The 58,683-nt window shown below is 39.8% G+C and overlaps 1 protein-coding gene across 1 annotated transcript; it reads right to left on the bottom strand.

Moving 5' to 3' along the window:
• Positions 1 to 28,663: 28,663 nt before the first annotated feature.
• On the bottom strand, positions 28,664 to 57,065 carry MAP3K7CL (MAP3K7 C-terminal like). The gene is made up of 5 exons (XM_009479281.2): positions 57,048 to 57,065; positions 56,685 to 56,793; positions 46,812 to 46,870; positions 37,163 to 37,278; positions 28,664 to 28,844 (listed from the first exon to the last, which is right to left on the bottom strand). The coding sequence occupies exons 1-5, from the start codon at positions 57,063 to 57,065 to the stop codon at positions 28,664 to 28,666; spliced, it is 483 nt and encodes a 160-aa protein (XP_009477556.1).
• Positions 57,066 to 58,683: the final 1,618 nt, after the last annotated feature.

Below are 58,683 nucleotides of genomic sequence, written 5' to 3'. Positions count from 1 at the left end.
CCGCCGCCGGCACCCCCGGGGCAGCGCCGGGCCCTGCCGCCCGCCCCCAGCCCCGCCGGCAGCCTCCCCGCCCGCCGGGGCGGCTTGAGAAGCTGCGGTGGCCACGGGGGCTCGCTTGGGCGCTGGGCGGGCCCTTCGCCGCCTCTCTGAGGGGAAGGGGCTCCGCGGGCGGGAAGCCGTAGGTGCCCCCAAAGGCGGGGAGCTGGCTGGAAGGTGCTGGTTGCCGTGCCGGCCGGGCAGCCGTCGCCTCGTATGTCGTCTGAGGGGGAGACGGGACGGGCTGCTTGTCTTTTACTGGTGTAAAACACTTCTTCTTTTAGAAATGCGGTGCGAGGCCTGTGCTGGGAAGTGCCACCCAATTAACAGACTTGGCCAGTAATGTGATTAGTGACACTTTTGTGCCAGGAGATTGTTAAACTAACGTTTTGTAAAGGTACCGTCCTGAGGGAGTTTTTGCTGGTGTAACTTAGGGAGTTGCTGAGCTTATGTCGTCTGGTCTAAAATGTCTTCTGGAAGCTCAAGCTGCATTGATGTGAGGGTGATTTGCTGGGAGTGTCCTGCGGACACCTTGTCCTCATCTGAGTCTGATTTGTCAACCAGCTATCAAGCTCTGTGCTGCACTATGTAAGAGGGAGGAGATAAGATGTCAAGGAAAAAAAAAATACTGTGGAGCGAGTTGTGGTGAAGAGATAGCCTTCAGCTAGCAACAGACACACCACTGCTAGAACCGAAAATGGTGTGGTGTTACTGTTGAGCTAGTACCCCTATTGAAAGGCAGACTGGGATGTCCAGTGTTGCGTGTATGTAGCTTGCATGCAGTTTTCAGGTCCTGACAAGTATTTTTGTGTGATGCTATCTACATGTACAAATTCAGTCTCAGATAGCTAAGAGGATATCTTAGAAACTGCTGCTGTGTGTTACCCTGTCCAGGACCAGAGAATTTTCAGCGTTTTACGCTCTAGTAGATATTTGTCTCCAATAAAGCAACTTAGAGTAGCAGCAAGGTCTTTCCTTCTGCTAAAAATAGTCAGAGGGCAGCTTGTTCTCCCCAGTATCATCTTGAAGGCAATGTGAAGGGAAACTGGTTGAAAGATAGGAAGAAAACTCTCCTCTTTTGTATATTAAAAGGGAAAAAAACTCTTCTGTTGGCCTGATCAGAGGGGGGTATACTCCATATACCTGGTTATTCAAGGACACCACTGAAGGCAACCTCCTTCCAGAAGCTGTGTATCCTGACTAAAACATTAATGATGGCAAAAGACGCACTGCCAAGAATACTAATGGGAATTTCATTGTCATGAAATTTTAACAGAAAGTTTAACAGTTTTATTTACAGTTGAATTATAAGGTTGCATTTATGCCTCATAAGATGAATTAAACCAGATAAGAAATACACAATCTGTCTTACAGTGTATTTAAGTGTCACGTAACTTTCTCAAGCTTTTTTTACAAGCTAAAACTTCATTTTAGCCTTCCTGAGAATTTTTGGGGAAGGTACAAGCAAAGCTCTCACTGGTAATATTTAGTAACGATAGGTGTGTTTAAAAGGGGAGAGTGTTCCCCTCATGTTTGGGTGTAATGACTGACCATGCATAATTCAGAAATGGGTAAAACCATGAGCAAAAATGCTTATGTTTGAAAAGCATGGAGGGTCATTCTTAAAAACATACCTTTATATATTACTTTACTCCTACATGTATTAAGACTCTTTTCTACAGAGTTACTGCCATTATGGTGGTAATGCTAATGAAATTCTCTTACTTATTTTCAGTGGCAAGCCCGTTAGAAATTACACAGGTAGGAGGTGTGAGGGATCTAGAACTGATTCCACCCCCGCCCAGTGAACCAAACAGTTTCATTTTCACAGCAAACTAGAAAGAAACTTTTCGATAGCTTTCTTCAAAAGTCATTATACCAGATTAAAACTGATAACAGACAGGCAGTCCCTGCTGCTTTATTAATTTATTTGCTAGCTGAAAAGAGGGTTCTGAATGGGATTTTTTTTTTTTAAGTGGGGAGTGGCTGCATTTCACAGACAGGCTTCACTTTTCCTTGGATCATTTTTAAGTCTTTTGGTCTAGTTTTGTAAGGTGCATTTTGTTAGTATTTCTTTGTCTCCATTTCTTTAATCAAGCATCTTCATTAGCACCCAAAATAAAAATGACAACCCGAAGCACCGTAAAAGCAGATGTGCAACCATTCCCCAAGTGGCAGTTTCAGATTACTTACTCACGGGTTCCCAGTTGCTCCAGGCTCTGCAAATTCATAGTACTTACTCTGAAAATTGTGCATGCAGGTGGAAAAGTCTGAGAAATAAAAGCTGTCTCTTCCTCCATGGATGTTAACATCTTGTATAGATTTGCACCAGGTGAAAGTCAGTCTGTCTTTTTGTTACACCTGCTGTAGGCCTGGTACGTAAACTATAGCCATCTTCCAAAGTGACACACTGCATTTTACTTTTACATGTGCCTGGATTCTTAGAGTCTTTATTGTGGGCTAATACAGCTGAGTAACAGTTGTCTTTTGTAACTGACAGTCATACAAAATAAGCAGAAACAGCATCAATAAAGTAAACAATCTACTGTGTTGGCTGTGCATGAGAGAAAGCAATGCTTTCTCTGAAAGGCCTGTAACAAACAGGATTATATACTCATATGATCATCTGCACTAACAGCTGGGACAAAAATGTTGCACTTACACCACGCTGGAGCTAACGAAGCAAAGAGGGTATCAGATCAAGAGAGGTGCTGAAAGAGTATGAAGAACATCAGCAGTGTAAAGGATGGGAGAACCAGGCAAGGAATGGAAGATTCAAAAATAATTGCTGAATTAAGAGCAAATCTGGATATTCAGTTACTAATTTAAAAATACATACACTTGCGGTCTTTGCTTGTTCATTTCACACACTGATCGTGTGAATGTTCTCTGAAGGAGGTATGATGCCTTTAAGGTGGGAAGAATCTCCTACTAGGAGGAAGGATTGCCTCTCCACTCCCCCCTTTTTCCTTGGGAATTCTCTGATGAATCTGCTCAAATGTATTTCTGCTAAAGGAACAAGTTATATCCAGTACTTTGTAAATCTAAATAACCCCTGACAGTTCTCTTCGCATGTAACACAACTGTTAGTTCTGTGTTTATACAACTCCTGTATTTTGATTAAGCAAGAAATTATTGGTGGCTCCAATTTGCTAAATACAGCTATATTCTAAAATGAGCATCTGAGATGTTTTTAATCTCACATAGGATTCTGCAAAATCACACATTGTGGAGGAAGGGTGTGGTTCTCTCTGCCATTCATATGAAGAGTGTATTGATCAAAATTCTGAGGTTTTCAGTTTTGATAGAGGCTAATACAGATTTTCCTTCAATGACTGTTTGATAACTGCCTTTCACCTTGTTAAGAAGGCAGCATGTAATTATTTGCAGTTATGAGTTGGTCAATATATTCCCCGGTACAATCAGAATTTCATTACAAAATAACATAAGCAATTTGTTAGCAAATAAATAGTACCTTTTTGATTGAGATTTGGGTACTACCAGTTCTTAATGTATTCTGAATCTAAGTTTCTACAGTTGCTCTTTATGTTTTCTGTGACTTGTAGTTCTCATACTCTTACACATGTTGGTAATTCCAGTCTGCTAGTACTCAGATGTGAAGAAAGCAGCTTTAAGGCAACTTTTAGGTGGTAAAAATTGAGTTGCAGAAATGCAGGATGTTCTCAATGTTTAAGCATAAGCAGAAAACTTAAAATACCTACCACTACATGAAGAGATTGTTGGGTTTTTTTTTTTTTTTCCTGGTCTTACACTTAAGATTTTTGTGGGCAAGAGAGGGGAACAGAAAAGAGAAGAAATCAAAGAAAAAGAAATAAATCAAAACAAGAGGACCTCTTACTTTGGTTTAAAGATTGGCTACCAAATCTTGGACCACACCCACCAAGAAGGGATCTTCATCTCTTGTTCTCAATCCTAGAGATGATGCAATGCTGACTTCCCACACAATAGGGAATGAAATTATGGCGTAATGGCTTGCTTCTCACTCATAGTCAGACTGAAGAACCGAATAAATACTTTCCTCATTGACATTAGACACAACTGGAGAGAGGAAAAATAAAAAAGTTAGTCTTTTTTTTTCCTAAAAAGGAGAAGTAAAACCAGCAAAAAGGAGATCTGGGAGCTAAGCTGAAAAACAAGGAAGTACGTCTTCCTGCAGATGAATAATGGCTGTTTTAAAGATAAAACAATATAAAAACTGAGATGATAAATGCTCACGGAATTAGTGAGCATGATAACAAATACTAACAATGTAATTAGAAAAAAAAACAAAGAAAAATGTCCCTTTTTTTTTGCAATGGATTTTTTTTTTTTGACACATTGACGTCATTCATGGGATTTTAAGTCCTGTTATATCAATTGCTGTTATTTCCCTAGGAAGCCTGGCTATAGCCATCTCTTTGCTAGTGGTGTTCACTGCTTCTGGCACGCTAGATGCACCAGCCTCAGCTAGCACTAGTTTGTGGCTCAATTTCACTGAGCTCGGGCTAGTCTATGGATGGAAAACGGCCCAGAGAAATGAAAGTGGTCTAATCTCTGGATTTTAGTTGTGTTGACTACAGGGCACAGCCTAAAATAAGGAACGTTTAGGCCATCTTTAATATTGTGTGTGATCTTTTCTGCCCTTGCCCTCTCTTCCTATGTTGAAGCTGGTTTCATACCATAGAAACTTGGCTAATAAATTCTCCAGAGGTAAATGGCAACATATCCCAACACTAAAGGTGATACTCATCTCACCTATCTTTACCCATCTAAAATTTAGCTGTCTAGTCTAAGCTATTTATCTAGGCTCCCATGCAGTCAATGGAACTAGATAGGCATCTCCACGGGGTAATTCTTCCCTTCCTATGGTAGGTGTCTGAGACAGGTGTGATGAAACTCCTTTTGGAGATGCCTGTCTCATGCCTTTGTCTGTGGCGGGAATGTGGATAACTGGGTTCGGCTAGAGGCATAACTCTCAGAAGGCTACACATTAATTGAACCTGTGCCCCCATACTTCTGCAGGATGCTGGGTTCAGAATCCTCTACAAGAAGCGTGTTGTGGAGTCATTGAGAAAAATAGGTGCTAAAGGCCCATCTTCCTTTCATCAGGAAATGTCCAATTTTTTTCTGGCTGAGCAGGACGCTTACCTCAGTGTCAGAAGAGGGTTTCTGTCTTTGGTCCCTTACCTACACCATACGAGACTGATTAGACATATGTAACAAATCCAGCATTCCTGGTCGTAAGCCAAATGAGCGTACAGATCACCGCAGTAAATCAGGTGTAATAGACATGCTGTTGTCCTAGGTGCACCAGGTTTACACACATTCAATGCACTGCATATATGGAGTGTGTCCGATGCTTTCCTGGAAGCACTGGCCACTGTGTCGTAAGCAGTAAATTACATTCACACATGTGCAGCAATTCTGGTATTTCCCTGGAGCCATAGATTTTCCGTGCATACATAGAGCAGCTGTGTTGCACATATGCAAGACATGCATGTGGTGATGGCAGATGGGGTGGGAAAAGATCCCAACTGGGACTGGTCTGTTCTCTCTGGAACAACTAATTGAGCTCGTGGCCTGCTTCTGGTGTACTCCTGTGCTTGCGACGCCACGAGCTGTGTCAGGAGTCACCTGGTGAAAAGTGCCACCCTGGCTTCACGGGGCAGAGGCTGAAGACCCCGCTGTACGCACACCCATGTCAAGTATGACTTCTGTAGGCGTCATATAGAAGACTAGTCCATTTACACTCCGGTAAATAAAAACCAAACCACTCCCTTCTGTGAACTTGCAAACACAAAAGCTATTTTTTAACCTATGCTTAGATAACATTTTCTAACTGTAAATCAAGCTATCAAGGAGCTACTATGGTATGTGATGTATCTAAGTGACTGAAACCTCGGGGCTGTGTCAATATGTACAAGCTGAAAATCTGACTCTTATTTTAAAATGTTTTTTGAAGTCTTTAAATACATTCTTTTAGAATTTATTTCCATACTGTCTTTTGCTGCATGTGTGTGGTACTGCTCTAATTCTTAGGAACACACATGGTTCTTTTTCATGGATTCTTTCTTAGAAAAGTCTTTGTTCATTCTGGGAAAGCATACTGTTAATCACAGGAAAATATTTTTAAATTCCCTGTTTATAAAAAAAAGAGAAATAATGCTTTTCACCTAGAAGTAAACCCTATTCTAGTAAACTGTCTTTTAAAATGCAATTATAAAAGTGACTATCTTGAATCTAAAGCTAATTTGGTCCAAAATCTCATCAAAGCTTCTTAAAATTGAAACTGGCCTCCCAGTTATAACTGGAGGTTTTTTTTCAGATATTATTTTTAAAAACAGCAACCTTAAATTAAACAGTAATATATCAATGGGGAAAAAAATGGGACCTTTTTTTTCTTGAAAAGAATGAGATTTTTTTTTATTCTGTGAGAAGGGTTATAAACCATGTGTAAACAATGGCAAAAAGGTGGGAAACAGATTTAAAAGTGTCTAGCTGTGGAAAATAAGAGGTCTGCTCGGATAGGCTGAGGGCATGTATGAAAAGACCAAAGAAGGAGAATTGCAGGAGGACAGCTACAAAAGTCCCATCTGGGTACTTAGCTTGAAAGAGGAAAGCAATTGATTTAGTCATGAAAAATGGATTTGCTTTCCTGGAAACCTGGAGTAAAACTGGTAATGGCTGTAATTTTGTCAGACAGCAATGCCTGATCTGATGAATCTAGGAAAAGACCAGAAATGTTCAGGAGGTGAGGTGAAATTACTGCAGCCAGACTGTCCAGACCAGGCATTATCACACAGTGGCTCTTTTGAAGGCTGGGAGGAAACCTTGGTGTGTGTGGGAAAGCCAGTGTATGTCATCTGGGACTCGATGAGTGTTTGCAGTCTCAAGTAATGCTGTGGGATCGCAGCTGTGTGGGCTTTAGATGAATTAGCTCCCTGCAGCAGAAAACCACTAAGCCTGAAACTAGCAGAAGCTTAGCTTTCAGCCAGATGCAGATCTGCAAGCAGATTCATGGAAGCGCTGAGGTTTTGGGAAGATGGAGGGAGACCTGGTGAAACACCTCATGCTTGGGGGGCTAAGGATGTGCATTCACAGGACCACAACCTAAATGCATAGCAGCCCCCACTGTTTCCGTGTGCCCTTCCCCTGTGAAAGGGTCATGCTGGGGAAGAAAATCATCACTTCAGAAAACAGCCTTTGCGGTACTAGGGAAAGAAGAGCCCATCTGTCTTCTTTTATTTATAATATAGTCTATTGACAGTCTCCTGAGTTAGCAACTTGGGATGGCCCCTCTGCACACCCTTAGTTTAGGAGGACTAGGAGCTGGTAGTGCATGATTCCCATGTGTGTCTGGTTCGGGGCTCTTCTCTTGCTTTCACTCTAAACTGCTCTGAGGAGCCTGCTCATTAGTGCTACGTTATCAGGGCTATCTGGAGTACTGGTTTGTTGCTCTGCTAGTAAAATGCAAACCCTTCCCTCCCCAGGGTGAACACCCAGAAAATGTTCATTATAACCATGGAAGGAGGTACCCTGAGTTTTCTTAAATGACAAAAGTATTTGTGGGTGAGATCCTTGAAGGCAGGAAAGAAGGGCTTGTCTCTCACACACATGCAGATTCATAAATCTCTGCAATACTTGAAATGTTGAAACTTTGGACCGATTCCCTAAGAATTGTAGTCATACCCCTGAGTGGAGAAGGATGTTGAGTCATAGTGAAAAAAGGAAAGAAAATCTGAATGTTTTTTCTGTTACAATCATCACAGAGGTCAGACACAACCAAGACAGACAGATGAACAACAAAAACACTGGTTAAATGATTCAAAAGGCTAGGTTTTCTGGCATTAGACAGAAACATTTCAAGTACTCTGAAAGAAAATATGGAAATGAATTGTCATTCCAGTATATCTGAGCGTATTTGCCTTTTGAGTCTAATGCCTGGAGAAGGATTAATTTTAAAATGTTTCGGTAGAAAGCTTCTGAAGGACTTACACTTAGGCTGTCTGAAAGCCATTGTAAATATACCAGGACCAGAACAGTGAACAATGAAGTTGCATTTGCTTTTGGAGATGTCTGGCAGTGGCATAAAGAAGAGACAACATATTTTTTTCAGCATGGTATAAAATAATTCTTTTAAAGTGCCTAATTAAGCTATTCTTTTGCTTAAATAAGTTCTTTTTTATGGTCGCCCAGCTTGCTTTTGCTACACAGGATGATTGCAAAAGTGAATGATGTATTTGAAGACCTGGCTAAGACTGGAAAGCATGCCAAAATGAGGAAAGAATACCATACACTCAAATACTTGGCTAGGTTTTAATTTCACAGCATAAGGTTCTTATTGTAACCTACTGCTTCTGTATTGATCACACAATGACTTGCCAGGAAGACAGTCTGACTGTTTGACATATTAACTCTACTGTTGCAGCTTTCTGAAAAGGGGATTTATTTTTCTGAGGTTGTACATTTTCCCATTTGTCACAACAGAGGAAAAATTGATTCAGTGCCTGCTTCTGTTTAGAGCTGCACGTTAAATGCCCCACAACAGAAGCTGTTCAGTTTCTGGGACTCATTACCGAGTTGGAGTCTCAATTGAGAAACCGGAGTGATTACTGGTTTGTTTGTCACTGCGGTGATCCAGTAAGAGGAGGGAGCCAGTCTTCACCCATCTGCTGTGTCTATCTGGATTTCCTCCTGTTCTCAAGCAACTGGCCAGTCAGCTCATTGTGCGCCTGGGTGTGACTGCAAGCGGTGATGAGTCATGGTTTAAGTGCACAACTCATACCGAAAGGAAAATGAGGCCAATTTTAACTCTACTTTTGATTTTATCTCTAGCTTAGTTCTGTGAAAGTCACAAAGAGCCTGAAACTGCTACACACAGCAGAGGGTAACCCAGTGCAAATAAGACACAGAAGAAGGTATCACCATCAACATGCAAAAAAAGAGAGAAATATACCTGCAATTCTCTGTACTGGGTCTGACTGTGATGGAGTCTCTTCTCAAAAACAGAGCATTAGATGATGCACAAACTAGTGGTCATCTCTTGTCAGAGGATGAAAGTTGCTGAAAACAGCAAGCTGAGAATTGGAAAGTGTACTTGCAAATCTGGAACTTGTTATAGAAGTGATGGAACTGATTATGTAGTGTCATTTCCTGATAACTTGGTTCTTTGTTAATTTTTTGTCTTATGAGGTATTGCCTAGGACACAATAGTTGGACAGTTTCCTACTGTTCCTGCTTTTCCTCTCCCTTCTTTGGACAGCTGATGATCCACACCTGTGGAGACTGTTTCTGCGAGCGCTGGAAGAGACTCACAACCTTTTTTAGAAACCTTTTGGAGTTGGGTTTCTCATGGTACAAGGTAGGAGCTTCTTGAAACCACTGTCAAAATTTATCTCAGTTTCTTTTCCCCTTTCCCTTCACAGACTCACAGACTGGCTGGGGTTGGAAGGCACCTCTGGAGGTCATCTGGTCCAACCCCCCTACTCAAGCAGGGCCACCTAGAGCTGGCTGCCCAGGCTCATGTCCAGGCAGCTTTTTAGTATCTCCAGGGATGGAGACTCCACAACCTCTCTGGGCAACCTGTGCCAGTGCTCGGCCACCCTCACAGTGAAAAAGTGTTTCCTGATGTTCAGATGGAGCCTCCTGTGTTCCAGTTTGTGCCCATCGCCTGTCACTGGATACCACTGAAAAGAGCCTGTCTCCATCATCTTTATACCCTCCCTTCAGATTCCCTTCCTTGTAACCATTGATGAGTTCCCCCCTCAGCCTTCCCTTAAGGGGGATGAAGTACTAAAGGAGGGCTGAAATAGGCCAAGCTGCCTAGTCAGGGACTAAGCTGATATATCTACTCAGCAAAAACCTCTGGAGCTGTTCTTGCCACTGTTGAATGATTACAACACTTTGAGACTTGCTTTTTCTCAGGCAAATGTGTAAATGTTGCACTTCATGACAGTGCAGGTCTTGGGTGTTTGTTGGAGCCTGGATGTTGTTCTAGCCAGAGCTTACCTAGCCTGGGAGCTTTTCAAAACACTCTGCAAAAAAACCTGAAAAAATCAGTGAAGACTTATTTAGACATCCTGGACTGTGCAGCAGCCTACTGTTACCTTATGCCTTGTGCCAGATTCAATATCCAAACCGGACAAAAATATCTTAGGCTTGAGTGTAGTTGTGAAAAAGCACCTGTGAATACATTGGTGATAGTTCCTATTGCATATTTTGCATCTTTCCTGAAATGAGCCCCTATCTCTTGTCTGCAGAGCTCACATAGGGTCTTCAGTCCCCAGAAGAGACCAGTTGGATTACAAGTTGACTGCTTTACCTCTCAACAAGTATTCAGAGGGGTGAGGAAGAGGAGGGAAAGCAGAGGGAAGGAAGGGCTGCCATTCTACCAGAAGGGTGGGAGACAATCAAATTTCTGTGGGTACTTTGCACACACACTTACTTCCTGATACGGAGAATGGCAAACATGACCTTGAATTCCCTGTCAGGTGTTTTCTGACTGTTGTTTAGCTTAGGAGATTAATTTTCTCATATTATTTCATATGCTACTATGATCTCTTTTCTTCTGTACAAAATTCTCATCTTTTTGTTTTTCTAGCAAATTCTGGCTATATTGACTCAAACATTGACTGTGCACACAGCAGATTGTTCTGGGACTTTGTGCAAGGCTGTTGTCTATGGTAGGGTGTACTCCATAGGAGGTCAAGACCCTATAGCCTTTCTAAGGGATGTGACCATTTATAGGATCTCATCTTCTCTACCTGCTCTTGTCAAGCACACTGCTACTATTGGGGCTTCAAGAGGGAGCACACAGCAGAGCAGTCTCCTGTTGACTAACCTCTCAAAACACCCAGGGTCAGTTTAGGGTTTGTGAGTTGCTCACAAGACCAATGTTCTCCGGGGTGTGTTGTACCTGTGCATATTACCTACTTCTCCTTAAATCCCTTCACCTAAGAACGAGTTGGAAAATTTGGGATTCTTGAGTTCAGGTGGAGTTCTGCAAGTCACGGTCAACCTGTTTACATCTGTATGTGCAGCCACAGCAGAGCAGAGTCATGTTTGGCCCTGATAAGATATAAACCTTCAGCTCTGAGTGCTCATTTGCATGCCTTCCCGCCATGTGAAAGCAAGTTACTGCCTAAGAAAATGCAAATGCCTTGTACTTTTTGACAAATGCTGTAAATCAGAAATTGTGGTAATTGTCTCACATGACGTCCTTCTAAGAAAGAACAAAACACCAATGTTGTAGTTAAACGCATATGAATCACTACCTGGTAAAAAATTACACCACTTGTCACGTTTCATGTATGGCCTCAGAAAATGGGGGGAACGTACTGAACTGAGGCAGCTAGTGACTGTGTTGTACAGTGGTTATTATATGACACCATGAGAGATACTGCACATTCCTTTCAGGTAGAGGAATGTAGCGGAGACTGCACAGCTGACCCAGTGCTAGGAGAAGAAATCTTAAAATGACAGTTTAAGTAATAAAAACATGCATTTTTTTGCATGCGGAGAGTAGAACAGAATTTAGATATCTTTCTCTATGCACATAATAAATACATGCAGAGATTGCATGTAGATACAAAGGAGTGACTATTGCCTTATTAATAGATTGTAAGGCATAGGTAAGAATGAACACTCCGGAGGTGTTTTTAACAATGTTTCTGGAACAAAGCAATAAGTGAAACAGAAGCATTCAGGAACACAAGTGAGCTGCCATTCCAGCTGGGAACGTAGGCTTTGGCATTGGCATTTATAGCCAGTGTAAGTAATGTTTATGCAAAATTACACAACTCTAGGGTTGTGTGCTAAATACTCCAAAGAGAGAGTAAAGTGGAATATAGTACACACTGAGTCCCTCATCTGCTAAGACATTTAACAGAGTACATGTTAATAAGCAGAGGAGTAGTCCCACTGAGCTGTGAATGAGCAACCCTTTGAAAATCTATTCAAAACATACCCTGTTCTGCTGCATATCAGGAAATATCAGAGATTTTTTTTTCTCCCATCATTTTGATTTGTGTTATTTTAATACTGCTTGGAAGTTTCATTGGTGGCACAATATGATTTAGAACACTGAAATGATGTAGCAGAATGGGAGGGAAACTTCCAAACACCGATCTTACAAAACAGGAAATAGCAGGTATTTTGTATAAGAACAGTTTTGAGAAAATGCTGATGTGTTTACTGTCTTTGGAAAATTACTTTTTTCCGCAGCTGTTCCCTATATGAGGCTTCTAAACCTGTCTGTTGAAGTTCAGTCAGATCAGCTAAATTGTAAACTGATATATAAATAGAACACAGTTTGAGGTTCTACCAGTTCTGTCTCTCATTGTGCAATTCTTGTTACTTTGACTGAGAGAGGTCATGTGTCAGCACAGTCATGTTTATTCGGATTAGTGGCTGTTCTTCTACCAACAAGAAACTTGTATCTGCTTTTATGTTGTTGGCAGTCGTATTTGTAAGGGTGTGATGACTAAGCTTCACATGTTTCTATTAATACCAAGTTGGCTGTCATTGATATCAATACTTGCTGTTGCATGAAGTGAGAAATACTTTAGATAACCACTTAAAAATTGGTAGAAACTTCTCAAATGCACGTTGCAGTATAGATTTGGTTTTAAAAGTTCTCAGCTATACAGTGCCAAAGAAGCCTCATTTCTGTCAGGACATGAACAGCTTGCTTGTTTGTTCGTTATTTGCCAATTGCAGTGGAAATGATGCAGCACAAAAAACTGCTGACTGAAGAGTCAGTTGTATTTTCTAGGTACTTTCTGGTTTTGAAATAACACCATAGATTATCACAAGTGGTACAGTTGTTTGAATTCAACTTCTGCCAAGTTTTTACGCTGCTGATGCTGGTAACAATAGAGAAATCTACCTTAGAAGCCACTTCTTAAGTCATATCTTGTTATTTTCAATATTAGATTCAAAATGATGTTAAAATTAAATGTCTCATTTATCTTTTTTTGCCATGACATTCCTTAAATGACATGGTATCTTAAAAATTATGTAAAGAATAATGTTGTGTATTGTAGAGGAGCCATCCGCTGCTGCAGAGAGCTATGATTTGCTGGAACAGGGGAACAACCAGAAAGATGTGAATTAACGTGCACTGGTGCAAGGTGACACAACTCCACCGGTACTATAAATCAGTATACCCTGATGAACAATAATAAATATGATGAGTCTCTCACTCAAGAAAGACAGCATTTTCACCAAATGATGCCTGTGATGGGGCTCCGTGACAAGTGAAGCACGACCCTACAAGGCCCTTAGTCATATTCTGAAAGCAAGTGTCCCTGCAGAGAGCTGAGCAGACTCACACCCCGGGAATTTTCCAGCGGTTTGCACAGGCCAGCCTTGAGCGGATCTGCTGTGCTCAGTGTCTGTCCTCGGAACAGCCACTGTATTAGCTGGGGTCTATACACCCCTCTGCACTTCTACCCCAAGTTTAGGTAGGATGTCTAGCTTATGCCTAAAGAATTAGCAAAGACTTTAAAAAAAAGCGTGTGATGAAAAATTAAAGAACCACAGTATATTTGCAAGCATTACTCTTCAGTGTTTCTTCTGGGGAGCTAGAAGATGTAAAATATTAACCAGAGAAAAAAGGGAGGGAGGCAATTTCACATCTCATACAGCTAGTGTGTTTTAAACATACTGCATTTTGTATAGCAGTTAAAACAGCAGTTGTGAGCTGGTGATAGAGTAGCACAACTGCAACTACTGGACTGTGGGTGGAGTCTGGAAATATATCTAGGTGTATCTAGGTATATAAATATACCTAGTTATCTAAAACTGAGGCCCACTTACATCCAAAATGTTGAACTAAGCAATATGTTCCTTGCTTTGCCTCCTGAACATGGCTGTTTACTCCATCCTTCCCTCTTTGACCTGAGCATCCTCTCAGTACCTCTCGTTGTGTTTCTCAGTATGCACAGGCCAGTCCCTGCCCGAGAAAGTTGGTGCCTTGTCGCTGCTTAAATGCTCTGCTTGAATTTCGGGGTGCGGGAGTGCTGAGTAGCACTTCCAGTGTCTGCCGTCTGCGAGCACAGCACATCCGAGGGGCACAGGCAAGGCCAGGCCTCCTGCAAAATGCAGCACGTTGCCTTCTGACTGGGGCACCTAGCTGGAAACAGCAAGTACTCAGCCCCTTACCTCAGGGCTGCAAATTTTATCAAAAAATACGCGCATAAAATTTGGGTGGGGAGTCCCAGTACCCAAATGTTAGGGCCCTGTTTCTTGTTTGCTCTCCCCTGCTCACAGATTTTGCAGAATTTGCTCTACAAGGACCCATTTGCAACATGAAAGGATCAGTGTTCATCTTCCGCGTGTGCAATTTGACCTACTTAACCTATGTTCTGGTGACGGGGATACTGTCTTCGAAGCTGACAAGGCTTTCCAATTCTTTCCTCTGAGCACTTTTGGAATGATTTTAGTAGAAATTACTAAAAAGTCACAGAAAACAAAACTGCTGTCACCAGTTTTCATTAGTTCTTCTCATCTCCTTCTGTTCATTAGTTCTCAAGACATTAGCCTGTTTCTGTTGATGAAACAGCTACTCTCTTGAACACATCACACAGATTTTATTTTAATCCATGTGCATTATTTTAAGCTTGTAATTGATGGGTTATAAAAATAGGCAGCAGACCATTAAAATGTGAAAATTAGCTTGGATTAAACTGAGCTTGTTCAGATGCTGTCAAGGTTTCAAACAGCAAAATACGACATATTGCCAACTATGCTAGCTAACTTCCAGATCCAAGATGTATTCGATTCGTTGGCTAGATGGCCACTGTAGTTGGACAAGTGTTATTGGGATACATATAATAAAAATGAAGCTTCAGCCAAAGAAAAAATATGGTATTTAGGTAGATAATGCCCTGGAAAATCCTTACAGTGAAAGCATAAAATTTAACCACTGATAGAATGAAGTATAATTAGTTAAACCAAAACCTCCTCCAGAAAACAAACTAGAAGTGCTGAGAAAAGTTGTATTGTTGCCTGTTGAATTTAAAGTAATCCTGCTTATAGAAACTGTTAAAGTACAAAATATGTTTGCATTATCAGGTAAAGGCAGGAAACAAACTTCTAGGAAAATGGGTTCCAGGTAGGAAAGCTGCCTCCAGACTATCAGTGCCCAAGCAGACATACTAGAGTCCTCTCCCTACCCTCCAGGTGGTGAGAGAGAAATAAGCTTATACTGGGGAGAAAAGTTGTTGCTGTTGGTTAAAAAAAAAAAAAAAGTAAAGAAGGGGCTTATAAGAGCATTGAGGAAAAATAAATCAACAGGTCAGTAAGAAATTGGAAAGCAGAATAATTATAAAACAAGTAGTTTATCGCTAGAGACTCTTACAAACAGGGGAAAAGCTGCCCATGAAGAAAATTAATTGACTGTTACTAAATTAACACAGTTATTATGTTGCTACCAAGAGATTACATTTTTTAATAAAGTTTTGGTGTGGGTATTAAATTAATTTTTCTACAGAGAGGGAGAAACTCTTGTAAAATAGCCACCTGAGAGCAGGTTGGAACAGTTCTAATGAAAAACATAATGAAGCGCTTCAATTCACAAAGGGAAATGAGGAACAACAGTTCTAGCAGAAAGAACAGGTAACAGAAAAGTTCGGTCCTGAAACTGTTTGTAAACAGCGTTAAAATTAAACATTTCTGCCTTATCAAAATGGGTTGCCGGTGCATCCCACTGATAACGTGGATAAATTGCACACAGATTTTCCAGAAATAATTAGGCAGAAGGAAGGATGAAATTGGAGCTGACTTCACAGAATGCATAGCCCAGCTTTAAACAAAATTAGTAACAAGATCCAGGAAGGAATCACCTGGGATAGCAACTGAAAAAGCCCCAGCAATCCGGATCAGCTTGTCAGCTGTTCAGGGTGAACGGACAGAGTGGGCTGCAGGTGGGGGCACGGCAGAGGGTGCCCAGGCACGAGGCCCCCCTCCCTCGTGGGTGTGCTCCTGCTTGGAGTTCCCAGGAGTTCCTGCAGCAGCGGAGGCGAGTCAGCAGATGTGTCCTGGGCTTTTAGGTCCTACAGACCGACACTGGGGAGGAGGGGGGTAAGAAATCCCCGCATGCTCTTCTGCCCCTGTCCTCTGCACGTGAAGGAAACAGTCCGAAACAGTTTTCCAAGGAAGGCCCAAAAGACCCACGTACATTGTCACAAGGTTTACAGTGCATATCTATCTTCTTTCCAGATCTTTATTACTCTACTAAGAATTAAAAGTCTATTCTTAAACTGAGACATCATCAAGACCCTCTGAAAGTCAAAAAGTGCAGATGAGCAAGCTTGTTTGTAGGGTATATTTCCCATACTTCTTAGCTCAAAACACTGGATAATTTCTTCTTTCAGCGTGTTAAAAAAGCAGTGTCCTACCACCTGTCAGCTGTCTGGCTCCACGATTTCAATTTGTCAGGCTTCAGACCAGAAGCAGTACAGACATAGCATTTCTTCGGGATTTTTGTTTGTTTGTTTTTCTTTCATGAACTAGATAAATACCAACTGATCTTGTTTCACTTTGAAGAAGCTTCAGGATGAACCCTGAAAAAGCTCAAGTTCTTCTTGAATGTAGTTGTTCATGTAGTACAGACAACTGTCCATTTGTATCTCATACATCTTCATTGCAGCACCACAGTAATATTTTTTAAAACTGTTTTTAAGAGGAATGTTTCCATTGCCTCATTTGCTTTATCTCCTCTTACTGTTGCGTGCCCTAGATCTATGGAGCTGCAGGAGCATTTGGTCTGCAGGTTTGAAGTCTTTTTGGCTTCTTTGTCACCTGATGGTGCCTCTGGAGTCCTGGTGACAAATGGCCACATTTTCTGTCCTCTGAAGACCTCTCTGCCTTTTGCCAGTCACATGAAAAGCAACAGGCAGAATCAGCCAGGCAAGGTGTGGAACAGACCCTTTTGTTCTGCTTTCCCCTGCAAAAGTTGGGGGGGGCTTCCTAAGGAAAGGAAGTCACACAAACCTGCTGCACTGTGTGTGGCACACAGTGGAGCTTTACATCATTCCAGAGAGCAATTACTGTAGCTGCACAGACATACCGTAAGGATTTCAAGTTCCCTTTCATGGGTACTCAGTTTGTACCCATGCAATACCCACCTTTGTGTGGTTGGCAGAATAGTTTGTTCATATGTATTTGGTTTCTGAGAGGGGTTTTTCAAGTGGAGACAGAACAATTTGGTGCTGGTGCTACTCAGAATCAGAGTTTTAGGTACTTTTTATGTCCACGTAGCATGACTCAGAGTGCCAGGAGTCTCAGTCTTAACAGCGTTCCCAGAAGGCTAATACTTAAGTGCTGAGAGTCAAGTTTTAAGTGAATGAATGGCTCTTTTATACAGATACAAGATGCGTAAGTAAGAGGCCCATGGAGACCCAGCTGGTGGGTGACTGGACCCCAAGGTCCCTATACAGCCAGTGGAAAAGTAAAAGACCTTTATAGGAGCCACTTACAGTCTGAATAAACGCCTACTCCCTGCTATTGACTCTGTTCCCAGAATAGCATCAGCCCCAGATAACACGCAATCTGAATTGCTCGTGTCTTTTTTGAACTGGGGCACTTTCTGTGTTGTCCAAGTCCTTGTCAGATGTCAGAGGAGATCTTCATACAGTCTAAATTTTCAGAGGTGAAATCTGGCTTGCTGTGATGTGTCAATTTTGATTTATTTAAAAAATCTGGTATTCAGAAAGCCCTATTACCCACCCCCTGATAATGAAGCCTTGAGAGACTACTGCATGCTGCTTACCCAAACACTACACAGTTTTGAAAACTCACCTTAAATTATATAGTGAGCAATGTAAGCCCACTGTGGACTATTCCTCCTCTTCTAACCTCGTCCTTTAGCTGGCGTTGACTCTTGTAACTAAATAATTAAATGGGGCTGGAAGTTTTTATTTATCTATTTTTAAATAAAAGTCCTCAGTAGTGCTCCAGTAAGGCTGAGACTAGCTGAAGATGATGTGTTTCATAAATCCTCTGCTTGCTTCAGACATATTAAGTAATTCCTACTCTTGAAATAGGAAAGTGCGTCATCATACAAAAAGCTCCAAATGCTTAAGATCATACTGAAGTAGTCATTTTGTTTGTTCAGCTGTACATATCATGATCGGTCTGAGCTCGCTGCCTATCTATCTTATAAAGGCACTCTAAGTTGCTTATCTTTTGTAAGCATATGTTTTAATACTCCTGATTAGATAAAAAAGAAGAAAAGAAAAAAAAGAAAGGAAAGGGAAGGGAAGGGAAAAAGAAAGACAAAGCAGGAAAAGCTTTGCGTTTGATTAGTAGTGATTAGAGATGATAAAGCAAATCAGAAAAGTAGCAATGGGGTTTAGCCAAATTTAAAGGCAGAGTCTTCTTCCTTCCTGGGTCCAGGTGTTTAATCATTTTGTATGTGAACATGACATATTCCTCCTTCACAATTTACAGTGACCAAAGGAAGGATACTGACGGCATGGGAGAAGCAAATTGCGAGATGAAATCAGGAGCAAAATTGTCGGTGGTTGCATATGCCTGTCTGAAGTATGCATTTGTGGGGGAGAGCAATCTGTGTGCTGAATAGTCACAACTGCGTTGATGCTCTTAGGTTACGGAGTAAGTACAGCTAGGAAATATTTCAGCTCTAAGTCTCTACTTACCACATGCAAACTGAAAATTTCGTATGCTTGTTACTCATCCAAATTTGAGCAGGCATTCACGTGGAGGGCAGAGAACACACCTTTAACCCAAGCACTCCTCCTCTGCCCAATTCCTACATCAAAAGCAGAGGGGAGTTTCTCTGAGAAAAGGGTGTCGCAACCATAACTCTGAGAAACATTTTATTTCTCTGTCTCATCTTTGAAGCAGCTGAAATCTCCTCTTATTGGAAGAATAGGGAGGGGTATGTGAAGGGAGAGGGAAGGAGGAATGGGACCTGTCTGACAGACACCCATGGGATTTGCATCCTAGTCCAGTATTTCTGATAAATTTTTCCAAAGAAAAGAAAAGCAAGAGGAGTATTTCTAAATTCTTTAACAGTATTATGCTGTTACTCTTCTAGTTAAGAGGTATTTCTAGACGTGTTTTGTAGCACTTTGTAAATATTTGACATTTCTTCCGTGTTTGCTTGCTTTTTTTTTTGAACTCATACAGTACCATGTGATTACCCTACAGAGCCACTTCATAAGGGCTGGCATGGCTGCAGTTGTGGGAGTGGGAACAAATGCACTTACCAGGAATGTCAAAAGAGAATGTTTTCTTTGTTACTTTCACATCTTATGCCAGCGTCTGGCTCGTTCGGCAGCTGCAACTGGACCTAGACCCAGCTCAAAGCGCTGGAGCAAGATGCCTGAGTTTCGCACACACCTCACAGCGTGAAGGTCCTCCCCACTATTAGGTGCTGTGAGGACCTGTTTAGCTCGTTGACAGACAGCTCAACGGAAAGGCCCTGATGCAGTGCGGTGTTTAAACACTCCAAGCGCATAATTAAATTCCAATGAACTTTCAGCAGTCGAGTTTGAAGCTGAGGTGCTGGTCTCTCTGGCCTTGATCCAGCAAAGCACTTCAGTCCCTGAATAAAACTTTACCACTGTGAATAGTCCTGTTGGCAAATCAGTGAGAACTACTCATCGCTTAAAGTTAGGTATGTGTTCGAGAGATTTGTTTGACGTGGCCACAGCACCTCACGGTAAGTGTGGTGTTGAACCAGGGCCTCAAGCCAGTTTACCAGGTGGTGCCACCTTGGCGTTGCTGATTACCCACCAAGCAGCCTTGCTCACTTAGATTTGGACACCCTCATTTCAGAAGCAGTGTTAAGCGCTTTTAAATGCCACTTTCTAATGATAAAATTCTCATTGCCAGAAGGACGAGATGTCATCCAAAGGGACCTGGACAAGCTGGAGAGGTGGGCGTGTGTGAACCTCATGAGGTTCAACAAGGCCAAGTGCAAGGTCCTGCACCTGGGACGGGGCAACCCCCGGTATCAGTACAGGTTGGGGGATGAAGGGATTGAGAGCAGCCCTGTGGAGAAGAACTTGGGGGTGCTGGTGGATGAAAAGCTGGACATGAGCTGGCAGTGTGCACTTGCAGCCCAGAAAGCCAACTGCATCCTGGGCCTCATCAAAAGCAGCGTGGCCAGCAGGTCGAGGGAGGGGATTCTGCCCCTCTGCTCTGCTCTGGTGAGACCTCACCTGGAGTGCTGCGTCCAGCTCTGGGGCCCTCAGCACAAGAAGGACATGCACCTGTTGGAGCGGGTCCAGAGGAGGGCCAGAAAAATGATCCGAGGGCTGGAACACCTCTCCTATGAGGCCAGGCTGAGAGAGTTGGGGTTGTTCAGCCTGGAGAAGAGAAGGCTCTGGGGAGACCTTATTGCGACCTTCCAGTACTTAAAGGGGGCCTATAGGAAGGATGGGGGCAATCTTCTTAGCAAGGCCTGTTGTGACAGGACAAGTAATAATGGATTTAAACTAAAGAAGAATAGATTTAGACTAGACATAAGGAAGAAATATTTTACAATGAGGGTGGTGAAGCACTGGAACAGGTTGCCCAGAGAGGTGGTGGAGGCCCCATCCCTGGCAACATTCCAGGTCAGGTTGGACGGGGCTCTGAGCAACCTCATCTGGTTAAAGCTGTCCCTGCTCACTGCAGGGGGGGTGGGCTAGATGGCCTCTAAAGGTCCCTTCCAACCCAAAGCATTCTATGATTCTATGATAAAAATTCAGTGATGATTCCCTTTTGGACAATAATGTAACAGTAGATTTACATCAGAGCACTCTGGCAGTCAAAGTGTGAATTAACAGTCTCTTGAATAGAAATTACAGGATTAGGGGAATCTCATAAATGTCTGAAAATACCGCATTTACAGTCATACTTAGGAGATACACAGCCATCACGAACTGCTAGTAAAAATGTTATCCACTGCCTTTGGTAAAATCCTGCTTATGTTTTCTTTCATCTTCATGCCTCACCTTTAAATACAGTATAACTAGAATTTTGTCTCTTGCCAGCTTTCAGCCAAGTGACAAAACATAAACCTCTTTTTGTTAATTAAAGGGGAATTCTGAAAGAGCTAAAGTAGAACAGCAATCTTATTAGCATGCTTTTTCTGCTCTTTTTCCTTCCAAAACGTTCTAGGAACCCAACTTTTCAAAAAATGTGGTTGTTCAAAAAAACTGTTAGGTGTGCAAGAGCCACCAAATTCATTGCTGGTAAAATAATCCTAAGATTCCAGCACAACCACTTTGGGTCATTGAAACTCGAACTGTGGCTGGACCATTGCCCGTGCATTAGGGCACTCTTCCGAAGTCTAACACTTCCCGTGTTCAGATTACTTAACCTAAATTCAAAGAGAAAAATAGGAAAATAACACTTGTGTTTTCTTTTATAACAATGTAATTCATGAATACCAGGCTGTATGAGATTTAAAGGATATTAAAATTTGCCAGCAAAAAAGAGATACATAAGTCAGCTGTTCTGTACTGCGTTATTTAAAGCATATTTGATTCTTAGTTTTTGTACCATTAAAATACTTTTTACATAAAGTGTCTGCAATCAGTTAGTACTGCCTAGTATTTTGAAAAAGTAAAGCTGTATAGCCCAGATTTCCAGGCACATAAATCCAACTGAAACCAACAGAAGTACTTTGGGCAAATAAAGATATTTCTACATAATTTGTAAGTATTATGAAATCTTTCAGCTTCTCTAGGATGCCAAAACTCATTTAACTTGGGTGCTCACGTTAACCGTTGTCCACTGTGCTGCTGAAAACTACACCTTTGTGCAAGTATCTCTAGTATCTTAAAAATATTTGATATCACTCTTTTGGTAGTTTCAGATGTGATCAGATGGTAATAAATTAGTATACTGTCCTATACCTAGATAATAGAAAGAATTAGTAGCTATAAAGACTTAAATAAACAAAACACCCCTTGGATAAACATAACTGTATACCAAAATATCTCTATTTGCTTTGTAATAATTGTGGTACACGTTACATTACCCACCAGAGGGAGCTCATACAGTCAAAGGTAAGAGTATCTTAACTAGACGTAAACTGATGAGAGCTATTTAAAAGGTTATAAATAGATTTAAGCACATTTTTAGCAGTTAGTGCATAGCTGGATGTAATTTATATTAGCTGGGAACTGTTATGTGGGTTTTTTTTCTTGAAAGAATACTCCTTTTTCGAAATTATTTCCAAAATAAGTGCTCACATTCTTCTTGGTGCAGATAGCGTCAAAAGGAGGTACTACTTCATATGCGAGTAGTGGGCTTTTTTTCTGATCATAACCCACAAACAGAGAGTGAGCTCTAACATTTAGAATGGTATTTATACGAGTATGTTTGAATGTCCCTCTGTGTCCCATGGATGTTACCACTTGCCTCATAATTTTTGCTGACATTAATCAGTAAACCTATATACTGACGTACTTGCAGAACACGAATACAAAAGAGTCTGCCCACAAGACAGTCGAGGTTTTTAGCAGGTAATGTTTTTAAATGATGCATTTGCTTCTGACTACTCTTAAAAATTCAGAGTGGCTGACATTTCAGCTATCCAAGCACAGCAGAGAAATGTCACAGGCAAGAGTCAAAGGAACAAGCTGGGGAGAGCACGGCGATGAAATGGCTGTGGAGAAAGTCTGTTTGCAAAGGCAAATCTGGACTGTGCACTGAGATGTGTCGTACACTTGTAGGAAAGTTACAAGACAGGGGCAGAAGTTTTTTGATCACAGAATGCCACATCACTGTCCCTTCATGTGGGTAACTGGGAATCTAGTTAATAAAAACTCCAAACTCTACTTGTGCAATGAAAGCAGCAATCCCCACCCCCATTAGTGGGGATGCATTTATTTCAGTACAAAAGTGCTCTAGCTTTGGTGTATTTTTCTATACATAGGCTATTTATCAAGGCTGTAATTTATTTATCTTTAATGCAAATTCAGCAGCTGGCATGGTACTGGGCTCGATCCTTATGGGTCTCTTCTAACTCGAGATATTCTGTGATTCTATGGTTAGCAGAATAGAGTCATATACTGATACTGGTTATTCCTCTTTCTATAGTATAACCATCTGCAATGCTGGAAGCATCTTTATCACAGTATAGCTCACTAGACATATTAAACAAAAACATAACCTTAGATAAGTAAATGTTCCAGTACAAACTGTTTGTGTAGACTAGGCTTGGAAAAGCCTTGGGAAACATCCAAACAAAAGCTTCTTAATTTTGAGCTAAGGACAACAGCCTATACAACCCACTGGTGCAAGCCATAAGAAGCAAGCAAGCAAGCAGTTAAGGCACACAGCTCACTTACCAGTTCCTCTTCCTCGCTGTAACTACTTCCTTTCCGCCACTTACAGTTCTCATATCACTTTACTTATTCTGAGCACCCAAGGCACAGTCTGGCGTCTGGCTGCACATTTGTTACATCAGCACACACATCCTCATTTCATTTCCCTAATTTCTGTATTACAATTTAATATAAAATTCAGACAAATAACTAAACCCACAGACCACCTGCTCTCCTATTTTCCTGAACAGTTCAAAGAAAGCAAGCATGTCTCACAGTCAGCACCTGCACGGTGGCAGAGTGCCTTGCTGCCGTATACCAGCACCGAAGCAGAAAACGACGTACGATTGTAACGTTTGGAAAGGGTCTCAAGCACAGGGCGATCACCAGACCACGTCATGAGATCACCAGTCAACTGGGTCTGAGCTCTAGAGTGATGCTGCTTACTCAGTAGGGGGTGCAGAGGCTTGGGCTGTGGTCGGGGGCGGGATTAAAGGAACTGAGGTTTAGAAGGGGGAAGTGATGACTGGCGTGTAGAAAAACTGAGTGACTCAGACGCTACGTCTTGTGTTTGCTACAGTTTAAACCACCGGACTGTGCAGTCTAGAAAGCCTGGGTCGAGGTTAACAGTGATTTGTGAATGATTGTCATCTTTCATTCATATGGGTGTGAGTAACACATGACATTCCTTGTAAGGAGCACTGAAGAACCTGGAAGTGACTGGCACAGTCCCAAGCAAGGTAGATTTTTTTCATTCTTATAAAATAATCAACTTCTTTGAATTTAGAATGTCAGCTGCACAGTTTTGGTGTGCATCTGAAGGACCACCTCAATAACTCCCAGTTTAACGCTGCAAAACCAAGAGACTCAGTGGAGGGAAGGGTAAGGTCAAGGCTGCCCATCCAACTCTGCCTTCCCTCCCTCCCTCCTTAACGTGCACTGTGGTACAGTCGTGCAGTCACAATGTCTGGTCTTATCCCAGAGAAGCCCAGCAGGACGGATGATGGGGGCCAGCTTTTCAGCACTTGTTCAGTAATAGCCCTGGGCCTTCATTGCTGCAAACCTTCCAGGCCTGTCATGAAGACAGTTAAGTTTCATCATGGGTTTTCCAAGGATGTTCATCACCGTATTATCCATGCTGGGACACTCTAACAGGAGGGGGAAGACCCTCAGGGCTGTGGGCGCGCACGTATGTCTGTAGAAGTATGTGCACAGGAAAGAAAAGTCATGCCAGCACCCAGGTTTTGTCAGCTCTTCCTCACACTCCTGCTGGCCAGGGCCAGTGCTCCTCCTGCTGTGTCACTGCCTGGACCAACTTCCTTTTCCTGCCATCCTCGTCTTCGGTCACTGTACATTTTGCACCCTCCACGAGAAGAGAGGCAAGGCTCCTCCAGACAACAGTCTCCCCTGCTCCTCTAGACACTTCTGTCTTGTGTGTTGAACGAGAAAAGAATTTTATGCAGGAAAACCCACCGGCTGACTCCATGACTAAGACTGCAACTACCTCGTTTCTGCAAGGTGGTCTGTGACTGGAGTTGGAGCAGCGAACAGACATGTGCCAGAGCTCCCCAACCACGTAGGCCAAAGGAAGGCTGAGAACACCTCTGCGTCGTACCCTTGCACATTTGTACCCGCTGTGAACGGTGTGTAATGCTCACAAAAGCCTACCTAGATGGCTATAAAGCCTCTGAGGGGAGGTGACACACTTCCAAAGATCATTAATTCACAAAACCAGCCAGAATAAAGATATTCCCTGGAAAGGGAAACATTAAAAAAAAGCCACCAAACCCAAGCCTGCAGGTCCTTATCTTCCAGACTTTTCAAGTGCAAAATCACCCTAGCCTCCGTCTGTTTCAAGACTGCATGAGTCATATCCTTGCTAACTGGAATGCTTACATTGAGCTTGTTCAGCATTTGTTACGATGGAAGGAAGTTAGTTTGTAATAATAGGAAATGGAAAGCACAGGTCTTGCTTTTTTAAAGCCGTGTACTTCACTAACTGTTTTCTTAAGCGGTCTGAAGGAAATGCATTTGTCATTGTAGTGGCACGCTTGCTTTTGCTAACCTGAATAACCTGGAGAACAGCAAGAAACACACTTTACCTGTGTAACAGACTGTATGTACGTAGCTGTATGCATTTAGCAACTTCTGTTGTCATCCAAGCCTTTCACATGCCTTTCCTTGCCTTCTGACTGCTGGTGGATTGCGAGCAAGAGCCTCAGACTGCGCTGTTGCTTTGCTGAATACGACTGCAGCTGTCGCAGGCTGTAGTCAGAAGTTACAAAGTTGAACGTTTCATTGGCAGTTGAACTCAAAAGCTGAAACTGGCTTCTAAGTTCTTGGGTGAAATACAATGTACAAACGCCTTAGAAATAATTGTATAAAACACTTTTTTACAGTGCTATACTTACAATGGACCTAGCTAGCAAAACAATTTAAAGCCTCTCCTTAAATAACACAAGGGCACAAATCATATTATCTATTTGGAAAATACAGCATAAATGTGACAAACAAGTCTTTTCTTAAAAAACTTAATTTCAGCTATTGAGTCAGCCCAGCAACACAGTTCAAAGTAATAGCTAGAGAAAAACAGCATGTCAAAATTGGAGATTTACTGAATATGAAAATGTTTATTATGCTCTTGATAAAAAAATCAAGAGATGAACGATAGATACAGCAGTTACCTCTCAGAAGGCTGTTCTAGCTACCCTTCTGTCTTTGAATCCCATTTCTCTGCTATTTTTTTCTTTAAAAATTTGTTTGCATGAGATACTTTAATTTTTCTTCCTTGGTACTTCTATTTCAGTTTTACTCATTTGGATTGTGATGCAATTTCTCTGAGTCACTATTCTCAGGCACATGAGCATCCATGCTGGCAGGCAAATATTGATACAAAGCAGTTATTTTTTACTTTTACCATAACTAAAAGTAGGAGGAAAATTTGATTGCAAATAGCCACAGTCCAGATTAAATACAGATCTCTGACTTCAAGTAGTTTGGGATGTTTTAAGAGGTCCAGTTTTAGCCAGGCTGGTAGCTGGACCAGACCACAAATTTGGTGTCTGTACACCCGTAAAAATGTTTCCTGAAGACTTCCATACTGGTCAGTCTCTATAGGTTAGAAAAGCCATATTCCCTGGCTACTGTCAAATCACTGTGTGTCACAAATGATGCCCAGCTTCCCTTCTCTACACGACTTTGGCTCTCCCTCAGGTTTTTCTCAAAGAGTATGATATGATATTATTCTAACATCTAAAACATAATATCTGCACTTAAATAGAAAATTTCAAGGTGAACAAAATTAAGTAAAGTTCTGCTGTCTGACCCCATCTGCATCCAAAGCCAGTCTGCTCATTTATGCTCATAAATAATTTTATGTTCTTTGTGCAGTTTCCAATGAATTCACTGGAATCACCAGACTGGCTGATGTTTTCAAAGCTAGATAGAAAAATCTGTGACTAAATCAAAAATTAAGTTTGAAAATGACAATCCTGTTATTCAAAACACATAAATACAGACAAAAATAATATATCCCAGATTCTGCAGTGTCCTGTGCTCAAAGCAAAACCCTGAAGTCTGTACAGGGTATGTTTGCCATCAGCACAAAACTCAGACGAGGCTTTTCCAGCACTCCCAGGCTTGACATCCCAAGCTTTTATTTATTATTATGTTTTTTTGCTCTCCAACTTTGACAAGATACAGTGAAAATTGGACCCTCAGATAACAAAGTGCTCTGAAAGAGGAACAAATACAGTGTTATACTGCCCGTGGAGCATCCCAGCAGAAAGCATGTGCCTCAGAGTGGTGATTTCCCTTCATGTCTTTGCACTGGCCAGGGTAAGGGAGTAAGCAGCGCCGGGCATGTACGCTATCCCTGCCCTGGCGGCTCAGGAGGAGAAGTGGAGACAAGGCTGTCCTCTGCCACCACCTCCTCATGCTCTCCTACTGCAATGTCAGGTGCTTGTAGTAATGCAGAGCCTGTTTTCATGCCTGTGCTGCAGGGAATAATGTAGGTAGGTAGCACAGAGAAATTAAGGAGCAGCTTGTATATTTTTGTCCCCTTTGCTGCCAGAATTACTGGGGAACATTTTGGTGCCAAAAGACTTCCCCAGAAATTGTTCTGATTAACATAAAATCCCATTTTTATAATAGATTACTGAATAATAACCAAAGCTAAAGTTCTGGTGGAAATCTCACGTTCATAGTTTTCAATTACTAAGACACATTTCAGTACTGACACATCAAGTTGAATTCCAGCCTCATGAAGATGTAACAAGCTGCACCTGTCAAGCAGAGGTAAAAATACAGGGTGATGTAAGAATAATCAGAACACAAAATGGCTTTTCTATATCTGCTTTTAATGAAAAAAATACTGTATGAATAGAAATGGAAGTATAACAAAGAATTTTCAATTGATCTAGGAAAATACAGGGATAAATAGAGCAAGTAAAACTAACATTTTACTTCCAGGTTATTTGTATATCACGGAACTCCGGTCCCTACTTACAGCCAGTTATGTTCCAAAAGAGACCAGAAAATAAGAACAAAATATCCTCACAGTACTTTTACTGACATATTCTCAGTTGAAACTATGATGGTAGCATTCATATATTAATGTTTCATTTCTTGCGTGCCAAAAAGTACAATAAAAAGACTCTCAAGCTGTCTTTATGCTTGAGGAAGGAAAGTTTGATTTCATCCGCTTCTTTTTAATTTCATAACTTGCAAATTATTACTGGCAGTACACTCGTTTAATAAAAAATAATTACGTTACTTCAATTTTTGATGTGCAATTTCTCAGATTTTATACAACAATGTAAAGTTTACATGGGATAATAAAGTATAATTTTTACCCATGAGGAGATCCGTTTTAAGATAACTTCCAAACACTTTAGGCATGAGGAAAATAATTTAAAAAATCTTCACCAAACTAAAATTAACATACATGTATTCCATATATTAACATTGTCCCTGCTGTATGCCTTAGTATGGTCCAAATTTCCAACACAGAGACTATTTATATCATTTTCTAGTGTGTCCATATCTTCTTAAATTGGAAGAAATATGTTTAGAAAAGAAACCTGATCTACTAGAACATATAATGGGGATAGATTAACTTCAATTATGTTACTTGAAATAAAATATCCATTATATAATGGATGAAATATCCATTATATTAAGCTACTGGCTGGCAAGCATTAAATCAAATATAGACTTCTACATAATCTGTATCTGTAGTAAAGTATTATAACATATTAAACAGACCTTTATTTTAAAATCTCTTTCCAGCACAGGACCAATCCTGTATTAACTGCCTCACATAAGCTAGTTGAGAGTTATGAGGACCCCTGTCTTTTTTGGTACTGTATTCTGAGCTTTTCCAGTTGCTCTACACACTGCGTCTGGGCCAGCTTCAGTGTTCGGTTCTCCTCTGTCAGTTCTGCATACTCCTTAGCCAGCTGAGCAGCATCCATGCTTTCTTTTTCCACTTGTTCCAGCCTGGCAATCAGCTCCTTTCTGACAATAATGAAAAATAACAAAGATTAAAAATGGCAGTATACAAAAATTTGTTGTCATGTGTTAGGTTAAAGCTGGACTACAGGTTGTTAACATGGTGTTACTTGAGCTCTTGTGAAACAGAGGCCTAGAAAATCAATTTGTTAGAGTCCTCCTTTCCCCTTTAAAAGATGAAGCTGCCAAAATCTCTGATAGGTTTGCTGTTCAGTGACCAAACCTGCAAATTGCTGAGGACCTTCACGTGTCTCTAACTTCAGTAAGAGTTGAACATGCAGTTCACAGGGGAGAATCAAGTTCCTGGAGACTGCATGCTAATATTTTGCCTAAAGAAAAACAATTTATTTTTCTCTCAATACCAAACCTATTCAAAAGTGAGCAAGGGGTTTTTTGTTCGGTTGGTGAGCTTTATCAGTAAATTCTGTGAAACACCTGGTTTCCTTTCCTCTGCTCCAAAGAAAAATAATGCTACTAAATACGAGGCACATGAATCTGAACTACATATATTGTTTCTATAATGTGTTTATGCTCAGACCTTAGCCCTTCTGCTGAGGCAGTGATAGAGCTGCAAAGCTGACCCCTCCTGGTCTTTTTAAGAGCAGACACAGGAGGATTCAAGCTGTTGCTTCTTTCTGGATGGAGCCAGACAGTGCCCTGTATTCCCAGAGCTGGCCAGGAGCTGGGCTCTCCTGTATAGTATCAACTGAAATTACCTCAGCAGAAGTTAAGATAAAAGAGGTCTTAAAACACACTGAAGGCATGAGTAACTCACGGGGTATCTAATCGCTCTCCACGTAGTTATCCAGCAGGCTAGCCTGGCCTCTTGTTTTTTTTTTTTTCTTTCCCCTTTAAGTCAAATCATTTATTCACCCCTGCTACAGGAAATCTCTTCTAAAAGGTTCTTAGTTCTTTTGATCACTGTATCTCAGAGATTAGTTAATCTTTAACTGTTCATAGCCCTGTGACTTTATTTCTCAGTCATGTCAAAACAATGCTTGTAGATCTTCAATGGGAAGATGTAATGCCTTCAAAGAGAACAGCTTTTGCTGCAGTCTTTAAAGGAGCCCTCTTGTCAAGTTAGACCAGGACTTTCAGACAGGAAATTCCTACAGATTAGTAATTCTATCGCCACAGGTCAGAGTATTCATGAAATGTTAACATTTCAGTATTTGCTGATCACTTGCATTACTTACAGCTGCAAAACCACCACTTAGAGCAGCAAAACTGTAAGCACCTGGGTTTTGAAAAACACGTCTATCTGGCCTTCTTTTAGGATGAGTTTGATCTTCCTCTGTCTTTACTACAGCTGTCAGTGATAGTACAGTTTTCCCATGGTTTAGCTGACTGTTTACAGTCACAGTTACTGCAGTTCAAGGAGTCACAAGTTAGAAGAGACCCCTGGCACGCTCATTTCTCCCAGCTGTGTTTCCCGAGTTAGCAGCCATTACAGCAATTTTAAATCATCCAAAAGTTGCAGTATATAGAAACCCTCTTGTGGCTAAAGATGTTGGCTTTGTTTTATACCACTGAGGTAATGCATAGCAGCTATACTGCAGCAAAGCCTCTTCTTTTTCCTTTCACCAGGTGAAAGGTATATTCAATCAGGTCGTCAAGAGAAAATATCAAGTGCGTATTTTTGTTCAGCAGAATTCTATTAACATTTGGCACAATATTAATAAAAATAAAAAAAAAAAAATTTTAAACACAGCAAGCCATTAAAGGATTAATTTCTCTTTGCTTGGGCTATGCTAGATAAACCAATTTTAACACTGGCCAAGATGAACTGCTCTTGCTAGACAGTTCGATATTCCAGCTCCTGTTAATGGGACTATAGGCCACAAAGGAGTAATTGCATGTATGCTTTAGCAAGTGAGAAATGCATTTAGGGACAATGAGATTTTGCAAGTCCAGCAGCTTTAATCACTTTGGTCTCTTAGGGCTTCCTCTCGAAGCTTTTTGTCTCTCAGGACCAAAAGAGAGCTTCTGTAATATTTCTTTGCAGTTATTCTACTGGTGCAATGCTGGACTGAAGGATTAAATTAAGCTCTTTCAAATTATAAACTGTTGACTCGCAAGTGTTCCAAACAAATTAACTCAGAATCATACTTCCTCACTTTTCTCACACTTCCAATGTTCTTAAAGGGAGATGCAGTAAACACACTAATAAGTAATCGGCATCTTAAAAGCAGGTAGACCTTTTCCATGGGGACTTTTAGTACATGTAAAAGAAAGGTACTATCTACTCCATTTGGACTTGAGCCAGGAATGGCACAGACAGACAGTGTGCAAACTCAGACAGCTCTATTAATGAATGTCAGTCCAGATTTGATAAGATGAGGCTATGTGTAGGCATGGCTTTTGTGCTGCTCTCCAGCAATACTCAAGCAGCACAGATAACTTTTTTCCCCCTGGGATTTAGCTTTGCTATTAAACAAAATATAAATGCATTAAGATCAAAACATACTCAATGCTGTAGTCCACACTCTAAGCCCTCCCTTGCAGAAAGCAGTTTCCTTGCACTGAGGTAGTAAAATTGCCCACTTCTGAGTCAGCAGAGCCTACTTATTCCCTTCCCATCAGAATCAACACCTGTTTACAGGGTAGGGTGATGTTTCAGGCAAATAGTGCCAGCCTGCCACAGAGATCTAAAATTAGAGTACCAGGGAATTGCTAAATGTTATGAATGGTGTGGTTTACGAAGCTCACAAAAGGATGAGGACAGTAACTAACATTTGCTTCTGATCTAATCCAGGATTTGAACTTAGCTTCCAGAGGTTAAAGAACACCATACTAAGCTCTTGCACCATCTAGCTTTTGTTATGGATGCTTAATAAATAGACCTAGCACTGTGTAATCTGTGTTTTCTGTTAATGGTTAACCTGAGTTTAAATATTAACAGCATTGATAAGGTATTTTCTAAAATGGTGCTGAGGTACTCGAAGTTTTGGGACAATCTGTAATGTACACTTTAAGTGTTCTTTTTTTGGGAGGGGTTGGGGTGGGAAAAGAAGACCAGTGTGATTTACATCATAAACCAATAAACCATAAGCCATACCAGAGCAGGAGAAAAACCCAGCATCGTCTTAGGGAAATTATTTCTCTTGTCCTGGCCTTAATGACTGACCATGCAGACAACAGAGTTCCTTTACACTAATATTCACAATTAATAAATACCAAGAAAAGTGACAGACGAAGCAGATAAACCTATCTGGGGATAAGTGTATTTGGAGATGGACTGAACTCAAGGAAAACAGCTTCCACAGTGCAAAGAGGCAGATGTGTCTTTCTGCTGTTGGGAACAATGTATTCAGGATCATGTATCTGTGGTACTACACATTTCTTCCCAGCTAACATGTGCCTGTGTGTTCTGGTGGCCATAAGGTCATTTACTCTTCCCATATTTGACAAGGCTTTCACATCAGGAGGAATCATGAGACCCTGTAAGGTAATTACTGTCTGAGGAGACTGCCCTTGCGTGTTCAAAGGCTACTAATTAATTTTTAAAACAATGAGACAGCCTGTTTTAATGTAAATATTTCTCGGATGCCAGCAAATAAAAGGTCTATAAATATTCATTACTGCAATAGGGCAAGTTGATGTTTCTCTTGTATTACGAAAGCTGTAATTTCCACTGTTTGGCAAGTAATGTGTATTTTGGATACACATGAGATGACGAAAAATCAGGTCTAGAATTCTATCTCTTCTATCTATTAAGATAAAAGGTTGACTTTATGGTTTATACCAATCTTTTTCTGCATTACCTGAAATGCTGAAGACTACTTGTCTCAGCAGTGTTGGGAAAGACACTCCAGAAATAGTGTACCTGGAGAAACCATCTGGACTTGAGACTTCAGTCCTATGGTCATGAGAGCATGCAAAAGCATATGGAAGGATCCCACAAAATTAAGCAGACATCTCTACTGCATGTCTAGTGTAATATGTGTAAAAGAAGAAAAAGAAATCATATCCATGGCAAAGAAAAGGAGTGATCCTAAACCAGGTGGTGGTCAAATGGTATTTTCTGGAGAGTTATATTAGAATTGTCTGGGGGAGGAAAAAGAGAAAACCAGCCAGTGCTAAGAATATAAGATATAGCTAGCAACCATGGCAACTCTAATATTTAACTACATAATCCAGGGTCATTATCTAGTAATAGCAATATAACGAGTGCTCAAAATAACCAGCCATCCCATCCCTTTCACCCAAACTTAGATACCCAAAAACATCTGTTATGGAAATACATGTGTGTTTCTGGAACATAAATTAAATTACATTCTATGACCTAAATGTGGTGTGTTCTTGCTTCCACACCCTTTTCTTTCTTTTCAATCATGTCTCCCATTCCAAAGTGATTTTGTCCCTTGTACTACATGTTGCTGGCATACACGGGAAGAGTTTGAGTGAAGACAGCAAACAAAGCTATGATGATTTATATTAGAAAAAAAATCTACCCAATGTTCTTCTAAATTCTTTCAATTTCTTGCTTCCTTTTGTTTGTCTTTTTCCTGAGTAACTTCTTTTCCCCTTATTTCCTTTGTCCTTTGATTTTCCCTTTTTCGAACCTGCAACCTCCCTTTCTCTCACATTTCTCATTTTCCTGTGAAATAGTTGTAATTTCCTGAGAAACCCTTGTAATTTCACGCCACTGCCTTTCTATATTCCAGCCATACTTGATCCTCACACTAGTGAGGGACAAGTCAAGCTAAGCAGAATTAAATGCCTTTGAAAAGTTGCAAAAGAGTAAATGTTTTTGACTATTTTAAAACATTGTTATTCAACTTTATATTTCTTGAAGATACCTCCTTTAGACATACATCCGCATGTATTATTTCACGTGTAAAAGGTTACACAGAACTTTGGAGGTTGGAACAAAAATTGTTTAAAGTAGAATGAATACTATTCCATTTTTTGTTTTACTAAAAAGCTCCAATACCTGTATGGACATTTATGTCAAGTTAACTTAACATTATTTCTTCCTCCTAGCCAACAAATTAAAAATATTTGCTCAATCCATTTTCTGCTCTTTTCCTGACAATCACTGTTTTCAGTATTCTGTGTGCACAGTGTACTACCAGTAGGTACCACAGGTGCAGACACTGCCAGGTGGGACTTGATATTTTAATTCCACAGGTGAGCTGATCTGTGGAGACCAAGTTCAGAGCACTGGCAGATGCATCATCCAACAGCACTTCTGGTTGCCTTTGGTAAAAATGTTTGCTGAAGAACACTGCACAAATTGTTTGTTCCCATTACATGGGATGAAACTCTATCTTTGTCCATTGTATCAAAATAATATTTAAAAGAAATAGACAATAGATAGGAGGTGTATTAGGCAATTGTGAATGCTTATTTCCATACATTCAAATTCAAATGTAGAAGAAGATAAAGACACCTGCAACAGGGGCAAATTTCAGAAAGCTGCAAACAACTCCATCTTTTCAATCTGATTATAACTGCTTTTGAGGCTTTTAAAAGCTGTGCATCTCATCAGACTTTTTAGAAAAGTCAAAGCATCCTTCCCTTCTGAGAATGGAATATTCAACACGCATGCCACCCCAGTCATTGTAATCACTGTTTTCCTCTTCATTCAGCATGTGCTACCCCATAAACTTCCTATAATTTTCAAACTGTAACTGTTGAGAATGGTTTTAGATATAAATCAGTAATCACTAGACCAAAACTCTCTTTTACTGCTTGCATACTCCTTCACCTCCACACTTATACTCCCTTTCTATCTAGTTTTATATAAAAATCAAAGTTAATGTGTTCAGATTGTGTATGCTTACATGTGTGTAAGGTATACGTGTCCTAATAACTTTTTAATCCACCTTTCAATTTCAACCAAACTTCATGCACTGAAGAGGTCCCAGTTAGTTTCTGGAAGGTTTCATAAAACCAGACTGCTACAGAAAGGAAAGACACCCTAAAGGGGAAAGGCAGTATTGTGAGACCTCCTCCAAAACACTACAAAATGGAGAATCTATGTGGAGGGAGGGGTCATAAATAGTTCCTGTCTGGAGGAAAGAAAGCTTCAGTTGGCACTTGCAGCTTTTTAAACCTCAAAATTCTGTTATTACCACAGTGCACCAACCTGTAGGAAATTAAGCATCTTCAATCGCAGTGCTTGTAGGACCACTTCTTCAGATTAAGAGATCTGGAAGGTGGTGAAAGGTGCTGCACTGATATTTGTCATGATTAGGCAGTTCACAGCTACATAGCATGTGAAGATCTAGGCCACAAATATGTAATTAGAAGGCACATAAGAATCACAATAATATAATTCTATTTGCTGCCTCATTCAGCCACTCTTGTTTTAACATATGTTTACTGGGGCATGAAATCTTCTACCCACAGAATGGGTTCAGAAAAGATAGCAATGATGGAAGCTTCCTCACATTGTTCCACTGTTGACATCCACTGGTGGAATGAAGGAAAATGCCAGCCTGAAGCCCCTTAATTCACCCAGAATAACCACTGCTGAGAGGCTGACTTCTGGGCTCAGAGGTTGATTAGGGTAGTTTTGAGCTCAGGTAAACAATTTTATGCATGTATCTGCCATTTCCAAGAAGCAAAATATTTCTAATTCAGCTAGTACTACAGATGCCATGGATAAATGAAAATGCATTCAAACAGCCTTTTTTTTTTTATTCTAGTAAATGCAAAAATATATATATAAGTCTAGTTTTCAAGGGCTCCAAGCTTACTTGACAAATGTGCATAACTGATTCAGGGATGTGTCAGTAATAATAATGCATTTATATTAGTAGACTATAAAAACCAGATGATCTGAGGCTACCTTTTGAATTTATACATCTAAAATTAAACACTTAAACAACTATTTAATATTTTATATTCAGTTTGGATTTTCAGAGAAGACAAATACACATGGTTTCTACTGAATTCACTTGGTTGCTAATTACACATGTAAGCAGATTATGTTAGACAATCAAATTTGACAAATCATTGCAAAATTGTTTGAATTCATTATCTTCTCTACATCTTTTTAAAAACACCAATTACTTTTGATTGGCCAAGTTTAATTAATGATGAATCAAATGCAAACACTGGGACAATGCAGAATTAATCCCTTCCAGTTATTTTTTCTTCTTTTTTAGCTTTTATGCCAATCTGTTAGCAACTGAGTTCCATGGAGGTCCTACAGTGGAAGGGGATTTGGTGTGGGAAACCTCAACTAGTTTTGACACTTCAGGCAACAACTAAATATATTGTGCCTGTAGCCATCAACACCAATAAAGGCAAGTCTCACTTTCTTATTCTGCATATCCTGGATTCAAAGAGATCTTTGGCTATCTTTCTTGTAAGACTACAGGATTTCACCAGTTTCCCTCCCATCAGCTTGCTTCTGCAGCTGAAGACTCCCATGGATGCAAACTTGGCTGAACTGCATGGTCAGCTGTGCGAAGATTGCTATGAAACAGATACAGTGGTCCACCTTCTACTCAAAGCCCACTCTGCGACAGAGCTCTTTTGACCCCTGTTGCTATAATACAAATATTTCTGTTCAAGCAGCATTTGGAAGAATGACGGTGTGTTCTTCATTTTCACAAGAAGTCTCAGGGATCTACACTGAGGTAATTCTCCCTGAGGAAGGCAACACTGCTTGAAGTCACCTTCAGTGTGAATGTAAAAATAAAAATACATTTGAAAGAGAAAGTTTACTTAGCAGTAACTGTTATTCCTTGGGGTTGGTTGTCTGTTAAAAACTTTCACTACTTACCCTCTTTCCTCTCTCTGAATTTCTTTTTCAGGTTTCTTGTGGAAAGGGACCAAGAGTCACAGAGGGCACTTTGCCACTTAACAGTCATGCAAGGATGACAGGGGTATGAGTATAGGCCATAGACAAGAAAAAAAGTCTCCAGCTTATGCACTTTGGATATGAACACCTAAAATGTTAATGTACATAGAGACAATGTTTACAGAAAAATGTTTACTAATATTGTCAAGTACTCTAATCCTGATGATCCATTATTTTCTTCATTAAAACGTGTAAAGTTAAATTGAAAAAATATCCCTAAAACTAAAAAGGGGACTTGCACCAGCTGAACTAGATTGTGAAGTCACCGGAGGCTGTCAATGAAGGTTTTAAGGGACATCTGTATAACTGAGGTCCCAGAGCTAGGACAACTCTGTGTCCTTAGTGGTCCCAGTTGATCCTAAGGACCAATGGCCTGACTGTTGTGCTGTACCATGACCGTCAGGCAGAGGAATAAGGTTAGAAAATATGATGTGAAACCCTCATGTTTAAAACACATTTTACAAAGAGAATATGCAACAGTAAATACTTTGGGAAAGTTACTCACTTTCTTTCTTCCAGCAAAGCAATTTCTTTCTTGACCTCATGGTACTCTTCCGCTATTTTGCAGTGCTGTTTGTACACCTGCATAGATTCCTTAGAGTCATGACAAGGAGGCAGCGGCTTTAAGAAAAGAAGAAGAAGAAAAAAAAATATATATACTGCTTTTGAATGAAATATTAGGAAAAAACACATATTTTGAAAGATACAATATTTATCTTAATTCCTGTGAGAATATTTAAAGATTTTTTTTCACCTTAACTGCAGGATACGGCCAAATACTCCCAGCGATGGCCTTTCACAGAAGGGAAAAAAACACTTCCCTGCATAAACTTTCAAACCTTGTAAGGATTTTCAGAACTTTCCTTGTCAACTTTGCAAAGTATCCCTTAAGATTGTTCAAAGAAAGATTTCTCCCTTACCGCCCTCTTTTCCAGCTACAGTGATCCAAGAATGCTAAAGCTGATGCATTGGTCAGACCCATAAAATACATGAACATGTTTTCACTGCAGAAACTGCAGCACTTAGTAGAAGGGTAATTTGAGTGCGAACAAGCTCTTACTCTCCAATTCTGCAAGATGAGAAGAAAAGACATGGAAAGCTGTTGACTACACACTCTCTTTCCCATAAATGCAATGCTTCTTCCAGCTTATTACTAAATGGGACAGGACCATGAATTCGGACATGGGGGCTGATTCTGCTGGACTCAGCTGGAGTTTTACTGCTGACTCCAGTGCAGCCAAGATTTCATGATGGGCTCTATCCCACCAATGCCTCAAGGTGTAAGTAGTTTGCTCAAGATCATACTCAGTTTCTCTGCATCTCTATTTTCTGTAGAAGAATGGGGCATACTTAGCAGAAATGTTATAAGAGTTAAATTAACTAATTTGCAAAGTGTTTTAAATTTCCATGAGAGGTGCAGGTGAGATTGAGAGTTGAAGGATGACAGCAATTAAACAAAAAAAATCAGACAAAAAAGACACAGTGAAGGCAAAAGCACTGTACCTCCTAACCTAAATACCGACATTCTTGCAGTAAGATTTTAATTTTTTTTCAATGCACACTGGGGTAATAAATACGGAAAAAAACTCCACTCAGACTCGTTATATGAATTTCAACCAAGATCTTGAAAATAGAGTTTGGTTAAATGTCAGTACTTTTTGTTCCTTTAAAACAATGCAACTTAATTTAGGCTTCAGGCTTGACTGTCACATTTTGGCTATAATACTTTCAGGAAGTGTAGTATTTTTAAGTTATTAGCTATGAATCAATTGACTGTAAATGAACTCCAAATAGCATGCTTGAGCCACCTGTTTGAAGCAAAAGGAAGCACTTAAAATAGTTCCTTTACTGTCCAGTTAAAGAACATCCAATTGCCTTTCACAATGTAAGTGGATTATTTTTTATTTCTTATTGTCCTACTTTGACTCTTCTCTGTAGTGTAATATACCTTCAATGACATTGTTAGGAAAAGAAAAGCACAAGTCTTCAGTCTTTTCCTATTTATGATCTTGTAAACCTTTGTTTTAGATAAACTGGAAATTTAAATTTTACTAAACGTATTCAGAGACAAAGAAAAACATATTTTTATCCAGGAGGCAGGGTAAGTTGGCTTCAGATGTACCCCAATGCATAGATGTAACTAATGCATGGACCTTGCACATACTTGTAGATGTTCTTGTTCCTCACTGAAATTTTACAACACACACTCATTTTCCATGTTCTAAATGTAAAAATGCTGTGGCAGAATTGTTTCACAGCACATTGTTTTACTCCCTCTGAGCTTGGAGAATTTGGGACCCCAGGGAAAAGGCAATCCATTACTTGATGAATCTGGTCCCTAGGAAAGGGCTTTTAATTGCATTTCAATGTGGATGAGCAATAGCACCATTCATATAGCCACCCAAATAATAAGCATAAATTTAACAAGGCAGAATATAGAAGTCTCAGTGCTCTAATCCAAGAATGCAAGGGTGAGCCAAAGTAGCATCTCTGGTATCTATCAGAGATCAGCAAACAACAAATGCGTCACAATAAAACAATTTTGAACAGTACCCAGGGGGAAAGTCCCCAAACAGTGATACTTCAAGAGGAAAAAAAAAAAAAAATCAAACTTGCTTTTGGTTCCAACCAGTTTCTGCAAATCTAGCTGGTTTAAACCAGTTTAAAAATTAAAGCGGCATTCAGTTTCTATATTCCAGCTTCCCACTCAATAGATATATATAGAGAGCTAAAAATTATCTAGTCATGCTGAGACTTAGTATCTAATTCCCACTTAGAACCAGTTGCTGACTTTCAAACCCCTTTCTATCATTGTTTCCTCTTCAGTGTCATTTTTTCTTACATTAATATTTTATCACTCAAACTGACAACAAAAGATAAAATCAGTTTACTAATATTTTGTTCATACAATTCTTTTAAATCTTGTCTGATGCTATTAAACACTATATCAAGAACTTTTTTTAATTTTAAGTGTATTTTTACTTTAAAATATAAATTTGATTATGTTTTTATATGACTAGATGACTAGACAATTTGGTTTGCTCTTTTGTAATTTTGAAATTTCTAAGAAAGGTTTTAGAAATAGTACCTACAGTGTCCATGAGTAATTTTTGGCCAGTAAGACATGAAACAGGCTTATGCGTTCATTATTTAACAAACACATCTACTGCAATCACAAGAAAAAAGAAGACGACACAATTCTGATCAGTTCTTTGCAGTCCACCAGAAAATGCAAGCCAACACAAAAGCACAGAGAGATTATTTTACCCATTTCTAACAGCCTACTTTTTTGACAAAAACAAGAGTGCAAAGAATGATACACCTGTTCCCACCAAGAAAAGTGTTTTCAGAAGATGGCAGGGCAAACTCCTGAAAAACGAATGCAGAAATAGAGGCAAAACTTGCTTGTTCCAAAGGGGTAACTCCAACTAGCCAGAAGACATTTAACAGTATTAACATATTTCCACAGAAAAGAAAAAAATAACAGAATAGTAACAGTTACTAGACTAGCCCATACTCGTCTAAATGGAATGGGAGGAACCTGCAAAATCAGCGAGTGCAGACTCCTGTTATCAGAAGCAAATCCTGCAATTCACAGGCTTGCCCAGTTCTGTCTTAGAAAAACTGAAGTCCCCTGCCTCAGTTTTAAGACAGGCCCAGAGCCCCACCAAGGTTTAGAAACATTTTTGTCATTTCCAGTTCAGTTTTGTTGAAGACAGGTTTGTATAGTCTTTTATTGTACCAGCACTATCTTTCATTCAAATGGTGGTTCTTTGTCCCACCTGTTTTACCCCTGAGATGTACTTAGAGAGGGCTCTCATCTACCTTCCAAGACCTGTGTCTCGGTAAAGCTGCATTCCTCTAATCCATCCTAGATGAAAGTTCCATTTTCCCTAGCTTATCCAAGCAGTCTTTCTCTGCTCCCCATTCCACCTGGAATGACTTTTTTGAATGCCTGTGGCCAGACCATGGGAAGTGTTGCAGATGCTATCCTGATGGCATTCCTGTGGCAGAGCAAAAGAACTGGAATTCCCAGTAGAAAGCACTTTTCATCCATGAATTCTGTATACTGTTTTTTTGGTAAGAGTTGCCAGTTTACCCAGGTGACTAATTACAACAGGCCTTAATAAAGTTCAATTTGTAGTATACATTTTTTTTCGCTCAGAAGCCAACAGCCATACTTTAATTTCTCCTTAGGAGAGCCCAAGCTTGTTACTTCATGAAGTGTCTTGCCCATCCATAAATTAATATATATAAAAGCATACCTGCTACATAAGCAAAAAACACCCCTGCCAAAGAAAGTTATATTTAATGGCAACAGTTGCTACTTTTAATCCTGATTATTTCAGGCTTCAGTGTCATCCACCCTCATTTTCCTGTGCTGGCAAAATATGCGCACACAGCACCTCTGATTTTGTTCACAAAGCTAGTACAAAAGCTGCAGCTTTCAGTGATACTAGTGGGGTCTATCCTACTATGACCAATTTTCAACAAGATCTAATTTTTCCCTTGTATTTTGTTGCATAACTGACTGTGACATTGACAAACTTTCTACAGAAACCAGTAGACACTAAGAGTTCCTGTTATAGGCTATTCTGTAACTGCACATATGTATGTACATCTTTACAAGACATATGCACTGTTTATTTAGATTTTTCTTTGGAATCCAGATATGAAAGAGGTTGGAAGATGATATGCAAAGGCAGTTCATGAAGAAACAGAAAGAGCCTGAGTGGTTCTGCCTGGTTTTTAAGACAGGAAGGAGCTGTCTAATTAAAATCTTTGCTGGGGACACAAAAGGACAGTTTTCGCTATTGTTTTTTCTTGCTTTACTCACATGACAAAGTGTGTTTTGCCTTGCCATATGAATATCAGCATTCCATATCCACAAAAGGTGACAGTTGGCAGTGTCACCCAAGTGTTCAAAAAGTTTAAAACAGTTTATTTTTTAATTCGCCTTCATTTGTTTGCATTTACTTTTCGGTTCTACTGTCAAAAAAGAGCAAAACTTTCTCCTGAAAAGGTTGAAGTTTAAAGAAAAAATTGTATCATGCAGTTTTGCCAGCTGAGCATGTGGACTCATTTAGAAGGCAGCCTTTAGCACTGGTCTAATTAGAGAGTGGTGTCTCACTTTTTGTAAATTTGGTAATTTTCAGCTAAACTATTCTGGAAAACCAGAAAGTTCAGTGCCAATATTTTGCATGTGGCCCGTGTTCATTATATGGCCTTGTGTACTCTTCCATGATGGAAGAAACCACATTATTCCAAGCAAAAGTGATAGCTGCACATTGCAGCTACTTTTTGTTGTGCAACTGGAACTCTTCAACCACTTTCAGATATCTAGTCTAGGATATACCTAGCCTAGTCTAGTTTTACTATGAAGGTAAGCAGTTCTCTCCTCCAAACAATTCAAGCTGACTGGGTGGGAGCAATTGAAATTTTTGCTCTCCCTTCCTGAGAGATTTTCCATTCTTTTCTAACCTTAGTACGATACTCTGACTTTGCAAACATCTATGTCTTGCATAATCTAGTATAAGATCATAGTTATCACAGCAGCATTACAGGACACCTATCAAGTTCATAGGCAATCAAATCTAATTATGGAGTACCACAGTACTCTAGGAATTGTCTTGGAATTTAATACATATTCAAAAAATACAGCATGCCCTTTAAAAATATAGCATACTTTTAAACTTTCTAAAATGATTTGTATGTGTCTAACGAGTCTTGGCAGTCAGTAGAAGCAACAGTTCCGTTATTAAAGTTCCAGTGTAAACAAGGTTTCTGTTAAATGTTTGTATCACACACAATAAACTGTCCCTTTCATAATCTTTTCATTACTTCTTTTGTATAGACATTTCCCATTAGAGCATGAAAAACCACCCCTTGGCTTAACAAACTGATACTATAAATGGTTGGAGCCTTTTCTCTGCTGCAGCGATTCTGCTGTCATTTAACTCCATTGATCTCAACAGAGTCGTAATACAAAATACGACATAAATGCCTCTCTCAAGCTCACGATTTCATGAGAAGAGATGATAAAGAATTACAGAACACCCTGTACATCTGTATGTGACTTCTGTTCTTCCCTCTTCAAGATCAAACTCCCAGCTGGAATAAAGACTGACGGAGAAGAGGGAGATGAACTGAGCAAGTCACAGGAAATGCTGGAACAGGACAGACAGCACACAAGGCATAGTAATGCGGGTACTTAACACTAGATACCTTCCTCTGTATTCAGTGACCTAAACAACAAGGCCTTAGATGCTGATGTAGGTGTCTAAATATAGCAGATAACCCGTAGTAGAGTGTCTGTCAGAAGGGCCACCACCCACTATGCAGCTAATCAAGGAAGCTCCTTCCAAGGCCCAGTCCAACTTTTACACGAGGCAAAGGCTAACGTTTCCCAATAACAAACTGACAAATGTAGCAAGCCTACCCTCGCTGCACTACCCACCACATTGCTCACACAAAGGCGGGGGGGAAATGACACTGAAGCCCAAATAAGCAAGTGCTTTAGCCTCATTCAAGTGTTGCTCGTCAGTGGGAAGAGAATAATTTCCAATACTGCAAACAAAAGGAATCGAAAGCAAGAAGTTTATTAATATGAGCTTTGTTTCACTGGTAGCATATCAGGAACTTGTTCGTAGTTTTTTTGATAATAAAGCTGCAAAAGAGCCCAGGCTTTTCCTGCATATAGTTTAAACTGCTCTGTTCTCATATGTAGGGCTTTTGTGTCTGGTTGACCATAAAGCAAAACTTTTGTGTTAGAGAATTGATGTTATTTTCTTACAAATTGCTTCTTGGAATTTCTTCCTCTCAGAGTAGCAGAGAAATGTAACATTCAAAAAGGTAATTGAAAAAGACAAGTTTTTTGGTCTAGCTAAGTAGATCAGAACACTAGACTGATCATTTTTATTCTTCAGAAAGAATCTGTAACTTTCACAGCTAGGATTGTCCTCTAGTAAGAGTCCTTATAAAGAATTAAGTATTTGCAGTTAGTCTCCTGGAAATACCTTTTCTCTAGCCAATCCTGCCTCTACCTCTGTAAAGTTGATGCCGGTGCTTGGACAGCAGGGTTTATTACCCTGTCAGGGGCAGGCTGCACTGAACTTTGCCCTGCCATCAGATACCAATGCCTAGGGAGTGAGTATGGTAGGATTGTGGTAGGAAAAGTGGGAACACTAGGTAATTCTGCTCAAACAGCCAAGTTGTCTGCCAGGGCCTAACATAGAAGGACAAGGGCTTGAAGCCTAAAACAGAGGTGCAAATTGCTTGGTACTCAGGCTGTGGTCTGCTGCCTGCATGCATAAAATTCTAAGGCTCTGATTTTCCAAGTCACTCAGTGAACTTAAATAGCTTTCAAGCTGCTTTCAAAATCCAACCTGAAGATCAGACAATTTGGCCTTTTTTTCTGTTTGTTTGTTTTGGTTTTAAAACAGGTTTCAAAATTTTCCTTTGTATGTTTGAAACCTGGAAAGTTATTACTTTTTTTTTTTTTTTTAAGTGCCTATTATTATATAGCCACCTACCCTGCATTTATAGTTTGCTTCTTTAAATAAAATACAAATGCTTTTGACTGTATTTATGGCATGGTGATGAAAATCTTGTGGCTTTAGATGTGATATTTTTATTATGAAAATATGTACCAGCATTCTTACAAATTCAAGCATTTCAGGCTGCTATGCCACAGTTGATTAAAGGGTTTATTTACATGATACTTCATGTGTGCTGCTTTATACTAGCTAACTTTGGGATAGAGAAAAGCATGGATGGAATGACAAGGGACACCACCATTCAATGCTTCTGCAGGTCCTGGTGAAGCCCATGTTGTAGTTTGCTTCTGTAATACAGGAGCTACCTGTTTCAAAGCTGGTATGGTTACGTTAATATAAATTGCAGCCACATGCCTATACAGGGCTGACACACGTTAGCAGTCTGGATTATAGCAATTTAAAAAAGTAATTAATAAGAAAATGTAACTAGGTAAATTATAACTTTGTTACAGTTATTTCTTGTTTGAAATTTTAAAGCGGTATAAATATAATGTTATTACATTAAATAGTTATAACTTTAAGCTGTGATCCAGATTGACAAAAGCAAGGAGATTCAGGTTTTCATTGCTAAAGCCAAATGCTCTGCTACTTCTGCATCAGCTCAGAACCCTGTGTTGACTTAACTGCCTCTGGCTGAACATAAAGGCATCTAAATATAAATATGCACATAAGCTTGAAAGCTAAAGGATGAAGCACTACCACTAACTTTATACTTCTGAGTGGTTGAGTCAGCCAGATAGTCCTCATAAGTTATCCTTTCAACTACCCCAATATTACCCAAAAAAGTTTCTGAAGGATAATAAAAAGAACATTAGCCGAATCAAAGCTTTTGACTGTTTCTTTGAATTTTTTATCATATTGAGATCATGAGAGTAAAGGAAGGTTCTCCTGAAAAAAATGTCAGGTACTTAACAGACCAAGAGGGTGTACTTAGTGGAATTGCTCTAGTGCGTACTTAAAAAACTTTTACTGAAGGGCTATTATTTATCCATCAGGCTTGAATGCTTCCAGAGGAGCAATTTCAGTCTATCATGAAATTACACATTTAGACTACATTATATATTCCAGGAATGGGTCATAAAAGTCCTAATAAAAAACCCATCACTTGGCCTGTAAAGTACCTAAATCTAACACTAGTAATTTGTTTTTATGTACCAACAGCAGTAATGATAATCATACTCTGCTCTTTTAGAGCAGTCTTCACCCACTGATCTCAGTGTTCTTTAACAAAAAAGGTAAAAATTATTAACCTCATTTCAGAGATGAGCAGACGGATGAAGCAACTCCTCCAGGATCACACATTGTGTCACTGACAGAGTTGGAAACAGAATGCAGGTTCTTTACTTTCAATTCAGTGCTTCAGCCACAAAACAATACTGCTTTTCTCAAATTGAATTCTGAGGGAAAAAAATAGCAATCGCCTTTGCTGCACTGGAAGATCAGTGGAATAAAGAGGCCAACATACTTCCCTGTTCCTTTCAGCCCAGATCTTAAATTGCTATTCATTCCTTTATTCTTTCCTATTTATGCCTATGGAACCTGCTCCTATTCTCAGGATTAGAGGGACAGAGCAAGAAGAGTCTTTGTCATCCTCCATTCCTTCCTCACTCATCCTTTTGATGAGAGCAGCAGGAGAGAAAAGTCAGTCCTTTAAGTCAGCAGCCCTCCAGTGTTGTCTCACTAGTTGATGGAGACAGGAAGGATGACATCATTAGACAACACGGTCTGCTAATGCCTTTCTCAATTTACACTCAGGAAACAACTGCCTTCATATTGAAATATCAGAGGAAGTCTAAATGCTCTTGGGAAACAGATGATCTGAAGTAGTTTACAAAAGCCAACAAACACTCCAGAACCGCCACAGAGGAAAGGGAAATAATCCCTGGATACAGAACTGGCTCTGTGCCTGGTGAACCATGGAGTTGCCATCAACTGCCGTCTGATTGTCCAGTGTATCGGAGCTCCATTGTGCTACGCTGACAAATCGGACCCATCACAAAAGGATTCACTGCTTTTATCCCATGCTGTCTGCAGACACCTGCTAGGGCAACCGTTAGGGTTGCTTGCTATGCATCGTGAACTAGAGTGACTTTGAGGAGGCTCTTGTCAATCCTGATGACTGGCTTTGGTTACCCAAGATTAGAAATAAAATGGCGCTACAAAATATACCTTTGCATTCTCTTGGAATGCTTCAGAGAAAGCTGATCACACCAGTCTTAGCACAGACTGTAGGCATGAGAATGTACCTGGCTCATTCCTTCTCCCATCAAAACCTCAAGAACTCTCTTCATTGCAGTGCAGCAGTACATGCTGTGTTTTGCACAGGAATTGAAAAAAAAAAAAATTAAAAAGCGGGTGAGATTTTTAAAATAGTCATTTCCCTGCAATTGGATTAAAAATGTCAAATGAAATTTTCTGCAGATCTTGAAAAGACAATGTTTTCTTCTATGGAAATATACAGTCTTACTAAACGTTAATAGGTTAGAGAAGCACCACTGAAAACTTTCACCTTAGTGTAATAACCAGAGTTTTTTTATCATAACAAATCTAGTGAAAGTAAAGCAGAACTGTAGTTTTTAAAAAAAAAAAAAAGTTTACCTGCAGCTGCTGATCTAGTTCTGGAAATGCCAAAGGGAAGTTTGCAGAGGAAGCATCATCTAAAAGGTAAACATGGTGTTAAATGTCAATGTCTACCAAAAAGGGCATTTCAAAATGATGTTTAATGTAGTTCTACGTTGCATATATTCACAATAATATCAGGATCCTGCAAACACCTCCTCATCTGCTTATTCTTCTACCCTTGAGATACCTTAATAGACTCCTTGAAAATACTAGTGGGTTGGCAATAAGAACATGTTTAGGTGCTGGAAAGACAGAAAGCCTATTCTGTATTGCGGTGATTAAGAAAACAAAGCCGGTTAGAGCAGTAGAACATGTGATGATTTAATAAAAACAATAAATTCAAACAATCTTTCTTCCTGAGCTCTCCATTACACTGCAAAGTAAAGAACCTTCCAAAGATAGTTTCCTTACTACCAAAGAGTTCATTACTTGAATGAAGGGAAAGATATCTTCCCCATCACAATACAATGACTTATCAGGGCTAAGCCAACAAAAATAGAAAACTTTTCTCCCACCACCCAAAGGCAACCACAAGACATACAAACCAGCCTGGCAACCCTGGAACTAGAAGACTGTTTACCTACACAGACGTGATTAGAATGGAGAAGCACCACAAATTTCTCCATACTGCAAAGAAATGTCTTTACTCTAACCTGTGGATAACAATCCTTATGGGCCAGAGTTAGTTCATTCATGACAACAAGCCAAACCGTGTTTTTATTTATTTCTTTATTTTTAGTACAGGCTTCCAGCAAAGGTGGGACAGACTGTGCCAGTTACGTCAGTGTTGTGATGTGGACACCTGCCCACTAGTAGCTGGACTGAGATCAGAAATATGAATCATACTTAGTAGCGTCACAGCTAGCCACTGCAATATTTCTTTCTCAGTGACTTTCACACTATCACTTTTGCATTGGATTGTGATGACTGTTTATGTATCTTACTGCAGGTTACGGGAGGTGAAGAGAAGGTTACTATTAGCTAGCTTACAGAGTCAGTTATTTGTAATGTGTCAAAATTAAACAAGGATGGCTCTCATAGGAGAAAATTGCTAACATAGGTCAGTTCCTGCAAACTGCTCTATGCTGGCAGACTTGTACACTACAACAAAACCCCAACAGGATTAAGAGGACCGCATATCAAAGCAGGATTCTGAATATTCGTAAAGAGTACAGACTAGGATTTAAATTATTTGTCGAATATTTGTTAACTCTTTATCCTGCCCTCAGTGGTTGTACAGCAAAGTAGGTTAGGGGGAACAGGTAAAATAAGTTATCTTACCCTGGCTAACATGCAGTCAGAGCCTTACTTTAACTAACATAGCTAGAGCTGGGCGCCTCTAGGAAGGGATGCCCAGAGAATTAAAAAACAATAAGAGTGATACAGAGGGCAAAAGCAAACACTCCTGAACTTCCTCAGGAAACAAAGTGAAGTTCTATATTTTCATGGGGTAGGGATCTTGCTCGTATAAACAAAAAGTTATACCCACACACAAACACAACTTCATTTTTCACACCATGTCCCAAACATGTCCATTCTGGAAAATACTTAAATTGCTTTAATTGTATAGAATTGTATCACGTTGATATGTAAGTGTTTACCTTTAATTTGCTGTTGCTTTCTTGTACAATATTTAAAAATAGACTAATATTCTAAAAGAAGAAAGATGAATCATATGGCAAGGCTAAAAGGAAGGACGGAATAGGACTCAGTCCGACTAGGGGTACAGCTGCTCTACAAATATTTGGCTGAATAGCTGTTAAATATTCTGACACAGATATTGGACCGGAGTCGTGGACAGCAGTTAAGCTGCTATTTGTTTTGACAATTCCAGCAGTACAATCTTTGGTACAGTAGCTTTAAGGAGGGTCCTCAAACAATTTTAACTTAAGAAAAACAAAGCAAAAGCAACCCCAAGAATTTTAAAGAAACATCAGCCAATAATTACTTTTTCACTGCATTGCATATTAATAAGAAAAAAAAATTAATGCAGTGTCAGAATATTAGAAAATACATTGGACTATCTTCAGAAAAGAACCAGTTAAAAAAAGTTTGGAAATACTTTAAAAAGGACGGAATAGAGAGAGAAATTACTATAGAGGAAATCCTTTCAATAAACAGATGTTCCCTGCTTATTTTTTGAACTCAAGTGACTGAGTCAATGGTACTAAAAATAGAACATATTGGTATCCTAACCATTATGGCATACCATAGTACATTTTATAATGGGCCTGCCCTAGCATCTATTGAACAGCTGCTAGGGTTTTTTTTAGTTATGATAGTTTAAGACTTGTTTAAATCATCATCTGATGTGCACAACATCATCAAGAAAAGTTGGGGACTTCAGTGGCTTGAACTTTTTCTAAGTTCTTAATTCCCTTAGGCTCCTCTGAAATTTTCAGCTGAAGTATTTAGTTTACAAAAATTAACAGAAATCTTCACAGCTAACTGCGAGCTTGTTTTCCACAAAAAGAACAGCAAAAAACTTTCCCCACTGCTTCCAGTGAAATAAAATTACTGCATCAGGTCAGTCTGTATTTCACTGTTGTCAAAGTAACAACCACAACAATAACAACAAAGATCACTTGGTAAAAACTAAACACGTTTAGATTTCACACAAGGGGAAAGCAAATCACAGCAGTCATTTGCTTCCTAAAACTTTTTTGACGATATTTTCAGAAAGTCAAGAGGAAAGATATAAACTCTTGCATTTTCTTCCAAAAGAATCACTATTGCCCTTACAAGCTTGAATGCTGGGTGTTATGCAGGAAGTCAGACAAAATCACATTGGCTTCTAGCCTTAAAAATCTATGACTCTGAAAACCAGAAACAGTGAAAATTTCTGAAAATACTCTGAAGATCAAAACACTCTTATACTATCTCCTTACCTGTCTGTATTTGTTGCTTTCTATTCTACATCTCCTTAACTAGACAAAAGAATTCAGAAATATCTCTTTTTCTCTTTTTCTCAATTTATTATCAATATTTAATGAGTGCCTAGATTGTTATAAGGAATCACTGATATAATAAAAAAAAACCTTATAATAAAGTGAGTGGCTTTTCTGCACCACAAAACCCTGAAAATAACTAGGCTGATTCTTCACCAGATACAAACAGCATCTCACCCCTGTGGTCACTATTCTACTACTCCCTTCCCTGTCACTTGTAAAGAAAAAGGTCTTATAATTCAAGCGGGTTGTTAAAAACATCTTTTGTTTAAAAATAAAAATATTTAAAAAATCAGAGACTGCAACTTGCTGCACCTGAAAATGAGTCAAGATTCTGGTCAAAAGAAAACAAGAAAGGAGGAAAAACATACATGTGAATGTTATAGCCATCCCAGCAAACTCAACAGCACTAACCTGTGATGTGAAAGAGTCAGATCAGGGACACCATCATAGCCACCTACGTTAAAGTATCTGTTGCACAATTTCTAAATGAGTAGCACTTCCTGATTTCCCATAGATCCCAAAACTAATTTTGAAGGTCTATATTTAAAAAAGAAAGACATTGAGGTGCTGGAGCATGTTCAGAAAAGGGCAACAAAGCTGGTGAAGGGTCTGGAGCACAGGCCTTATGAGGAGCGGCTGAGGGAACTGGGGTTGTTTAGTCTGGAGAAGAGGAGGCTGAGGGGAGACCTTATCGCTCTCTACAACTACCTGAAAGGAGATTGTAGTGAGGTGGGTGTTGGTCTCTTCTCCCAAGTAGTTAGTGATAGGACGAGAAGAAATGGGCTTAAGCTGCGCCAGGGGAGGTTTAGGTTGGAAATTAGGAAAAATTTCTTTACGGAAAGGGTGGTCAAGCATTGGAACAGGCTGCCCAGAGAGATGGTGGAGTCACCATCCCTGGAAATGTTCAAAAAATGGGTAGATGTGGCACTTCAGGACATGGTTTAGTCTAGTCTACCCTTGATTGGCTCAGAGTAGACTTGGTAGTGTAGGTTAATGGTTGGACTGGATGATCTTAAAGGTCTTTTCCAACCTAAACGATTCTATGATTCTATGAAAAGTGCACTAAAGGTAAGGACCTGTATTCTAATTACAAGATGAACTCTCTGCACATAGAGTTGATGTTTTTTTAACCAAAGACTTGGTTCATGCGTATGGAAGAGTTTGGCTTTCATGTTTGTTTCATCAGGTTCATACATTTGCTGTGTTTGTTGCTGAAAACTGCCGTCATAACAGAGAGCATCTGAGGGAGGGTCTCCAGGGAAATCACTTCCTCCTTCTGCTTTCCATTCAGCCGGGCTGAGACAAAGTACCCTTCTATGTCAGAGCCAGCTCTCTGACCATTCCTACAGCATAACTAACAACATAACAAAAGAACAAGCTCCTAAACATGCTGCCCAGCCAACGCACCTTCATGCTGAAACGGCGTGATGGGCAGCTTTGTGTAAAGCCAGCAAAGCTAAGCTGCTCAGCCTTCACTATCCAGGTGAGTTCTTGTGTCTCTGCTAATAGCATCTATCAATACAGACATGAGATGGGCTTCTGATGTGTGGGACAGAGATCCACACAAGCCATCTGTTTTAGGAGGCTGAATTGTATTAAGACTGATTGTCTTCATACAAAAGGCTTACTACCTGTCAGTGATGTCCTGATGCATTCAGTCCCCTGATAAATGCTAATGTTGCACATTTGGGAATAAATCATGCTTTTGGGAAAGCTTTACTTATTTAATCATGTTCTGGCCTTCTGGAGATTCCAATAGCCCAGACCTCCATCATGAACGAGCGAAATCCTTCACACTTCGCTGTCTCACTGACACAATGTCTGGTACAATGAAGTGTAACGCCTCAGTCTCTTCCTATGTGGCTGCTCCATTTAGCCGAACTGTGGGCTACGGTCAACACTTAATGAATAAACACTTTAAGAACAACCTCTGATTTACATGCAGTATAAACTCACAAATTACAGTTTCTCTAGGATCTTCACAAAGACAGACAGAAATAGAACATAAAAATTTAAATGTGTTGAAAGCACATTAAGGTTGCTAAATCAAGCACTCAAAATTTAGGAAATGCCAATCACAGCTCTGCTTCCTTGAGTAACTGAGTTATGATCCAGTCTTTAATTATACACTCAGGTACTATTTTTTTCTCCTACATGCGTAGGCAAGTGTATTCAGATCTCTTCCTCCTAAATTAAAGAATTAAATTGGTAACGTAAGTAGGCTGTTATCCTGTAAGTGGATCAGCCCTTACACAATGTTGTGGTTTAACCCGGCAGACAGCTAAACACCACACATCCCCCCCAGTGGGATGGGGGAGAGAATTGGAAAAAGAGGTAAAACATGTGGGTTGAGATAAAGACAGTTTAACAGGTAAAGCAAAAGCCGTGCACACAAGCAAAGCAAAACAAGGAATTAATTCACTGCTTCCCATTGGCAGGCAGGTGTTCAGCCATCTCCAGGAAAGCAGGGCTCCATCACATGTAACAGTTACTTGGGAAGACAAACGCCATCACTCCAAACGTGCCCCCCTTCCTTCTTCTTCCCCGACCTTTATATGCTGAGCATCATGTCACATGGTATGGAATATCCCTTTGGTCATTTGTGGTCAGCTGTACCCCCTTCCCAACCTCTTGTGCACCCCCAGCCTACTCACTGGCAGGGTGGTGTGAGGAGCAGAAAAGGCCTTGACTCTGTGTAAGCACTGCTCAGCAATAATGAAAACATCCCTGTGTTATCAACAGTTTTCGGCAAAATCCAAAATATAGCCCCATACTAGCTATTATAAAGAAAAACAACTCTAGCCCAGCCAAAACCAGCACACACAGGAAAATTGTTCAAACTCAACTGCAAGCACTGCAACTTGCAGAAGGACAACACTGGCAAACTGTGTATCAGGGTCCAGTCTTGGCCCTAGGAGGGCGGTGAGATCCAGCAGCTCCAGCCCTGGTTACTGATACACAAGCATAGACTCATCAAATTCATCCTGGAAGGCTGTGTGGCTAAGTGACTGCGACTTGGCACTGCTGCATGAAGCTCCCGGGCTTCTATTCACAGCCCTGCCTGACATGACCTTATACAACCTCGCAGTTACCTCACTCATAAAATAGTGGGGAATGGTCACTGCCTGACCCAGGAATAGGCTATGAAGGCTTGCTCAATAATAAGAGTTGTGCACCTCCCCAAAATAGCAACGGTCCATAACAGAAGAGATAAGAGCAAAGCCCTCCTTCTCCATATACCTTCACCTAAGCCTCAAGCATCCTCTGATGAATGAACGCACAGCCACTATCCCTTTGAGGGTATCTCACCTAAGTTCCTGTCTAACTTCCCGAAGATCAAGCCACTTACTTGCAGGTTGAGTGTAGTTTTTGGAAATTAGCTTTGCAAATTTTAGCCATATTTGTTAGCAATCCCCACTGGTTTTCAGCCAATACATTATCTGCTGGAAAGCCTCTGTTGCCATTACAACCAAAATGAGGATGGAGTAGGGATTTGAAGGTTGCTATTGGAGAAGCAACCATTGCAAAACAGTCTTGCATGATCAACTATAAAAGCAAAAAATTCTTCATGGTCACTAGGATAACAAAGGCATAAAGAGGAGTAAAGTAAGTCTTTTGCTATGCTTGCAAAAATATTACACTGTTCCACTGTCTGTCAGTTTCATTAGATGTATATTTTGCCTTTGTTATCAGTGATTTTTCTGGAGAGTGCTATCAGAGGCAGACTAATTTCAAACAAAAGAAATTACTAATAATTTCAACACCAGTCATTTCTTTCCACACGTCACTAGCTGAACTTTTCAGCTAGATTCAAGCTTTTATTCTAGGAGGGAAGGTGAAGAGATGTTTACCTATAAACCTTCCCTTAGAACTATTACACAAAACAAATCCACTTTAATAAAGTTCCTGTTATAATCATTCTATCTTAATATGTTCAGTAAATAAGAGCTAGTGATATAAATTAGGACATACTGAATTTCATTGGTTTAATTAAATTGATGTTGATAAACTACAATGAACTTTCTATTTGGGAACACTTATTTAAATTTTGGAACACCATATTCAGTTTAACTTGCATTAGTTACCAAGTTGAAATAATATGTTTCAAATTAATTAATTTAAGATGGTACCTTACGTCAAACTGGTGCAATATGGTGTGCAGACACACCCTGGGAAACCTATGTTTGATGGCAGCTTAGTGAACTTGAGTAAAAGAGCCAAACATAGATATCTATATATACAGGAATAAGAGATACACAATAAAACTGTCTTCTTATATAGCACCCGCTGATGGGCTGTGCCTGAGACTTTTAAGGAACTGGTTATCCTACTTTCACATTAAAAATACTGCACAAAGCTGGCCAGGATTTCAGCCATCAGGTGTTGACTGACAAACAATATAACGCAAATTATTTCTTGTACACTCAGGGTAAGCCAGCTCCACTCTTGTAGGTCAGTTAACACAAAGTAATCTCTTCTCATGAGTTGAGAGCAGTTTCTCCTTTCATTGCTCCTCACACCCAGTGCTTGGTTACAATCCTAGCCAGTGAGATAATCACCACCCAGAAGAAACATTCCATTTCCCCTTTTTATATCTAGTTATGCTGCCAGTTCCTCCTAGTAAGCAGTTGTACAGCCCCCGGAAGGAGAATGCAGCCTTACTTGGTGAAAACTATCACTGTGCCTTTCAAGTGAGGTAAAATTTAAGGAAAAGCTTTACGTCAGACAGATTCCCTCACCACTTCACCCTGGTGAAGGACTTTTTGTCTATACCCTAGCAGTACACAAGCCTCACCTGATGCTTTACCATCACACTTACAACAGGTAACTCCTGTTTGAACAGAAAACAAATGTCCTTGTCAAGGAGAAAAAAAAATTAAAGAAATAAATATAAAAAAAAGAAGAAAAAACAAAAAGCCAAGTATATACCTAAAGGTCTATCTGTTAAATATTTTTGCAGCTCATCTTAAAAAAAATAAAGTATTATATACTTATTTGTACTCTCGATTCAACTATGGTTTGCTGGAAATTTTCAAACCTGATAAAAGTTTATTTCCTTTGCCTTCTTTAAATATATTAACTATAATAACCGTGTTCAGGCTTACCACTAAGAGCAGGAGCGGAATTCCTGTGATGTGGTAAAACAGTATGCTGGTTTAGAGCTCCTGGTAGCCCCCAAGGGGATGTGATGCAGAGGAGAACATGGCACTCACTTTACTAGTTGCTATTTAGCTTTATCAGTACTCACAGAGATTCTGGATTGCATACTGCAGGAACACTTGCATATATACAATAAAGGACTCAAAATTACAGAAAAGTTTAACAAAATGTAGCAGAAAAAGATTACCTTTCTGTAATTGAGTTTCTTTCTCTAAATGTTAAGAGAGAGGCTGGAACTATTAGCAGGATAGAAAAGTAAAAAATAAAATATGATGCAATGTTAAGGAAGCTAGGCTTCCTGCCTTTCCTGTCCTCTTCTTCCAAGCTATTCACAACCTTGTCATTTCCTACTGCCGTCTCTTGTCCCAAACCACTCTACCCTCTTTGATTTTCCCATGGTCTCAGCTTTCCCTGACTTGTTTTCAGTGTCTCACATAAGCATTCTTTTTCTATAATTTGTAAGAGCACACCCCTTTCTTTTACATCTCTCTTCAAGACCTATCTTTGCCATAATTCCTGTAAGAAATTTACCATGTTACTACATCCTGAGAGATGAGAATGATTCATCATTACTTTCTGTAATAAAAATGTAATTACCAGATTATTTTAATTTATGAAAAAAGGGCACATACATAGCCACATGTGCTTCTTTATATTCTTTGTCCCAATCTTTCTGTGTCACTCATCTTTATGAGCTGAAAGTTATGTGCAGTAATATATGAAAATGTTTGGTTTTAAATGCCTTTGCATAGGGGATGAGATTCTATTTCAGGCTTGTAGCTGCAAATTAATATTACACAACAATTAGCTAGAAAAGATACTGCATATTCTAAAATATCTTTAAAATGAGAAAATTGTGTTCAAGCTGAGACTCTATTCACACAAAACTCAGGAAGTGGCCTCACACATAACCCGACAATGCATACCATCCCATAAAGCACTCATCAGCAGTGGGTTTCAGTTATTGTTATCAGAGATCCTTATATTTCATGCCATAAACACATCTCAACCCTGACTCCAGGCAGTCACCTTTAGCAACAGCACAGCCAACTTTTTGGGGGGATGCTTCCCAGCTTCAGATTTACTTTATTTCATTCTGACTTTTACTGTTTGGCAACAGCTGTCTAGACCTTAATAATACATAAGGTGCAAACTAGTAACATTCATCTGTTCCAAAGGCTAAAGGGTCCATGTATGTACAGGGTATGTTTCGGGAAATTAATGCTCAATCAGCACTAGCTGGCAGGATAAACATCAATGAAATTTCTACTTCTTTCTCAGGGAACATGCCATGTGGAGCATCTGTTTCCTGAAACCTTTCACCAAACTGGGCATGTGCGGCACTTTCTAACCTTCCTGCTGAAGAGAAAGTCTCTTCCTGCTCTAGCCTCATCCTCAATACAAAATGTCCTTCTACTTTTCTTGTTTTAAAATTCCTTAAAATCAGACACACTGCATATGCAAGTAAATTTGATAGTTAATTACAGTCCTAAGTATATTCCACAAACCACTGACAGAAAGCTAAGATCTAAACTGTCAGTCTAGGGGTTTTAGTCTAATGAAATTGTTAATGGAAACATTAAAAGTTATCAGACAGGAAAACTGATACATGCTATCACTCAGGAAAAAAATCCTCCCATAACACTGGACTTCATTTGCTATTGCAAACACCGGTAAGAACATGTAAAATTTAAAAGCAATTATTTCATTGTGGTTTACTCCAGAAATTAAACTGTACCTGGGGAGTCATTCAGGCTGAAGGCAATTCGTACTGGCTTATCAGCAGGTACCCTGGCGGTGGTGATCATGTGGGCACTTGAGTCAATGCTTTTACTTGTTTGTTCCAGCTGCAATAATACAAACAATATATATATTACAGAGCACGTGACACCAGTCAACAAATGAGTTTTAATGCTTTTCATGCATTCACAGCTACCTTTCTCATTCTAGCTAAGCAATGTTTAGAATCAAAGTCAAGGGAGCGCCATTTCACTTTTCCATTTGAAAAGGATTCAAGTGAATTACAGTGCAGAGACTGCCTCTCTTTTGCTATTTACAAATTAGAAAGAACGATGGCAAAGGAAGCTTCCCCTCTCCTCACCTGCTTGCTCCCCGCCATTGCCCCTTCAGCAAGCCTTGACTCGTGGCAATGCTGCTTGGTTCTGAAGGTGAAGAAGGAAGAAGGGGTGGGGAGTTGAGAGTAACATGACCCCAAGCCTGCCATGTGATTGGAAACGTGCACACCACTCCACATGGTGTCAATGAGGAGGCACCCATCCTCCTACCTTCCACCCATACTCCCCCAGTCAAACTGTCCCTGATAGTCACACACTTAATGGTCAGATAGTTACTGGGTCTCCAAACCTTGGTGGTGATTCTTCAGTGGAACTCTGTGCAGGTGTAGGGGTCTGTCTGCATGGGTTTGACTCCCGGATTGGGACCTTATTCAGTCCTCGGTCTTTCTTCTGAGACCACCAACTCCAAAAAGTGGTTTTACTGAGATGAAACCCTGTCCATTAAGAAAACTGCTAGTTCATTTCAAGCAGGGCACTAAAGAATTGTTGAGCAACAAAAGAATTAGCTACTACTGATTTGTAATGGTATAAGTAAAGCATCTCTGAACACTCAAAAGTTGTACTCAGAGCTCTACCATGTATATTTAACCTTTTGAATGAGCAGTTCTGGTTAAACTCTATTAAATAGCTGAACGCAAACTTAATCTCCTTGTATACCTAGCACAAAGCTGCTAAAATTCACAGATATTAACCTTCTGATTAGCTCCATGTGTGGAGAACATGAAGTCAGTGGGACTTCATGCACGCGAAAGATCTGCCCATAAAGAAATTATTTTAGGACTGAAGACTATGCTATCCAGAGTGCACTGAATCCATACCAACTATGTGGACAATTACGAGAGTAGCTTTTAAATTATCATAAAAATTCCTCAGTCAATTAGAAATTAAATTCTTCAGGAAAATACAATTAATTCACTAAAATGTCAGTAGACAACATGGCATTTAGCTAGTGAAAACAAAAGACAGTTCCCTAAGCCAATAACTTTGCAGTTTTTCAGTAAAGTAGCTGTTGTATTGCATGGAAATCCCAACAACTCATTCTAATTTACACTTACTTATTTGGCAGTCTCAGAAAGTCAATAGAACAGAACAATATTTCAGCATTATAATCTTCCTCGGTGATGCACAAGTGAATCAAACTCTTCCCTGGCATCACTGCCTTGCAACCAGTAGAAGAGTACCAAATTTGCATTTGGCCCATTAATTTCTGCATTTCTTTTTTATTTGCTTTGTCTGTCTTAATGTTTAGCTAGCAGAGTGATACCATTACTCTGTAGCAATGGTACACAAGAAATTGTTATTTGAAGTGCATAATCTTTTCTTAAAATAACAACAAATATTCTAAAATCATTACTTCGAATAAATCTTATTTGGACCTGAGAGTGTCTCTTTCTACTAATACATAAAGGATATCAGGGATCATTCTTTATTCACCATTACTAATAAACAAGACACACAAAAATTGAAATTATGTCTATTGGGCAGAGACAAAGAAAAGTCAACTAAACTGCCACAGTGTATGTTTTTGGACTCAGGAAAAGATCCCTAGAGTCAACCGAAATATTTTATTTTTAAGTGCATTGTATTAGACTAAATAACTTTTACCTTATGAGCATTATTGATCTCTTTTTCCCCCCAGACCCTCACTTTATAAGAAACATC

This window comes from Pelecanus crispus, chromosome 1 (assembly GCF_030463565.1).
Source record: "Pelecanus crispus isolate bPelCri1 chromosome 1, bPelCri1.pri, whole genome shotgun sequence".
Lineage (NCBI taxonomy): Eukaryota > Metazoa > Chordata > Aves > Pelecaniformes > Pelecanidae > Pelecanus > Pelecanus crispus.
This window is presented reverse-complemented; position numbering and strand designations above follow the sequence as displayed.

Coding starts and splice junctions, on each gene's coding strand:
- MAP3K7CL (XM_009479281.2), bottom strand. Junction 46,871..56,684: donor CAGCCTGAATGACTCCCCAG/GTACAGTTTAAT, acceptor TTTACCTTTTAG/ATGATGCTTCCTCTGCAAAC. Junction 37,279..46,811: donor AACTAGATCAGCAGCTGCAG/GTAAACTTTTTT, acceptor CTTTTCTTAAAG/CCGCTGCCTCCTTGTCATGA.